General features: G+C 49.9%; 2 protein-coding genes across 2 annotated transcripts; one reads left to right on the top strand and one right to left on the bottom strand.

The window, feature by feature from the left end:
* The first annotated feature begins 3,558 nt into the window (after nt 1-3,558).
* ASB4 (ankyrin repeat and SOCS box containing 4) lies at nt 3,559-24,404 on the top strand. Its single transcript, XM_036761023.1, has 5 exons — nt 3,559-4,150; nt 12,494-12,793; nt 17,051-17,541; nt 22,724-22,837; nt 23,647-24,404. The coding sequence occupies exons 1-5, from the start codon at nt 3,970-3,972 to the stop codon at nt 23,833-23,835; spliced, it is 1,275 nt and encodes a 424-aa protein (XP_036616918.1). The 5' UTR covers nt 3,559-3,969; the 3' UTR covers nt 23,836-24,404.
* A 13,482-nt stretch (nt 24,405-37,886) lies between these two features.
* PDK4 (pyruvate dehydrogenase kinase 4) lies at nt 37,887-48,291 on the bottom strand. The gene is made up of 11 exons (XM_036758901.1): nt 47,904-48,291; nt 47,208-47,349; nt 46,235-46,306; nt 45,385-45,569; nt 45,190-45,276; nt 44,837-44,914; nt 43,627-43,703; nt 41,364-41,462; nt 41,075-41,185; nt 40,655-40,768; nt 37,887-39,649 (listed from the first exon to the last, which is right to left on the bottom strand). Exons 1-11 carry the CDS (start codon nt 48,046-48,048, stop codon nt 39,506-39,508), a joined length of 1,254 nt encoding a protein of 417 aa, XP_036614796.1. The 5' UTR covers nt 48,049-48,291; the 3' UTR covers nt 37,887-39,505.
* Nucleotides 48,292-70,320: the final 22,029 nt, after the last annotated feature.

The following is a 70,320-nucleotide window of genomic DNA, read 5'->3' on the forward strand; positions in this document are numbered from 1 at the left end:
TAAACTCACTTAGTTCAGGAGGAAAAGCCAGCAACCTGAACTTCAGAGCAAGGACAAACAAATTACAAACATACACAATATAAACAGACCAAGTCACAATTCATAGTTACCAGGAAAGCATTAACATCTGGGTTGATGAGCCGGGGAGCTCTTAATAATGGCTGGCCCAGAGTCACGTGCCACTCCTCTTGTGGCTCAGAGCCCCAAGCAAACAACTCTGTTCTCTCTTTTTATAGTCTTTAGACATTATCAAACTTCATCTGAGCGACCAGAACTTAGGTGCCTACTATTGGCTCTGGTCTTAGCAACTCCCCTTAGGGCCCTGGGGGCTTCCTGCCTCTCTCAAACTATCCAACTAGTTTGCTAACCAGCCTGGGGCTTTGCACCTAGTAAGACTCAATCAAAGACACTTAATTAGTTTAGCATTCTGAAACAGTAAAAAAACGTCCCACCTTAATTACCAATATACTGAGATAAGCTAGATCCATTCCCAATAAGATCCAGGGTGAAACAAGGATGTCCATTATCACCCCTATTATTCAATTTGGTACTAGAAATGTTAGCTGTAGCAATAAGAGAAGAAAAAGAAATTGAAAGAATTAGAATAGGCAAAGAATAAACTAAGTTATCACTCTTTGCAGATGATATGATGATTTACTTACAGAACCCTAGAGAATCAAGTAAAAAGCTAGTTGAAATAATAAACAACTTTAGCAAAGTTGCTGGATATAAAATAAACCCACATAAATCCTTGGCATTCCTATATATTACTAACAAAGCCCAACGGCAAGAGATAGAAAGAGAAATTCCATTCAGAGTAACTGTAGACACTATAAAATATTTGGGAGTCCACCTGCCAAGACAAACCCAGGGCCTATATGAACACAATTACGAAACAATTTTCACACAAATAAAGTTGGATCTAAACAAATGGAGAAAACATTAGTTGCTCATGGTTAGGCTGAGCTAATATAATAAAAATGACAATTTTACCTAAATTAATTTACTTATTCAGTGCCATACAAATCACACTACCAAAAATTATTTTACAGAGCTGGGTAAAATAATAACAAAATTCATCCGGAAGAACAAGAAGTCTAGAATATCAAGGGAATTAATGAAAAGAAATGCTAGGGAAAGTGGCCTAGCCATACCAGATATTAAACTGTACTATAAAGCAGCAGTCATCAAAACTGTTTTGTACTGGCTAAGAAGCAGAGTGGTGGATCAGTGGAATAGGTTAGGTACACAAGTTGCAGTAGTCAACAACTATAGCAATCTACTCTTTGATAAACCCAAAGAATCCAGCTTCTGGGATAAGAATTCACTATTTCACAAAAACTCCTGGGAAAATTGGAAAATGGTAGGTCAGAAACTGGGCATAGACCAATATCCTACATCATATACCAGAATAAAGTCAATATGGGTTCATGATTTAGGAATAAAGGCTGATACTATAAGCAGTTTGGGAGAGCAAGGAATAGTTTACCTATCAGATTTATGGAAAAGGAAAGAATTCATGACTCAACAAGAGATGGATAGAGAGCATTACAAAATGCAAAATGGATAATTCTGATTATGTGAAATTGAAAAGTTTTGTATAACAAAGCCAATGCAACAAAGATTAGGAAGGAAGAAAATTGGGAGAAAATCTTTACAACCAGTGTGTCTGATAAAGGCTTCATACCTAAAATATACAGGGAACTGAGCCAAATTTATAGGAATACAAGTCATTACCCAATTGAGAAATGGTGAAAGGATATGAACAGGCAGTTTTCAGAGGAAGAAATTAAAGATATCTATAAGCTTATGAAAAAAATGTTCTAAATCACTATTGATCAGAGAAATACAAATCAAAACAACTCTTAGGTACCACATCTCTCTTGTCAGATTGGCTGACATGACAAAATAGGAAAACGATAAATGCTGGAGAGGATGTGGGAAAATTGAAGCATTGTTACATTGCTGGTGGAGTTGTAAACTGATCCAGCCCATTCTGGAGAGCAATTTGGAACTATGCCCAAAGGGCAATAAAAATGTGCATACCCTTTGGCCCAGCAATACCACTTCTAGGGCTGTATTCCAAAGAGATCACACAAGTGGGAAAGGGACCCGTATGTACAAAAATATTTATAGCAGCTCTTTTTGTGGTGGCAAAGAATTGGAAATCAAGGGGACGCCCATCAATTGGGCAATGGCTAAACAAGTTGTGGTGTATGAATACTATTGTGCTATAAGAAATGGGGAAGATATGGACTTCATAATAACCTGGAAAGACCTACATGATGTGATGCTGAGTGAGGGGAGCAGAATCAGGAGAATGTTGTACACAACCACAGACATATTGATTTTGTGACAACTAACCTTGATAGACTTGGCTCTTCTCAGCAATACAAGGTTCAAAGACAGCCCCAAAGGTCTCATGATGGAAAAAGCTATCTACGTCCAGATAAAGAACTATGGAGTCTGAATGTGGATTGAAGGAAACTACCTGCTGTCTTTTTTTTCCTATATCTTTTTTTTTAATTTTCTTTCTTCTTTCTCATGATTCACTCCATTGATCATCGTTCTTCTTTATGGCTTGACTATTGTGTAAATATCTTTAATGCAAAGGTATATGTAGAACATATATCAGATTCCATGCTGTCTTGGGGGGAGGGGAGGGGAGAGGAGAGGGAGGGAAGGAAATTTGGAACTCAAAAACCCGTGGAACTGAGTGTTGTAAACTAAAAATAAAATTTTTTTTGGAAAAAAAAAAAAAGAAACTTGGGTACCCTCAGGCCCTTGGATCTTCTTCAGGGATCGCTGCCCTTCCCCTCCTCCAGGTTCTGACCATATTCAGTTCGTTTTTAGCATTTCCCCAATAAGTGGGGAGTCACTGACTATCCTCTTTAAGGATGAAAGCTTGGACTTTCTTCAGGTTACCCCAAAGGATCAACATAGCAGTGAGGGTGCTGTCCAACAGTGGAGGTGTCCAGGGTCCCTCCTCTGAGACTGGGAGCTGCCTGCCCCAGGCCATAAAGAATGGGGGAAGGTAGAATGTGCTGTTCTGGCGTAAGATGGGTCAGGAGGGCACAGGGCTGTCATCAGGGGACAGTGAGAAGCCCAGAGAATGGGCGCCCCATGATTCAGGTTAGGTCTTGTGTTCTAAGAGTTTCTAAGAGGCTGAGCTTGGCTTCCTGGGGCCTATGGCAGGTGTTCCTTGGTGGCTTTCCTAATAATATGTGTGGGGGTGGGCCGTGCCCAAATTTTGGTGCTCTGTTTCATGGTGGGTATTTGGGGGAGGCAGCTAGATCTGTCTACACTGGAATGAGGCCCTGTCTGCAGTGGTCAGGCTGCAGCTTCAAGGAGCACTGCTTTGGGCACAAGCCATCTGGGCTGAACTGCAGACAGGCCTCATAAAGCTGGGCCTTTCCTGGGCTGAGGCCTTTGGCCTCTGATTGACCCCTATTTGCTGGGGCACCAGGGACAGCATTTGTTGACTGTCCCCAGGCTCCAATTCTGACAAGCTCCAGGTCACAGTATACCAGAATCTGAGAGGAGGAGACAGAAATGCCCAGTGACCAGCCCAGGAGTGGTCATGTGACATCTTTCTAACAACTAGTCCAGGCAAGGCCTGGGCCTTCAGAGGCCCTGATGCATTTTCTGGGAGCATGTGTGGCCCCTCCAGGTTTCTCTTTCCTGACTCTGTCCCAAGGGCCACCCTGCAAATCCTGATGGGGAGCCACCCCCAGGCACCCCCATCAGGGCCTTTGCTGCTGGACCAAGCATTACAGATTGCACAGTCACAGGCGAGGCCAATCTGTAGGACCTGGAAGCGTCAGACACACTGACAAGGGGGTTTGGAGGCCTGGGCTAGTCTCAGTATAAATAGCACAGGTCAGCATAGCTCGGGGATAAAATTAGCTGCTGCCTCAGCCCTCCCTGCACCACTGCTGACTTGGGGTCATCCTCAGGAGGAAAGGCAGCATGGAAGATACTGAACCCACAACCAGGACATCCACCAAAATTGCCAAGAAAACCTTCCTAGAGGCCCTGAAGGCCAATGACTTTGGAAAGCTGAAGGCTCTTTTAATCCAAAGGAAAATTGATGTGGATACAGTGTTTGAAGTAGAGGATGAGAACATGGTCTTGGCATCTTACAAACAAGGTAAAAACACAGAATACTCAGTGTGTATTGGCATGCCTGCATCCTGAAATGGCCAGCCAGGGGGCTTGAGTTGACCTGTGACCAATTCTACACTGGCTATTTTTAAAAGAAGTATCTGACTCCCCTCCCCCCATCTTCTCTCTGTCCCCAGGAACTGACAGTCCAGCTCAGCCAGCAGAGTGTCTGTCTGTCCATCCATCCATTCGTCTGTCCATCCATCCTTCTGTCCATCCGTCTGTCTATCCATCCATCTATTTATCCATATTTCTATCCACACAGCCACTTCTGTCTGTCTTTTTCTAACTTCCTTTAGGATAAAGGAATCTATTCAACAGATCAAACTCCAGAGACTAATGAGCAGCCACGCTGACCATGTAGGAGGTTTGGACCTAGATCCTCAGGTTTTGCAAAAGACTTTCCTTAAACCCTTCTGAAATGCACCATCTTTTGTTTTTGTACACACAGTTTCTCCCCTGGCCTTGTCCTGAGCATGGGGAGGGGAGGAGGGCAGGGGTGATCCTAGCTGGGGAGTAGGCTAACTTTGACCCAGCTGCTTGAACAAATTCTTTGCTCCCACAGAGGAGATTTGTCACCCCAGAAGTAAGCAGTGTCTTTTCCCCCTCTAGGGCCTGTAGCTGTCTGTCTTTCTGTCTGTACCTGCTTAGACCATCTGAAGGCAGGTGAGACAGATATAGGCCCATCTCAGCCTCCCATCTGAGCTCCAGCTCAGGGGTGACCCCCACATACAGGCAGCCTGCTGGGCTATGGTGCAGCATGCCATCCTCAAGTTGGGGATTCAGAAGGAAGATTGGGACCTTCAGGGATTGTTCATTTGTTTTTAAACCTCTGTTTAGACATGTCTACACCACCAGCACCATCAGCCTTTACCTCTCAAGAGTAAAAATTGGTGGGCGTCTCCTAATGTCTGCTTTAGGGCTGGGAAAGTGGCTGTGGTCTGGGGCTGGGCTGACAGGCTGTAGCAAAGTCACCTTTTCTTTGGCTTTGCCTGAAAAGAAGTGGAAAGCCCCATGCCTAAGACCCTTCTCACTGAGGAGGGATTTTTTGATGTAGGAGGGAGAAGTGAAGATTTATGTGAATGATGAAAACAGGAAACTGGACTTGATGATCACTCCAGCCCCACCCCAGAGATCCTTTCAATTCTTTTACTTTTATTGGGGGCAGGACCAGTCTGACATTGTGCTCCCTTTATCGGAGGGACTCAAACACATTGACAATCCATCTGAGAAGGTGAGAGACTAGTCCAGACGGCCCCGTGTATGTGTCAGAGGAAGCCCTTGAACCTAGGTCTTCATGATCCTGAGGCCAGCCCTCTCTCCACCAGACTGTGCGTGGCCTCCCACAATGATACTATAAGGATTACTATTCCCATCTTAAAGATGAAGAAACTGAGGCTTGGCGAGGGGCTGTGTCTGTCCAGTAGTCAGACAGAAAGTCAAATTCAAGTTTCTCAGACTCCAAGGCTGCTTTTCAACTTACCACATCAAGCAGATTCTTAAAGATTCCAAGATCAAATTAGCTAATTTCCTTCTGCTTGACTCTGACCAGCAAATGGTTGACACTGTTTCCATTTTTTGGAGGTGAAGATTTCTTTCATTTATTGACTTACTTTCACAGTCTGAAATGTCTTGATTGGCAACTTAGTCCCCCTGTTAGGAGATGTCCAGCCCACCATTGCCTATCCCCAGCCTGGCCCTGCCCTGCCTCAGGCCAGACCCTCTGGGGCTCCGAAAGCACCTGCCATCCTCTGAGGGTCCCTTGGCTCCAGGGTGCCATGCTTATTGCTTCCCAGAGGGTTCATTGCTTTGGGTCAGTTTGGATCCCTTCCTGGGGCTAAAGTCTCACTCTTGTGAGCAGGTGTTTTGATTTGGTAAAAAATAGAAAGTGACATTTCCCCACACCTTCTGCCCAAGGAAAGGAACACACATTGATCCAGTTCCCTTAAGAAGAGCCTGAGGTAGTTCTGAGGCTTAGTGGTAAGATCAATGGATTTGGAGTCAGGAAGACCCAAGTTCAAATTCTACCACAGACACTTCCTAGATGTGTGACCCTGGATAACTCCTACACCTCTCCCTGACTCTCTCCTCTCACTTGTAAAATAGAGATTTGTGGTGAGGCTCTAATGAGGTCATTTATATACAGTGCTTTTCTGGAGATGGTGGGGAACTCAGCGTCTTTCTCACCCCTCACAGCCTCCATCCATGGAGGAAAGGGGCAGAGCAAAGGACAACGCCCATTTTTTTTTGTATTTTTTTTGGAGGTGGCAAGGCAGGGCAATTGGGGTTAAGTGACTTGCCCCAAGGTCACATAGCTAGTAAGGGTGTCAAGTGTCTGAGGCCGGATTTGAACTCAGGTCCTCCTGACTCCAGGACCGGTGCTCTACTCACTGCACCACCTAGCTGCCCCTGTTCATTTTTAATTAAATCCTTTTATCTCCATCCTATACTTCCCTATCCCAACAGAAAAAGAAAGAGAAAGGAAATCCTTGTGACTAGTATTCAAACAAAACAAGTTTCTGCATTGGCCACATCCAAAAAATGTGCGTCTCATTCTGCAGCCTACATTTATCTTCTCTCCATCAGGAGGTGGGTGCAAGATCCTTCATTAGCAGTACCAACTAATCTTGATGACTATTCCTTTATGAGGGGCAGGTAGGCGATGCAGTGGATAGAGCTTTAGACCCATAGTCAGGAGAACTTGAGTTCAAATTCAGCCTCAGACACTAACTGCATGACCCTGGGCAAGTCCCTTCACCCGATTGCCTCAAGTTCCTCACCTGTAAAATGAGCCAGAGAAGAGAACGACAAACCACTCCAGTATCTTTGCCAAGAAAATCCCAAATGGGGACACAAAGAGTCAGATGTGACTGGAAACAAGCGAACAACAATTCTTTCATGATATAGCTTGAGGCCTAGAAGGGCTATTTCTCCTTCCTTCCCAATTTCTTAAAAAAAATTCCCCATGATATTCTAGTTTTTATGTTCCTTCAGATACATTTTATGATTTTTGTCTAGCCCTCATAAAGAATCCCCTTTGTAGTTTGATTGGTATAGCACTAAATATGTAAATTAATTTAGATAGTATTGTCATTTTATTATATTGACATGACCCAGCCATGCGCACTAAACATTCTTCTAATTGTGTGAGTTATTTTATATTTCTTTTAGGAGAATTTTGTAATTGTATCCGTTCAGGTATTAAACACGTGTTGGCAGATTGAGCCACACATGTTTTGTATATTTTGTAGTCATTTTGAATGGGACTTCCCTTTCTATTATTTTCTTCAGGATCTTGTTATTGCTGTGTAGACATGTTGTTGATTTTGGGAAGGGAGTGTTATTTTGCATTTTACTACTTTACTGAAGGTTTTCATTGTTTTAATTAATTTGTTTGCTGATTACTGTGATTTTCTATGTAAACCATAATGTCATAAGCAACTCATTTTGTCTCCTCCTTGCTTGTATTTATGCCTTTAATTTATTTTTCTTGTCTTGGTGCCATTGCAAGCTCTTGTATCACAGTTTCACAAAATTTGAGAGTTGGAAGGCACACCAAAAGCCATCCAGCCCAACCCACACACAGAAGAGATCTGCACTATATCATACCCAACAAGTGATGGGCACTCAACCTCTACCTGAAGATCTCCAGGCAGGGGGAAGCCCCCACTTCCCAAGGCAGCCTTGTCCACTTTGGGGCACCTCAAATTGTTAAGAAGTTGTTACTGACATAAAACATTGCAGCGTGGTGGCACAGTGGAGTGGGACTTGGAGTCAGATCCTGCCTCAGGCATTTCCCAGCTGTCTGACCTTGCACTAGTCACTACACCTCTGTGTGTCAGTTTCCTCATCTGAAAAAGAGGGTTAATTATAGCACCTGTTGTGAGGATGGAAATCATGCTTGTGAAGTGGTTACTGTTGCTGATGTTGTTGTTATGGTGGTGGTTGTTTCTGTCACTGTTACTGTTATCATTACTCCTAGTTCTGCCTTCTTCAGGCAAACAGACCAAGGCAAATCCCTCCTTCGTATGACAGGTCTTGGAATATTTAGATGCAGATATCATGTCTCCCACACCCCACCCCAAAGTCTTCTCATTTCTAGGCTAAGCCTGCCAAGTACCATTAATATAACTTCATGTGACATGAACTCAGAGCTCTTCATCATCTTGGTTACTCTTCTCTTGGACCCTCCAGGTGATCAATTGTGCCCTGAACTGAATACAGTACTCAATATAAGGTCTTATGTGAGGACAAAACAGTGGGATTATCCTTGCCCTATTCCCATAAGTTGTGCCCCTCTTAATGAAGCCAAGATTGTATTAGACTTTTGAAGCCCACTAAACCCTAGATTTTTATCAGAACAATTGTTGCCTACTCCACTACCCCCATGTTATACTAATGAAATTGAATTATATTTAAAATATTTTTTTTAGAATTATGTCAAATAACACCAGGGAAAGAGGGCATCCTTGCTTTTCTCCTGCACTTACTGGGAAAGCTTCTAGTATTTCAAGCATATAATGTTATTTTTTAGTTTTACATAGATCTTTTTATTGTATTGGAAAAACACCCTTCTATGCCTATGCTTTGTAAATTTTGTTTTGTTTTTAGCATGAAGAAATATATTTTTACAAAGGACTTTTCTGCATCTATTGACATAATCATGTGATTTGGGTGACTTTTGTTTTGCAGATGACTAAGTTGTGTATTGTTCTAATAACGTTGAATCTCTCTTGAATCTCTGGCATAAATCTGACTTTATCATAGTGAATGATTTTGGAGAATAAATTAATGGTTTTTTGGATAGGATTTTTTACAACTTCTTAAAAAATCAATATTCATTCATGATATTAATTCATAGGTGTCCTTTGCTTTATCCTTCCCTGTTTTAAGCATTAGTGTTATTAGCTATTTGTCTTACAAAATCTTTCTCCATTTTGGAGAATAATGTCTGTAGTATACACATTAATTATTCTTTAAAATTTTAGCAGAATTTTTCTATAAATCCAGTTAAACAGGAGTATTTGTTAGTGGTAGTTTGTTTGTAGCTATTTCAAATTTGTTTTCTGAAATTGGATTATTTGTGATGTCATTTGATATCTTATTAATTGGGTATTTCATATTTTTAGATAATTCTCTATTTCTTTTGAAGTCTCAGTTTTGCTGGCATAGAATTGTGTTCTGATCATTCTTTTTTGTCTATTGTGATTTTACCTTTTCCTATTTGATTTTCCTTCTGAAGGCCATTTCTAAGAAAGATTTGAGAGGGTGTGGTGATGCTGGACATCAGATGTGAAGGTGAAGGAAGAGTCGATGTTGACACTAACCTTCCAAGCCTCACTATCAGAGTCAGGAAGATTGGGAAGGTGACTCAATGTTCATGGTTAGGTGATAAGTTTGGTTTGGGATCTGTCGAGTGTAAAGTGACTCTGGGCTATGTCAATGGAGATGTCATGTGGACAGGTGATGATTTGAGATTAGTGAAGAGTTAGTTCAGATGGAGCACCATAGTGCACAGAGAACCAGGCCTGGAGTCAGAAAGACTCATCTTCCTGAGTTCAAATCAGGCCTCAGATACTGACTAACTGTGTGACCCTGGGCAACTAGCTTCACCCTGTTTGCCTCAGTTTCCTCATCTGGAAAATTATCTGGAGAAGGAAATGAAAATCACTCCAGTATTTTTGCCAAGAATACCCCAAATGGGGTCATGAAGAGTCAGATATGACTGACAATGACTGAACAAGGGCTGGGAATGAAAAGTTGATGTGAATGTAGATTGACTTGGAATGAGCAGATGCACAGAAGCAGAAACCTTTCTGTGATGATCTGAAAGTGGGTTTGAGTCACTTTTTCAGAACTGATGACAAAGTGATCAGGCTGTACTTACCAGTACCTTCCTGGTCACTTTTGGGATCAAAAGTACTATCTGGGATCTTTCCCATCAGCCGCTGTGCTCAGTTTTGACTCCATGAATATCATGCTCCAGCACTGGAAACCCTCTAGTACCTCCTCCCCCCTTTTCAGCTTCCTTTTGTGCTCTGTCTTCCCCTGTCAGATTGTCCCTTGAGGGCAGGGACTATCTTTTTTGTATTTGTACCCCCCCCCACCTTCAGCTTAATATGGTGCCTGGTACATAGTAGGTGCTTAATAAACACCTGATCTCCTCATTGAGAGTCATGGCAACCAAGGGCAGAAACAATTAAGAGAATAAGCTCTTTGGTGAAACGTTACACAGACAGATCACAGAAGACCTGGAACAATACAACAGAATAGCTGAAGAGAAGGCCAGAGTGAAAGAGCTTGGCTTGCTATTAAGCTAAGCCAGATCATTCCTAAGATGTTTATTTGTAGATGAAACCGAAACTAGAGGAGCCACCAGATGTGGGGTATTTTATAATGATCTGTTCCTATTGGTAAGGACAGTGGAGCCACCATATCTGCACCCCACTAGCTTGATTCTCTATGTAGGGAAGGGGCAATGACACTTAGGATGATGAAGGGGGTGAAGAGACATGAATAGACCTGGACAAGAAATCCAGAAGACATCCAGAATGGAGGGGAGTTCATTTTTAATGAATGTAGGGATTGAATGTCAAGACATCTTCAAGAGGGCGAGATTCCAATTCAATTGTTGAATGTGTCTGTTAACAGGACAATATGGCAGCTACTTTAAAAGAGGCAAAGTGCCTGGGAATGGGGAGTTGATATCCCTGGTGCATTCTGCCCTAGTCTGATCCCTGATAGAGTGTTTTCATGGGTTCTTGGTACCCCATTTTTAGAGAGGACATCAATAAACTGGAGAGGGGAAGACTGTGTTCAAGCCTACGGAGGCCTGTCATGTGGAAGAGGAAACAGACTTTTTCTGCTCTGCCCTTGAGGGCAAGGAGCATTGAGCAGAAGCTGCAACGTGTCCGGGAAGAGGAGGTCATAAAGGGGGGGTGTGTGCAAGAAATCTGGAAATATCTTCTGGAGTTAGGCTATATAGGGCTCGAAATTCCAGATGGAGGAGTTTGTACTTTGTCACAGAGGCAATAGGTAACTGCTCTAGATTTTGGAATTTAGGAGGACATGGTCAGAGTACATGGCCTTAGTGACAACAATTTGGCATGTGTGTGGTTGATAGATTGGAGAGAGGAGGACCAGAACAGGAAGACCAAATAGAAGCTATAGCCACAATCCTGGTGAGAAGTGATAAGGGGCTGAAGCTGGTGGCCATGTGAATATGGAGAAGAGGGAACATAGATACAGGTGATGTTGTTGTTCAGTCATTTCTGTCATGTCTGACTCTTCATCACTGCATCTGGGGTTTTGAAAGATACTGCAATGGTTTTCTATTTCCTTCTCCAGCTTATTTTACAGATTTGTATTTTACAGAAACCGAGGCAAACAGGGTCAACTGACTTGCCCAAGGTCACACAGCTAGTAAGTGTCTGAGGCCAGATTTGAACTCATAAAGATAAATCTTCCTGATTCCAAGCCCAGTGCTCTGTGTGCACTAAGGTGCCATCTAGCTGCCCACATGTGATGTAGTGTGAGTAAAATTAATGACAACTGGTAGGGTTTGGAGAATGGAGGAGAGGAGGAGGAGTCAAGAAGGCTTTTGTGATTGTGGCCCTGGGTGACCAGGAGGATTGTAGGCTCCTCAACAGAAAGAGAGAGGAAGGTGTGACAGCTTCTGGTTTGGACTGGTGGATTTGCGATACCCAGAGGACACTTGGGTAGAGAAGTTGGCAGGTAGTTGGTGATAAAGGAGCTCAGGAGAAATCCTGGGACTGAATGTGCAGCTCTAAGGGTCATTTGCAAAGAGAGGATTGTTAAACCCATGGGAGGGATGAGATGGCCAAGTGATAGGTTTTAGAGAAGGAATAAGAGGGGAAAGGGAAGGGAGGGAGGGGAAGGAGAAGAGGGGAAGGGAGGGAGGGAGGGGAGGGGCCTTACTCCCAATGCACAGCAGCTTGGCTTCAGAAACCTTGACCTCTATGTATTTGTATATGTGTGCACCCCACACACACACATACGCACACATGCAGACGCTCCCATACAGACCCACCAACACAACCCTACACGTATATATACATATACACATATGTACACTTGCCTCGGCTGGGGATCAAATCTCCATGAGGCTTAGATTGGAAGAGCCCTAAGTTGCAAACTGAATCATTAGGAACCAGTGCTGGGAGCGCACAGGCCTCCCTAGACACCTCCAGGCACATTCACACCAGTTCCTGCCCTTCCTGAGGACCCCTATTAAAGTACACACTGTCCGCAGGTGTACAGATCAGGTGGCCCAGCCCGGGCCCAGCCTGACTTTAGTTCTGTTTTACAGGGTACTGGCTTCCTAACTACAAACTGAAGTCTTCTTGGGCCACGGGTCTGCATTTGTCCGTCCTGTTTGGTCACATTGAGAGCCTCTTGGTGTTGCTGGACCATCATGCTACTATCAACTGTCGACCTAATGGGAAGACCCCCCTCCATGTGGCTTGTGAAGTGGCCAATGTCGAATGTGTCAAGATCCTCTGTGATCATGGAGCAAAGCTCAATGCCTACTCCTTGAGTGGCCACACAGCCTTACACCTGTGTACCAAGGAGAGCTCCATAGTTTGTGCCAAGCAGCTGGTATGGAGAGGTAAGTCACTTCCTCCTGGCTTTTCCCTGAGCTTCCACCAGAACCCTGAGTCCTGGCCTGTCATTTAGGGCCCATCTCTCTCTGTTTCTTTACTGCCAGTGGGATAAAGAGGGTTGGAGCCCATGTGATTAATTAACTTCCTTTGCCCATCATAATAAAAGAATTGGTGACCTCTGGCTTCCCCAGGCTTGAGGGAAGGGCCTGGAACATAAGCCCAATAGGAGATCCTGGGCCCACAGAAATCACTCTTTTCCCCAGCATAACATAGACAACTGGCCTTTCCTAGTCACTCTGACTTATGGTGTCCCCCTCAGTGCCACTCCAAGCTGAGCAAGGCTGGTTCTGGGATATCGGGACTGCCATCACTGGCTGCCTAGCTCAGCCCTTGGGAGCCAAAGAGGCATTGAAGAGAAGATGCCCCAAAAGGGCCTGCTCACAGGCGCTCCTGACAGCCCAGAGACCCAAGTCCCTTTGAGTATGTGTCAAAGGCAAGACTCAAGCCAGGTCCTCTCCACACTGCTTCTCCTAATTCAAAACACAAGGAATTTAATTAAATAATGGAACGAGGTAAGAGATGAGAAAGATTTCTCTCCAGATACAGATGTATAGTCTGCCCATCCATGGGAAAGGGGGAATGTGCAGGTAAGAGGCATAATCAGGGAATCCATGTGGTAGGGGACAAGAAGTCAGGGAACACACAGCCAGGGCCTGGCTGGCTGCTGCTGACATCCAGCTATTCCCAGGAACTTCAGCCTAAGCTCTTATCTGCCAGCATCTAAAATTCCTGTCAACTCATATCATCTCATTAGCCTGGGTCCCCTTTAAATCATTCCAAGGATTCTACTGAGCCCAAATATCAAGGTAGGGGCCTGAGCTATGGGGAAGGGGTGGTTTTTAACCTCCCAGTGCCCCCAGCAGCTGGCAAATCATTTCAGGATCAAAGCTGAAAAGGGCCCAATAGGACTGGTGGCCTTTGCTCTCCATCATTACACTCCTTGTGGTTTGCTTCCAGCCCCCAAAGTGGCCACCCAACTAAGGAAAATCACTTATTGAAATAATTTATCCTGTGATACACTACAGTACAATACAATGTAATTCAACACAATATAATGTGCTACAAGCACAATGCATTACATTTATTAAGTAACCCAGAATTGTCCCAGGGCTGGAGGCAATAAAACTTAGATAAGATGGAGTCCCTGCCCCCAAGGAATTCACAGTCTTTTAGAGCTCTTGTGAGCATAAGGATAGCCAAGTCATATGGCAGAAATTCACCAAATTTAGAGAGGTGCAGAATAAATGCCTACATGAAGCCCCAAAGAGGTCATCACCAATGGTTAATGATGGGACACATTAGGGGAGGCTTTCCTGAAGGTGGTGACACTTGAGTTCACTTTGGGACAAAGGCTGGTAATTTTAAAACTGATGATGGGGAAGGACATTACAGGTCTATGCAACAAACTGAAGGTATAGTGGAGGGATGACCCCAGATATGTTCAGAAGCCACAGAGCCACTCAGTCCACTAGTTTGGGGAGTGGAGGGGGGAATTTATCCTTCATCAGTTGAGGGGGGGAGAAAGGGGAGGGGAAGAGAGAGGAAAGGAGGGTAGGGGAGGAGAGGAGAGGGGAAGAGGGGGGAGGGGAGGAAAGGAGAGGAGAGGAGAGGGGAGGGGAGGGGAGGGGAGGGGAGAAGACCCAGCACTGACCCTTAGGGAACACCCACATTCAGGAATCAAAGAGGATGGTGAGCCTGCCCAGAAGACAACCAAGGGTATTTTGAGAGGACACAAGAGCAAGAGTGGGGAGTCCCCAAAGCCAAAGGAGAAGAGAGTGCCCAATGTCTAAGGCTACATGGTCACCAGAAGTACTGGTGGGCTTCCATCCCCCATCACAGCCATTCTCAACAGCCTTCCCCATCAGAGAAATGTCACCTTTATCTGACCTAACTCTCACTTGCTGCAGTGCAGTTCATCCTCTCTCCAACAAAGAGTATTGCAGCGGTTAGCTGTTGAGGCAAAACCATGTGTTTCTGCGTATACACTGTGTGCATTCACCAAGGAAACCTCCCAGGGAATAAAACACAGGTTATGGGGCACTTAGCCACACTGCTAACAAGAGAGGCAGGTTGGACAGATTTAAACACGGCCATTGTTAACACATCAGTGAGAAGTGTAAGCACATGTAATCAAAGATGAAGCCAATCCAACAAACCTTTTCCCCCAATCCAATAAACATTTGTTAAATGCTTATCTTATGCCAGACACTGTGCTAAGCACTGGGGATGCAAAACTAAAAGAAAGTCTCTATCCTCAAGGAACTTACAGTCTAAGGTGGGGAGGAGATAAAACACAAAAGGAGACAGGAAAGGGGTGAGGGGATGGGAGAGACACCGAGGGGTGTCCAATGTGGAGGCATCTTGCTCCATGGAATTGAAACCAGAGAGAGCAGAGTTGGCAGAGTGGAGTCGTCTGAGTCCAATTTCTGCCCTCTCTAAAGGACTGCATACCAGGCACCATGCTGGGGGAAAGAGACACAAAGAGAGGTTCCCCAGAGGGACTCCCATTTAATTGAGGGAAGAGAACAATGCAGCATGGGTGAGGCAAGAAGAGGCCCTGATGCTCACTGTCTCCACGGAACGTGAGCAGGAAGGGGAGCTGGATCTGGAGGGAAGAAAGGGGTTTCTGCAGCCTGGAAAGGGTGCCACAATGCCAAAGACTCCCATCCACACTGTCTTTATCATTTTCTTTCTTGGTTTTATGGGTACCCAAACACTGGTGCTTTGCAGTCAGCCCAGGCATGAGCCACTCAGTACTTGACTGGGCTGGACCCTTGATAGCTCAGGCTGCCTCTCCCTGGGTCTTGTAGTCTGGGCTCCATTAGCTTTACCGGAGAGAACCAGGCCAATCACCAGAGAGGGCCCTTAGCTGGATTGGCTTGCTATTCTAAAAAACCCAAACCATTTCCACTCACATAGGAGGCCAGCCTTCCAGCACCAAGAAGGCTAGTGGAACTGTCTAGTGGCCCTGGGGGGTGGGGAGAGGAGATGTCTTGGAGTGTGTTTGGAAGGCCCCAGAGACTTGGCTTGGCATGACCTCCAAGGTCCTTCAGGTGCTCTCTGTTCTTTCCATCCCAAGGCCTTTGCCCTCAGTGGTGCATTCTCCAATAAGACCAGGAGGTGGCGTTCTTGCCTCAAACAAAATGATTCCAGAAGCCTTTCAAATTGGCATCCTACCCTGCACACTCAGGGCCCTAGTCAACAAGTCAGTAAAAAGTATGTATTAAGTGCATACTGTATTCCAGGCACAGTGCTAAGCTCAGGGGATACAAAGCAAGGCAAAAGCCAGTCCCCTGCCCTCAAGGAGCACATGGCCTAATGGGGGAGACAACATGCCAAAGACTATATACAGACAGCTCGAAAGGGTATAAATTGGAAGCGATTTCAGACAGAAGCCACTTAGATTAAGCAGGACTGGGAGAGGCTTTTTGCAGAAAGTAAGACTGTCTGAGACTGGAAGGAAGCTCGCTTTCCCCAACCAGGAGACAGAGAGAATTCTACGTCTGGGGCACAGCCAGTGAAAATGCTGGGAGCAGAGGGTCTTCTTGTGAGGACATCAAGGTGGCCAGCATACTCGGGGTATCACATACGTGGTGGGAGGGGTGGGCTGGGAAACTCTTGGAATGCCCAACATGTGATTTTGGAGCTTTTGTATTTGATCAGGGTGGTAATGAGGAGCCCAGCGATTGGAGTGAGTGGGGACAGGAGAGTTGACCTGGTCAGGTCCAGGCTTTAAGATCAATTTGGCAGTGGGGTGAAGGATGATCTAGAGTATGTGGGCCCACATTAGAGCGCTTGCAGGGGCCCAGTGTGAGAACTTATGGGCAGTCAGTGTACCTGATCCCTGTGTTCATGGCGGGGACTTCGTTGTCAGCGTTGTTCCGTTGTGTCAGACTCTTCCACCCCATTTGGGGTTTTCTTGGTTTGCCATTTCCTTCTCCAGCTCATTTTCCAGATAAAGAAACTGAGACAAACAGGGTTAAGTGACTTGCCCAGGGTCACACAAGTGTCTGAGGCTGGATTTGATCTTAGGAAGACGAATTTTTCTCATTCCAAGCCTGATGCTGTATTCCCTGCTCCACTGCACTGCCAGAATGGGCCCTGCCCCCCTGAATACCCCCTGCACCCCTCTCCTCTGCTGCTCTTTTCCTCCCCTTTCCTGGTCCTCTTCTCCCTTTCCATCTTGTCGGTCCCATTCCCAGGTGCTAATGTGAACATGAAGACCAACAACGCGGACGAGGAGACGCCCCTGCACGCTGCGGTGCGCGGCGGCCTGCCTGAGCTGGCGGCCTTCTACGTGGAGCACGGCGCCCTGGTGGATAGTGTCAATGCGCACCTGGAGACTCCGCTGGCGCTGGCTGCCTACTGGGCGCTGCGATTTAGGGAGCAGGTGTACAGCGCCCAGCACCACCTCGTCTGCCGCCTGCTGCTGGCGTCCAAGGCCCAGGTCAACGCACGCGACGAGGACTTCAAGGCGCCGCTGCACAAGGCGGCCTGGAACTGCGACGAGAACGCCATGCAGCTGCTGCTGGAGGCAGGCGCCGAGGCCAACCTGATGGACGTCAACGGCTGCGCCGCCATCCAGTACGTGCTCAAGGTGACCCCGGTGCGCCCGACAGCCCGGCCTGCCCGCTGCTACCAGCTTCTGCTCAACCACGGGGCTGCCCGCATCTACCCGCCCCAGTTCCACAAGGTGAGGCCCCACAGACTGATGGACTGATGGACCCCAGCCACGTCAGCAGTTGCACTTACAGAGCCTCTCCTGCAGTGTACCCATCTAGACATGTCTAGGGGAAAGAGAAACAGCCTATGCCTTTAGTAAGCTTGGTCACCCTCCCTACAGTCCCCCTCGCCAGAGAATGGGACCACCAATCCCTGTAGCAGCGTCTCCCCCTTCCCCATCCCAGGACAGGGCAGGTCCAAAGGTCAAACACCATGGGGAACCTGTAGAACCCTGTATAAAATCCAGCTACCTTCACTGCCCCAGGGGTGGGAGGGGTGGGGAATGGGTCAGACAGTTAGAAATACCTAGGTAACCAGGTCCTCTGATCATGCACCGTTGCCAGCTCTGTGCTGCGCTTCCCATGTGCACCCACACCAGGTCAGGACTAGAGCTGTTGGCCAGCTCCCAAGCACTTGGCCCTTTCCTGTGGTCCAGAGTATTCCCAAGGCCCAGGACCATTCCTCACACAGCTATGCACTGGTACTGTGTCATCCTAGGGAGCCTGGGGCTGAGGGCCAGTGGGTCAAAGCCCTGCTGTCTTCAGAACACATCTTCAGACTCCACAGGGAGCCTATACCTCCTTGACTTCGGGATAGATGGAGGGATTGCCCCTCTCTCACCCCAACCAACAGTCAAAGGGTGAGTACCCATCTTTGACCTAGAGATGCTGGTGAGTCTGTGTGCCAAAGACACAGGGTAAGGGAATTAATGCATGCATGAATGAATGAATGTATGCATGAATGAATGAATGTATGAATGAGTGAGTGCATGAATGAATGAATGCATGAATGAGTGAACGGATGCATGAATGAATGCACGCATGAATGAATGCATGAATGAATGAATGCACGAATGAATGGATGAATGCATGAATGAATGGATGAATGCTCTTCAGAAGAAATTCAAGGAAGAGGGTGGATTGAGCCCCTTGACTTCAGAGAGACACAGATAACCACACTCCCCCAACCCTGGGCATACATTGCCCAGATCATGGATTATTTCTTCCTCTTTATGTCTGTATAGGCTGCTCAGGCACATGGCGGGGGGCGGGGTGGAAAGCACTTGTCACATAGTCAGAAGACTTAGGCTCTGGTCCTGCCATTTCCTTGCTGTGTGGTCTTGGACAAGTCATTTCCTCTGTATGTCTCAGTTTCTTCTTCTTTAACATGGAAGCATTGGGGTGTGACAGGTAGGGCACATGGCTTGAGTCAGGGATGCCTGAGTTCAAATCCAAACTTGCTGTGTGACCCTGGGCAAGTCACTTAACTTCCATATGGCTTGGTTTCCTCAATGATAAAATGGGGATAATAATAGAAAGTCCCTCTCAGGGTTGTTGTGAGTATTAAATGAGTTAATGTTTGTAAAGTCCTTAGCACAGTCCCTGCCCGGTACGTAATAGGTGCTTAATAAATGTTTATTTCTGTCCTGCTTCTTAAACCTCAGTTTCTTTATTTGTAAAGTGAAGGGGTCAGACCAGAAGACTTGAAGTCTCTGCTAGCTGGAGCCCTCAGGTCCCTCCCAGTTATCTGGATTTGGTGACCTTGAACATCCCTTCTCACTCAGACTTTCAGGACTCCAAATGCTGGGGCTTTGGGAAAATTTCATTGAGAATTCCATATATCATAGCCGATACTTTCAGGCAATCCATCTTTGACAATGCTCCTTAGGAAAGAGGAATGGACAATCTTGGGGCTGCAGGGGAGCAGTATCCCAGGGACAACCAGCTTAGTCCCCTCTTAGGTTCCTGAGACCCTCTCTTGCAAAGTGACCTTCTGTCCAAGGACAGAGGCCTCCACTGTGTCCTCTACCTAATCAACTTTACATGCTGAGTCTTGGATCAGACCTCAGGCAAGTTCCCTCCTTTCACCAGATGAGCTCCATATCTTTCTTCATCTTTCTGTTTGGGTCCCATTGACCATTAACCATACTAGGCTGTACCCTCCAGACCTTAACTGAGGTCAGTCAGCAAAGTCCAGGGTCCGTGGGGAACAAATCTCTCCCTCCTTGCTAGGATTCTCAAGATGGCCCCAGCTGTGGAGTGGAGAGAGAACTGACCTTGGAGCATCTGGGTTCAAATGCTGGCTCTGACCCTAGATGTGTGATGCTATAGACTGAGGGCTAGAAGAACCTTAGTGGCCACAAGTCCCCCCTGCCCCCTTCTGCCTGGTGCCACCTACTTTTGATAAAACTCTGCCAGTCTTCTTGATGCGTCTCCTATTTCAGACAATTCATTGGATGACACTCTCTAAAATTCTGCTGAGAATCAGTCAATCTCATCAGCCTATCATGGGCAGTCTTACCTTCCTGGAAAATGGGGCTAACATTTGCTGTTTCTGAAGGACCTCTCTCCTTCACAGTCATTCAAAGTATCCCTGGGAGAGACTCAGCCATTGTACTCACCAGTGAGTTCAGGATCCCAGGAAGTATCTGGGCCAGGTGATTTCATCTCCGCAAGGGTAAACAAGTGCTCCTCCCTTTCTTTCACTTATTTTGGCTTTCACCCCCTACTGGCCATTTTTGTTCTGTACTTCCCAGTCCAGAGATCGGGGGACCATAGAGGGAGAGCTGTCAGGGACCTCAGGGGCATCAATTCCCACCCCCTCATTTTACAGAGGAGTGGATGGAGACCCAGGCACTGAATGTCAGAGTCAGGAGCTGAACCCAGGACTCAAAGCCCAGAGCCCCCAGGGCTCTGTCCAAATTACTGTCCTATGTAAGTCTGGGGAACAAGGGTGACATCAGAATGGAATGGCTCAGTTTGTCTTTGATTTCAGGGTTCAGCAGCCCATCCAGTCCATCTGATCATGTCCACTCCCTTCTTTGAGGGGTCCTTTCCCCATGGGAGCACCCCTTCTCCTTCCTTGGCTTCCCTTACCAGCTTAACTGTCCCTACAAAACTGACCTACCCTTCCTCTCTGCCTCCTGCCCTGATTTCCTGTCTTACAAATCCAGGCTGATCAGTGAAAGTCTCATACTCCCACATTGGTCTAGCTAAACAGCTTCCCCTTTCCCTCATCATTGAGAGGGTTCATCTGTGTCTCACTTTTAAGAACTTCCTGCCATTCTGGGCTGACTTCCCCTGCTGGACTGGAGGCTCTCTGTCTTCCTTGGGAGCCCATGGCAAACTCTTCTCCACAGGTGTAAGGGGGCATGTCCAATGAGGCCTGGCTTTCCTTTCCTTCTTATTTGGAGCTAGAAAGGGCCAAGCCCATCATTTCTGAGATGAGGAAACTGAGGACCCAACAGGTGAATTGATTTGCCTCTGGTCACACAGGTAGTAAGTGACCAAGGAGCAATGATTCTCCCATGGCAATCTCTCACCCATTTCCTCTTTCCATCCAGATGGTCAGTAGTCTACACTGGGGATAAAACTGTCCAAGCTTCCCCAATGGCCCCCTCTGGGGGGCCACCCCAAAAGAAGCACACACAATCCTAGGCCTCTTCTGAGACTGAAGTGGACACAGTGGGCATTGAGTAAGTGCTGATGGTTCAATGGGGCATTTGGAGTCTCAAAATAGCACCAGAGATTGGCTGTCCCTTCTCTACACACAAACACTTAAGGGTCTCAGCCTTGCTACATCAGCACTACCCTCTACCTTGTCTCAGAAGACTCATTGGCCTTCTTGGGAACTTTGTTGTTTCAAGTCATGCACAAAAATAATAGAATTTATGGCTAACTTTCCAGTGATGGCAAAGTCTTGTAACAATAAGCCTTCCAGCCCAGGGGGCTGGGTGAGCCCAGCCAGGGTATCTCTTTCCCAGGAGTAGTCCATCACCTGCCTAGATCCAAGACCAGGAGCCCCACAAAGGCAGGGTCACTGTTATTTGTATACCAAATATCTCCTCACAAAGAGCCAACTCTCAGTAAATGAGTGAGTGAATGAATGAATGAGTGAATGAATGAGTGAGTGAATGAATGAGTGAGTGAATGAATGAGTAAATTAACAAATGAGTAAATGATTGAATGCATGAATAAATGAGTAAATGAATGAATGAGTGAATGAATGAGTAAATTAGTGAGTAAATGAATGAGTGAATGAATGGAGTGAGTAAATGAATTAGTGAGTGAGTAAATGAATGAGTGAATGAATGAATAAATGAGTGAGAGAATGAATGAGTGAATGAATGAGTGAATGAATGAGTAAATTAGTGAGTGAGTGAATAAGTGAGCTAATGAATGAGTGAGTAAATGAATGAGTGAATGCATGAATGCATGAATGAGTAGATGAGTGAGTGAATGAATGAATGCATGAACAAATGAGTAAATGAATGAATGAATGAGTAAATGAACAAATGAATGAATGAGTGAGTGAATGAATGAGTGAGTGAGCGACTGAATGAAAGGCATTCATCAGGTGCCATCTATGTACCAGGCACTGTGCCAAGTTCTGGGGATCTGAATAGAGAACCCAGGGTGTCCCGGCTCCCAGAGAGCTCATAATCTAATGGAGAGACAGCAAACACATGCCAGGTTTTAGCTGCATGTCAGATGGGACCTCCGATGGTCCTTGGGTCACTTGGGCAGAGCCAGAGCATCAAATGGTCTTTAGTGTCATTTCCGCAGATAAAACCCCACCTGTTTCCGAACCATCCAGCAGCTCCTTGGGAGGGCAGAGCTCTCTCCACTGGGTGTGCAGTAGCTGGGGCTGTTGAGGAAGGGGGGCTGCAGCCCCTGCAGAGGAAGCTTCCAGGTCACACCTCCATAGGAGTTTTTTCCCTTGGACGGTGACTGTGGGGGCTGGACTGATCTGGAGGCATCACTGTACCCGGGCTCTTGGGGGTCCTGGGCTGTCTTTATCAGAGGATGAGAGGGAAGGAAGATAATGGCTGCCTGGCACATGCCGCTTCCTGCTTCTCCCTCAGGGTGCCTGGCTGGCTTGCCTGCCCTGTGACTGACAGTTGATTGACACTGACAGTTGGGTGGGGATGGCCAGCCCCTTCTCCAGAGGAATAGTTACTACGGAGGCTGGTTGTCCTTGCCTCCTCAGGGACAGTGTAAGCTCTTTGTGAGAAAGAATCGCCTCCTTGTTGGTCTCTGTTCTGAACACAGCGGTTGCCACATAGCAAGAGTTTAATAAATGCTTGTTGACTGACTGACTGGCATGTTTGCACATTGATGAGGGAGCTTTCATCTTCTGGTACCGTCGCACAGGTGTTAGAGTCCTGCCACGCCTGCCCTCTAGCGGTTGAGGTGGTTGTCAATGCCTATGAGCACATCGTGTGGACGCCCAAGTGGAAGAAGGCTATTCCAGAGGATAGCCTGCAGGTGAGGGGGTGATGGGAATCCTGGGCCCCTCTGACTATGGGTCCCCGCTAGGACCCCTGGATAGCCCATGAGAAAAAGGGTGGGCCAGGTAAGCAGGGCTGGTCGAAGCCCTTAGGAGACCTTCTGGAGCAGGAGAAAACACCCACCCAGCCTTGGAACCCAGCTGACCCAGGACTGCCATGTTTATGGCCATCTCTCCTGAGATGGGGAGAGAGAGTAAGCAGGCAGAAGTATGTTATGGAGGAGGCCTTGGGAAGGCAAGCATCCCGCTGTCGAGGGGCCCTGACCTTATTTATCTGTGACATCATATGAGCTCAGGATGCCCGCTCCAGAGGCCCACTCCACATCTATGCCCAAGCCTGTGGCTGTGAGCCACCGCCTAGGTCTAGGCTGGGCATCCCCAACTGGACTGCTCTTGTCCAGGCCATTATCGACACCTTTCCAACCTGGCTGGAGAGCTCAGAATCCCCTCTGTGCCCCCTGGGTATCTGAGAAGAATTCTGAATGTTTAGATACTCTCCTGTAGGTCATTCAGGGCTTGAGGGCAGAGCCAGGCTCACAGCCCAGCCTTCTGGACAGTCACTCCTTTGGCTGACCCTGTGCTCCTGAGCAGGCTCTGGGGCTGGGTGGACAGAGGCATGGTGGCCTCCCTTCCTTTGAGGACTGTGGAAGCCATGCCATGTTGCCCCACCCTCACGGGTCCCTTGAGGGCAAGGTTGCTGGAGAAAAAGGAAGACAATGGGCCTCAGGTACTGGGGTGGCCAGGGTGGCTGGGCTCTGACCAGTCTCCTTTGTGTGGTCTCTCACAGAGGCACTGGGACTTCTACCACTCTCTCTTCACCATCTGCAGCAACACCCCGAGGTCCCTCATGCACCTGGCCAGGTGTGCAGTGCGGAGGATCCTGCTCAGCAGATGCCACAAGATCATCCCACTCCTGCCCTTGCCTTTGCCTTTGAAGAACTACCTGCTTCTTGAGCCTGAGGGGATCATCTACTGAGCCTCCTTCACCAGCTCCTGAGCCCAGGATACGCAGGGAGGCCAAGACACACACTGGGAGGCTGGCCGTCCTCTGGAAGAAGGGCTGCAATGTTCTGCTCTGCCGCAGAGCAGCATGGAAACTTGCCAGGAGGCCAGTTTGGCTCCCAGAGATGAGAGTGATCCCAAAGTGGAAGGCACTGCCTTGGGAGGTCCTAGATCAGGCTGAACAACCAATTGTTGGCTGGGCGCATCATAGGGAGGACTCCTTTCCTGTAGGGGCTGGACTAGGGGGCTGCTGAGGTCCCTTCCAGGTTCTGGGATTCTGTCTCTGGGAGGCAGTGGTTTGAATAAATGCCATGGTCCTCATTCTGAGTGGAATGAACACCATACTTCAGGGATTTCAAAGCAGTTAATACAAGAGGGTGTTAATGGCACGCCTGGACCTTGGCGAGATAAAGAAGGCAGGACATAGAGTTCTCGGAGGCGAGCAGAGATCAGAATCCTCCCCTAAGGTCTCTCAGGGGCAGGTCGATGGCCTTGCCAAATGGTTCATTCTTTGCCCTTGTCAATAATGAGATTATGTTGTAGTTGGCCCAAAGCTCCACATGAGTCAGCAGGTGAGAAGGGGACAGCCAGGAGGGCTTAGGTGGAGAGGCAGGAATGGGGCGGGGGGATGGGGGGGAAGTCCCTGGTCCTCTGACCGGTCAGACCAGATAGGGAACACTGGGTCCAGATCTGGTCAGGTACCCCAGTGGTAAGAGGAGAACCTCCATCTGAGAGATGGCCACCAGGACAGTGAGAGGCCTTTAAGCCAGTCATATGAAGATAAGGAGGCCCAGAGTATTTGGCCTGGAGAGAAGAGGACTTGGGGATGGCAGAGTGGATAGATGGACTTGCTCTTTTTGGGGGCAAAACCAGGGCTGGGGGTGGGGGGCTGCAAAGGGGAGGTTTGGATGGGATACAAGAAGCAGAACCCTCCCAAAGTGGGAGGCAGGGGTTAAAGTTAGGGGGAAGCCTTCACCAAAGGCTGGAGTGGACTGTTAGCAGTATTACAGAGGCCACTGGTACAGGTGTCTCTTCCAATGAGATATTTCTGTGGTAATGAGAATCCCACTGCACTCTGTATCACACACTCCTTGGGTTCAGTTTGTACAGGAAGAAAAACGGCATCCTGCTCCAATGCCCCCTACCAAGAGACCACATCAGGAGGACAGAAAGCAGAGGGAAGAATGGGAGGCCTGCCGTACACCTCAGTGGGCTTTTTTGGGGTCCTAGGTGCCTGAGGCAAAGCTTTGAGGCTTCCTCCTCAAGCAAATCTGGGAAGAGCTGGGGTCTGCAGTGGAAGGAGGAGGGGGCTTCAGAGCTACCGCCTTGTCCGGTTGCCACTGGGGAACCTTTCCTCCTAGGGTCCTCTTGTCTGCCTCTCACAGCTCTCTGGCTTATTGGCAGGGCCTGGCTGTCCACCCTTGGCACAGCCCAGACACTGCCCTGCCTCTCTGCTGCTCATCTGCCTCTCTGGATGCTTTGTTTCTGCATTCAGCCTTGACAGCTAGCATTTGTGGGAGCCCCTCCTGCCCCCTTGTGGCTGCCAGTCCCTGAAGGTCGGCCCTCTTGCTTCCTGCTGCTGCTCAGATAGACCCTGGTAAGCCCGGAATTTCAGGGTTGGAGGGACCCCAGCAGCCACATAACTAAGGCTCTACTGGAAAAGGAAGCCCCCTTTCAACTCAGCCAAAAAGTGACAAACCAGCCTTTATTGGGCCCTCCAGCATTTATAAGGTCCTTCCTCCCTCCCTCCCTTCCTTCCTCCCTCTCTCTCTCTCCCTTCCTTCCTTCCTTCCTTCCTTCCTTCCTTCCTTCCTTCCTTCCTTCCTTCCTTCCTTCCTTCCTTCCTTCCTTCCTTTCTTCCCCCCTTCCTTCCTTCCTTTGTTTATTTATTTATAGAGCTGCAAAGTGCTTTGCAATTGATTGAATCCTCACAACAACCCTGGGAGGTAGGTGCTATCATTAACCCCAATTTAAAGATGAGGAAACTGAAGCAAACATTGGTCAAATGACTTGCCCAGGGCCACACAACTAGCAAGTTACCTGAGGCCGGGTTTGAACCCAGGTTTTCTTAATTCCTGACCTGGTCCTGTGCCCTCTGTATCACCTGGCTGCCCCTGAGGAGATGTCCTGCTTACTTATTATTCCACCCTCTCTGGCTACATACAAAGGATACCAGGCTTGCTCTAGCCTGGCAGACCCTCTCTGGAAGCCCATGAGACCTCTCTGTGCCTTGCCCCCTGGAGCATCATAAGACAACCAGACTCATCTCGGTGGGCGCATCGCCGGAGAATTGCCCAGCCCCACTAGTGTGAGATCCGGCCTCTAATGCTCTTGGCTCGCTGGGTGGGTTCCATCCCTATGGGCAGGGCTTCCCTGGCTGATGCTGTAGGCAGGGGGATCTGGGCAGAGGGCTCCTTTAGCACCTACCTCTCGCTCCCCACCCCCTTTCTCTGAACCTTGGCCAGCATCCTGTCCAGATGAGCGATTTGTCTAGTGTCTAGTGTCCACGGGCAGTCAATGGATGGGCTCCCCTCCCACTGGGATCCTGGGGCCCTGCCCCTGGCAGGATGGATTCACTGTGAGGACTGGGTTTTCCCTGCTCTGACCAGGGGTCTGATATCAGAGTTGAAGGCATTTCCAAGCTCCAGTCTGCCCGGGACCACTCTCAGACCTCCGACTACTAAGCCTTCCTTTTCTTTCTGGAAGGAAACCAGCTTTGCACAAATGTTCAAGATTGTTGGCTCTATCCCTTCTGTTAGGCCCAGAGAGAGGGCAGCTTGCTCAGGGTCACTGAACCTCCCCTGCCCACTTCTGTTCACTTTCTCATCTCTGTCTTTTGTGTGCACTCTGTCCTAGGAGGAAGAGGGTGAATGAGAAGGACCCCGAGGATCAGAGATGGTGTTAGAGAGTGGGCAGGGAGCTGCCTGAGCCCTGGGCCCTGAAGGCTCTCTGGCCTGGCCTGGCCTGTCTGAGCCCAGCTCCTAAACCAGGTACCAACACCTCCTGGTCTTCTACAGACCCTAAATAATCAGGCCAGCCTAGCCTAGCCCTTGCTGGAGGCCCATGGAAGGAGGGGTGAGGTCTCTGTTCTGCCCTGGGTAGGGACAGATCCATTGAGAAACTGCTGTAGGGGCTTACCATGAACACTGCTGTACCCCCTTGGCACCGATCTCTACCCTCACCTAGAAACAATCATTTGCTGCTATTTCCTGCCCTGGGTCTTTGGTCCCAACTGTGAAGGCCACGGGGAAGACAAGGAAAGAGCATCATTTTGGAGATGTGAGCAGAGGGTGGGGTGAAAATGGGAAATGGGAGGGAGAGGGCAGAGCTTCTGAGGCCAAGGATGCCCCCTCCGGCCTGGGGCTCTGCAGTACCCAGGGCTCCTGCACTGTCTGAGCTGTCCATGTCTAGGCTCAGCCATCTTCCTAGGGGAGTCTGCCTCTGTTGCTGTCCCCATGGCCAAGAGCACACGGTCTGTCTCTGTGGGAAGCACCCAGGACTTTCTGGTCAAATTCTCAAGAATAATGCCTCACAGTTGCATAATGCTTTTTGGTCCACTGGACCTTGCCCTCCTTTGCAATAAGGGGCTATCTGTCTGCTGGGCCATTCAGGCACACAGAAAGCCCCCCCCTCCCCGGTCCCTCCTAAGAACCCTCTGAGCTGTCAAAGTGGCCATCAACCCCATTTTTCAGTTGAGAAAACACGGCTCATTAAGGTTCAGTGAGTGCCAGCAAGCGCTGGGGCCAGCCTCCTGCCCAGGGCTCCTCACTCCCAGCTCCTCACCCCTTGGCACAAGCCCCCGGCTGCTCCAGCCAACAGGCCAGTTTTGGTGGTTCCTTTGGGGGAATGGGTTGGAAGAGAGGATTTCATAAGTGTGAGGAGCTTTCCTGACTCATGGCCAGCTGTGGGGTTCTGTGAGTCTGTCCTTTGACAGAAAAGAGAGGTGGTGGTCTCATCCTGGAGGTCTGATCTGAGGCTCTAACCCTAAACTTGTATCATGAGTCAGGCCCATTGGCCACTGCCATGAGTACAAGCTGGGGCTGGGGCACGGGGCAGGCAGAGCTGGGCCTTGGCTTCCTTCAAAACTGCCTCTGCCATAGGTCAGGAGAGCGAGCATCAGAAACACAGAATATCAGGGGAAGGCACTTTCTTGGGGTCTCCTTGGCCCTTGATTTTTTTCTCATCACCCCAAGGCCTTCTGGGGGTCCATAGGGAGACAGTGGCAGGCCACGGGGCCTGGGACCCTTGAAGCTGAGAGTTCCCCTGCACAGGAAGCCTGTGCTTGCTGCCCCTGAGGCCCCAGGGATGCTCTGTTTAGGGAGAGGCTGGAGGGGCTTCTGAGGGTCAGGGACCATTAGGGTAGGGAATGACCTCAGAGACCCTCCACTAACCCAACCTGTTCATTTATATATAATAATATAGATCTATATATAATATATAGATGAGGAAACTGGCCTTGAACTGTCTTGGCTTCATTTGGAAGTCAGTATGAGGTTAGTGAAGCTGTGCCAGGGTTGCCCCCATCCAACTGTCAGGGGTAGAGGGCGGGGGGAGGGGGTTAGGTCCCTGTTCTCTTCCGGCCACTAGGCCTGTGACAGGCACATCCTGAACCTCCTCCTGCAGGATGGTCAGCAGGCCCAGGGTATGAGTCATTCATTTTTTCCTCTCCTTTCATGGTCTTTTCAGGTGCCTTGTGTGGGGAGCCATCACCATTTCAGGAAGGCCTCCCCCGAGATGGCAGTGTAGAGACTGGCAACAGAACCAGGATCTCTATATTTAAACCTAGGCCCCAGGACAGCAGGAGGGAGCCAGGAGGGAGCCAGGAGGGCTCCTGGACCCACCAGGGTAGGGGGTTGGGTCCTGGAGGCCAGCAGCTAGGACCCTGCAGGGGCAGCTCCGAGAGGGATGGCTGACTCTGCTCTGTGACTCAGCCCCGATGGCTGCACTCATAAACATGTTTACCAGGCCCTGGATCCACTCAGCAGGGAACAGGTCGTCCTCTCTGGGAAGCTGCCAGAGATTCGAGAGCAGGACCATTCCAAGAAGGGGCGGGGTGGCCATGGCCTTCCCCCTCTGCCCTGGAAGCTGGTGTGCCTATGCCCAGCTTCTGAGGACAGCTGTTGGGGGGCTCAAGTTAGCGGGCTCAGGCCTCCCTCCTTCCTGACCACTGGAGTTGTTTTGCCCTTGTTGTGAAAAGCAGCTTGAACCTCTAGACACCAGGCAGGGCTCCTCTGGTGGGAGGCCAAGGGCCAGGGTGAGCTCAGCTCTTAGAGGCCCATCCACCCCAGCCAGGAGGCCCAGGGCCCCCGGAAGTGTGGCGCCCTCCCCCCATCCCTCAGGCTCCTGGAAGTAGCCTCTGTTCCAGGTCCACAGGTTGTTTGAAACTAGACCAGGGGTGGCAAAGGTGGGAGAGAAACTGGTTTTTGGCTTTTTGAGCTGAAGTGACCTCCTTCCGAGGAACTTGTTGATTCAGGTTAATCAGCCTTGCCTACTAAGTGCCTACTGTGTGCTCACCTGCTAAGTGCCTACTTATGCCAGGCCCTGTGCTGCCAGGTGCTGGAGGTCCCTGGCCTCAGGGAGCTCCCAGTCTGATGGGGGAGATACCAGGCAAACAGCCAGGTACAAGCAGGCTCTAGGCAGGACAAAGGAGGGCTCACCTCCTAGCAAAGACATGAAGATTAAGGACTGGCAAGGCCCTTGAGGAAGGGGGGACTCTAAGCTACTCTTCAGGCCATGCTGCCTTGGTCTTCCTCCTGCCTGTGGCCCCCCTTCAGAAGGTGCCATAATTGGTAGTATCCACCCCCTGCCCCAACACTGGTGATCCTCCCTGTAATGGCAACCACACTGGCATACCTAGGCTGGCTGCTGGTACAGGTTCTTTTATCTGATTTACTAGGAAAGACAGCTGTTTCAGGGGTCAACAGTCTTTTAGTTAAACAGAAAAAATACAGAGAAGAAAAATGAAGACCAACAGACAGGGTTGCACTGCCTGAGTCAAAGCTTTACATCCACCACTGAATCAAGAGAGCCTTTACCTCTGAGGAGTGGGGGAGCTCTGAACATATGGCCCCTCAGAATCTCAACCAGGGAATCACAACATCTTTCTCATAAGTGAGCCCCCAAAGCAAAAGCTCACCTCTCAGAATATATACTCTTTAGGCTCAGTGCCTAATTAGACATTAACAAAACATGTGTAAGCCTTCCTGCAAGCAAGCAAGCTTCCCTTGATGGGCTCCACATGAGGTCTATTAATGGATGGGGAAGATCTTATTCCCTATTAACCTTACACTCCCTCATCCCGGTGGTCAATAATGGGGAGGAGAAGCAAGCCCTGACATCGCCACCACCTCACCCTGAGCCCAGGTCCATGGCCCCAGGTCAAGCACTGGATGCCTCCTCTGAGACCACATGTTGTTATCTTACATATCAGGAGGGATTTATGGTTCACACCTTCTCAGAACCATTCTGGGACCTCCTCATGTCCCCCTGGGGTCCATCCCCCACCCTTTGGCTCATCTACCTTTGAGCCTGCAGAAAGCACTGGGGTATTGGTGCTTTGCAGGGTAGAGCCCTGCAAAGACCTCAAGTCAAATCCTGACCCTTCCGGAGCCTCGGTCTCACCTGTCCCGGAGCCACCAAAGGTTTCTTTGTAGGGATGTGAAAGGGTCAGAAAATCCCTTTAGCAGCCAGGTAGAGGATAGAGAGAGGGAAGAGACCAAGTAAGGGTTGTCACAACAGCCCAGGGGCCAGGGAATGGGGAGGGGGGTGTGGCAACAATTCAGCTAGCAGCTGCTGTAGAGATGTAAGACCCACCAACAACCAGCACACAGAAAGCTGCCAGCCCAGGTTCTTTCGATCTGCTTTACTAAGTAAAGCAATGTTAAGGGGTTAACAATCTTACTTTCATCCAACATAAAAATATCATTCATTCAGCTCAGGGGGAAGAGCCAGCACCCTGAGCTTCAGAGCAAATACAAACACGGCAAATAAACATGAATCAAAAGATAGATTTCCATCTGACAAAATCACAATATACAGTTACCAGAGAAGCATCAACATCTGAGTTTTCTCCAAAGCTGCAGAGCTCATAACAACAGCTGGCCCAGAGTCACCACAGCTGTGGCTCAGAGCTCCAAGAGAGAAAGCCAACCTCTGGGTTTATATCTTGTTCAGGGTCAAAGATGAGTCACACATGCGACTCACCCACGTGACCTAAAAGCAGCACAAAAATGTGACAAACCCACGTGGTCTAAAAGCCTCTGATGTCACAAACATGTCACTCAAACCCATGTAAACTAGGCTTTCCCTTGAGGCAAGGAGGTCACCAAGGACTCCTAATTTAATCAGGGAAATAAAGGCCAAACTCTTCAAGGCCACTTGGTTGCATTAGTGCTAAGAGCCCATCTTGATTTCCAATACAGGGAGAGAAAGATTGAGGGGCACGACACACAGCTGCAAATCTTAACGTTATCATCTCATCACTGCCATTCGTTTTTCAGGTTCTTAAATAATTAATTTACTTTCAGTTTTCAACATTCACTTCCATAAGATTTTAAGTTTTAAATCTTTCTCCCCATCTCTCCCCTCCCCCCTCCCCAAGACACCCTGCAGTCTGCTATACCCTGCCATGATTAAGAGGCATGATGGCACTCAGATTGGTAAGGCTGTGGAAGAGGTGAGTCAGGGATGATTCTGAAGGGGGGAAGCTTTGGAGGAGGAAACACTGCATGTAGTGCCCAGAGAGGAATCTGAAGAAGGAACTGGCTGGGAAGGGAGACTGGGGAAGAGAGAATGAGTTCAGCTTCCGAGGTCCTGATTCGAGGAAGCTGGGGCCCATCTAGAGGGAGATGCTCCCAGGCAGGGATATACATAGGACTGGAGCCCAGAAGTGAGACTCTGGCTGTCCACAGATGTCCGGGGTCATCTGCCTAGAAACATTAATTGAATCCATTGGAGCTGATGAGGTTTCCAAGGGAGAGAATATCCTTTCAGTACAACATAATAAGACTATCACCAAGGGGCAATAGAAAGCCTAGAGTAGAGCCTCGGAATTTTTGCACACTTAGTGGGTGAGAAGAGAATGGTGACTTCCCAACAAGGGGCCCAAGGAGAGGTCAGATAGGCAGGAGGAGAGCTGAGAGAGAGCAGTGACATAAACCCCCTCCACCCCCCAAAGAGGGCGTCCAGGGACAGGTGACATGCAGGTCAAGAAGAACAGGACAGAGAAGATGCCAGTGTAGTTAGCTATTAACAGACCTTTAGGTTCAGCTGAGTGAAGTCAGAGACTGGGAAGTTGTGGGGTGGGGGGGAGAGAGAAAATGGAGGCCATGAATGTACATGCCCCTTCCCTGGAGCTTTGCTATGGAAGGGAGGAGATCAAGGATGAATTGGAGGTTGGAGGGGTGGGGTTCAAGGGAAGGGAGGGAAGTGGAGAGGAGACCTGTCCATGTTGATGGGGAGTGTGGATAAGGAGAGTGCATAATGTGGAATAAGGAGATAATGTGGATAAGGAGAGACTGAAAAAAAGGAAATGAGTGAGGGAAAAGGCTCTTGGAAGGGACCAGAGAGGATGGCATCAAGAATAAAGATGAAGGGTTGGCCTTAGCAAGGAGGAGAGTCATCTCTACATCAGAGCCAGAACCAGAAGAGGAGGAAAAGGGGGCCATGAGGAAGAGCAGTCATGGAGGGTTGGGAGGAGAGGAGAGGAGGAAACCTGCATTAGATGCCTCTGGGCAATTGGTCCCACCTTCTCTTGAGAGGTGGAGAGGGGGAGGAAGAGGAGGGAATGAGGAGAAGGACAGGAAGAGAGTGAGGAGGAGGGGAGGAGAAAGAAGAAAAGGAGAAGGAAGAGGGGGAGAGGAAGAGAAAGGAGAGGAAGAGGAGAAAAAGGAGGAGGGGAGGAGGAAGAGGAAAGAGAAGGAGGAAGAAGAGGAGGAGGAGGAGAGGAGGAGGAGGAAAAGGAAGAGGAGGAGGAGAAGGAAGAGGAGGAGGAGAAGGAGGAGGGGAGGAAGAAGAGGAGGAGGAAGAGAAGAAATGGAGAAAGAGGAGGGGAGGAAGAGCAAGAAGAGGAGAAAGGGGAAGAGGAGGAGGTTTGGAAGAGCAGCTGCCAAGAGCATGATTGGCACTCAGGGAAGAATCCAAAGGCTGCTACAAAGCTGAATGGGTGGGCTGGGACCAGCTGACATATCTCAGGAGGCCCAGTGGCCATGGTGTGCCAGGGCAAGGGGACAAGGGATTCATGGACACTGGCAGTGCCCGTTTGAGCCATCGGGCTGTAGGTTCGCCAGTGAAGGGAGGGGAGGGAGGCCAGAGATGGGAGATGATCTGGCGGGGCCGGCAGGGTCCGAGGGCCTGGAGGTCCCAGTGGGGACAAAGAACGAGGACTGGCAGAAATTGGCGGCCGGGACGGTCTCTGAGAGGGGTGGGTTCTTCCTCCCTGGAGGGCTTCCTGAAGAGTCTGGAAGATCGCTTGTCGTGATGTTGTGTGTGTTCAGGGGTGCGCTGCCCAGCCCTCCCGCCCCTCGAAGTGAAGCTAAGCCTGGGCCGCTCCCGAGCGAACGTGGGCATTGGCCGTTCCAGGAGCTGCAACAAGCTTTGTCTTCCGGTGCCAGATCACTCTTTCGTGGCTGACTTTTCCCAGTGATGCGTCCGCTTTCCGGTGGCTGGAAGAGAAGCCACCTTCAGGGGACCTTCCGTGAGGTCGACGCTTGAAGAGGTTCCTCAAGCGTTGGGACTGCCGGCCGGCCCCTCGTGTCCCGGTACGTGCCTCATCACTGCCCAAGTGGCTGTCGGTCTGTGATCATTCCTGGCTTCTTCGGCTGCCACAGCCAAAGGATCCGCGGCGTAATGACCTGTGGAAGTCGGGGTTCTCCCTCCTCAGCTGGACTGGCCCTCAGAGAGCAGCCTCGGGCCTTTCCAGCACGGGGGAACACATCTTCCTGGCACAAAGTGGCATTAGACGCTGTGGACAACCGCCATGTCACTGGCCTCACCAGTCTGATGTGAAAACAGCTGCCGAGGCCAAGGGCCAGGGCAAGGAATCCAGCCCTTGTTCGGGGCCTTTCCTGCAGGAGTGAACAGCTTCGGGTAGCAGGAGCCCGTGGCCTTGCAGGGGCTCCCCACATCTGGTCCTGGGACTCTCTTTTCACGGGTTTTTTTTTTTCATCCACATTCCAGAGCCCTGGGTTCCGGACACGGACCCAGGACAGCTTTGAGCATGGGTGGGATGGTGACAGGAACCTGAGCCAGTGCCAGCTGTGCCACACCCTCACCCAGTGAGCTCCAGGGTCATCCTGAACTGTCTCCCCCCAGATCTTCTGTCCTCCCTGTTTTCCCTCCTCACACCTTTGGACACTGCTGCCCATCCCCCGACTGGGCCCTCTCCTCAGCTTCGGAGGTGCCACTGCTCCGTGGCTCTCCTTCACCCTCTCCAGACACTCCCCCTCTCTGGCCCTCTTGTCTGACCCCCTTAAATAAGGAACCCCAAGAGTGGGTCTCTGCACTCTCCTCTTCTGGCTCTACCTTCTCTCTTGGCATGCCACTCATCAGTCTCTCCTTCCCCCAAGTTCAACCATCACCTCTATTCAGATTCCCAAATCTGTGCCTCCAGCCCTGCCAAGACTTCACCAGCTTTCCCAACCAGCTCCTCCTCTCTGCTCATAGCTACCGTCATTGGCTCCTACCTGGATGACTGCAGTAGCCTTCTCCTTGGTCTCTCTGCCTCAGGCCTCTACCCACTCCAGTCTAGCTCCCTCTCAAGGTGCCAATGTGATCTTCCCAAAGCTCAGGTCTGACCATGCCACCTCCCCCGACACACACACATACACACACTCAACAGATTCAAATACAAACTCTTTTTTCGTATTTAAAACCTGTCCAAATGAAGTGTATTCTACTACTCCAGACTTCTTTCCTCATACTCTAGGCTGTGGTAAAATGAACTATCTGGCCATTTCTCTCACATGAAACTTTCTCCACGCCTTTGCTCTGGGCTCCCCTTCACCTGACAGGCTCTCCTCCATCCTTCCTGTCGTCTCCTCCATCCCATAGAATCCATCCTCCCCCTTTCCTGGCTCCTAGTCTCTCCCCTGCTCCATATTACCTTGTAGTTATTCTCTGTGTGTATATATACATGTATATTTGCATTTATTTATATAATGAATGAATTTTCAGTCCTTAGAGCATGCTTGGGTTCTCTCTTCCTGATGGATTATACAAAGCCTGGGAAGGCAGTTTCTCCGGGCTTCTAATCCAGCAAGGGAAGGTTTGGAGAGGCTGGTCTGGTCGTGTAACAGAGGGGCTAATCCCCTCACTTCAGAGGAGGCCTGGTTTCTTCTCTCTGTCCCTTGTCTGTTTCTCCCTCCTCCCCCTTCCTCTCTCTGTCTCTCTATCACCATCTGTCTCTATCTCTGTTTCTCCCTTCATCTTTTTGTCTCTCCCTCCTTCCCTGTCATTCTCCTCCTCCTTGCTGTCTCTGTCCCCCTCTTTCTGTTTATCTCCCTTCCTCTCTCTGTCTCTGTCTCTCTCTCCCTGACTTTCTGCCTTCTTCTCTCTGTCTCTATTCTTCTGTTTCTCTCTCTGTCTCTGCCTCTCCCCCTCCCAAAACTGTGGCATAAGGAGGCCTTGTGTGTGCTGCCCAGGGCAGGAGAGGCAGGCCCCCCTCTTCCACTCAGCTGCCAGGTGTCCATAGCACCTCTGTTTCTCTCATGCTGCTTTTTTTGCTTTTAGAGGGTGACTTTGTTGACCAGTGAAGACAAGGAGCTCCATCAAAGCTCTTTGGGGTCCCACAAACAACCAGAATCTTGGATGCAGCAGCAGCAGTAGCCAGGTTTGGGGAAGGGACAGTGCAGCACCCAGCACCCACTTGACCTCAACAAGCAGTGGACTGTCCCAATGACTGAGAAACTTTACCTTTAATGGATTAGCTTGGCTGAACAAGGGAGCCACTCGTACATAACTGATCCCTCTCCCCAAATTGAATGTAATGGGGACTTCTCAAAGAGTGAGAAGGACTCCTAGGGCCAGGGATTTCTCTATATATGTGTCTCCCCAGGGTATGCTCTGCTCCTCTGGGTCCTTCTGTGTTCATGGGGGCCATCCCACATCACTCAACACACCATATCTCCTACCAGTGGACATGGACACTTACCAAGCTTCTCTCTTGTGCTCCTGATGGGGCCCTTCTCTCTGCTTCACCTCAGGCATGGAAGGGATCCTGGGTTCCCAGGGGCTCCATTGATGTGATGCATTGGGTCTGCCCAGGCAGGGACAGAAGGCTCATCACCAGCAGGTAGGCCCTTAATAAGAAAGGTGGGGCTTCTCCCCAACACCAGGAAGTGGGCCTAAGTCCTTCATGGCCCCTGGATCTGTTTCCATGGTGTCTGTGATAGAGCCACAGGAAAATGGGCAGAGGCATCTGAGGGCCCAAGTTTTCAGACTGTCTCCAAACACTGACCTAATTGCTCTTGAGGTGTGATTTCTGTCCAGTGATCCAGGTGACTGTAGAATGTCTGGCCCCCTCATTTGTGCATCCCCAGAACCTGGCTCAGTGCTTGGCGCATAGGTGGTGCTTAATAAATGTCTGGTGTTGAGTTGATACACTCCTGGTGGAGCTGGACCTGGTCTACATTGACAGTCTCACTATGAATAACCACAAGGAAGCCACAGCTCCTTGGAGGGACAGTTCCTAGGCTCTCTTGGGGCCCATCTGCCAGCACCCTGATCACTGGTCATGCAGGACTCAGTAGGAGCCGAGATAAATGTCTGGCGGGTACCAGGCTACACATACCTAGCTTCTTCAAGCCAATTCTCATGTGACATAGACCCCTGACCCTTCTCCCTTCTAGCTGCCCTCCCCTGGACACTCCTTAACATGTGCTACACTGATCTGAACTGCAGATTAGGTTTGATGAAGGAAGAGGACAGTGGGACTGTCCCCTCCCTGTTCTGGGAAGCTCTGTCCCTCCTAATGCAGCCCAAAGCCAATTTTTTTTGGCTGATATGTCATTGTTCTGATTCAGGTTGAACTTGTGGTCCACTGGAAGCCCTAAGTCTTTTTCAGGTCAGCTGTTATCTATCCATGTCTTCCCCATTGGATACTTGTGTTCAGTTTTATTTAATTCCATTGTATGTTCTAGCCTTTTCAAGATCTTTAACATCAAGAGCAAACTTCAGCTGGAGAGTGCACCATGGACACCAGAGGCAGAGTAAATGAAAAAGCCCTCCCTCCAAGGGGTAGCATTCAGTCCAAGCTCTGGAGGGGGTCTGAGGTGGTGAGGAAGCCATGCATCCAACAGAGGGTGGCTGACAGGCCATCTGGAGGGAACCATCGGGTGTGTGAATGGGGATAAGACGAAATGATGCAAAAGGCAGGTGGGAGACAGGCTGGGAGGGCTGAGGATGTTCTAGATTATCCCAGAGGGCTGTACTGAGATTGTGGGGCGAGGGAGAGTCAAGGTCAGACCTGGACTTTAGAAATACTATGCTGGCATCTATGTGGAGGGAAAGACTGGAGACAAGGAGATGATGGGGGAGGGTGCAGCAGTCCACAGATAAGGGAACAAGTGTCTCAATTAGGGTACTCGCCATGTGAGTGACAGAAGGTAGAGAGGTGAGAACTGTGGGGGAGTTGGAAACTAATGTGGGGGGTGAGGGAAGAGTCTAGAATGACTCTGAAGGTGGGACCCTGGGGGACTGGAAGTGGGGGGGGCAGGACAGAATCAAGCATTTGGAGGAGGGAGGGGCTTGGGGAAAAGAGGAACCCTGCTTTGGACATTTGGGAATGAGGTGTTGGTGATGACAAACATGGACCGTGGGATTCTTTGGAACAACGATGCCACCCACAAAACAGGGAAGTTTGGTAGCTGGGAATCTGGGGTAGATGGTCCAGGAGCTCAGGCCCAGAGTCTGAGCTGGGAGCATGGGTGCAAACATCACTTCCATGTTCCATATCGCCAATGAGAGACTCATTTCCTTTTAACCCAGATAACTTCAGCATCCCCCATGCAGGACACGAGAACACTCATGGGAATTATCATAGTAAAAATATTTATTACAAAAAGTGGCATGTTTCTATGTACAAAGTTTAATTCACACAGCAGTAACTTTACAATTGTACCATATTCCTGGGCCTGCAGTATGGTCAGCCAGTCAGAGTCTCCCAGACTGAGGCCCTTCACTGCTGTTGTGTGGGCCACAGTCACAGAGTGCAGGCCATCCAACCCCCTTTGGTGGCAACATAAAGCTGAAATCTCAGGGCACTGGTGGGTAGAACTGGCCCTGCCCCCTCAGTTCTGGCCAGCCCCAGGCCAATGCTGGCAGGAAGGATCCCCCATCCGCTCTCACCCCCTGCCACAATTCTCTTAGCACCATGGGACTAAGGGAGCCTGTGCCGGCCAGAACTCCGCCCATTACTTTAGGAGGACCTCATGCAAACTCTAGGATAAACACTGTTTCTGGCACCCTTGGCAGCCACAAGGAATCATCACCAAAGTGAAACGTCACATCCAACAAGGATGCAGGACCCCAAACTGGGCTGGCCCACCTCTGTGACTGCACTCACTCCATCCCCCAACTGTGCTACATTTCCAAGGTCCAGCCCTGCTCCCTTGCCCACTGTCTGGCCACACGCACATAGGCCAGCAGGGTCATGGGCTGAGGGAGAACTCTCAGTTCCTTCCCCTTCTATCCACCTTCCCCATCCTGACAAATACAACTCCCCACCAATTAATCCACCAACATCCCACCACACCCTTGGACTGCCAGCCTCCTCTTTTCAAACCCACACATTGGCCCTAGGTGTAACCTTCCCCTCCATGTGAGGCTACCCTGCCCTAATTATACGCATATCTCTGACCTGGCCAATAAGGGCTGAGGTCCTGCTGTGGTTCTCCATGTGGTCCTGGCCTCCAGCCTTCTCCCACAAACAGCAACTTTCCCACATGTCCTGACCCTGCTTAGGGCAAGTGTCCACACTTAAGAGACATGCCCACGCAGGTGCTTGAGCCACTGGCTGAGCCAGGAGAACCAGGAATAATTTCAGCTGGAGGAGTAACACCTCCAACCTTTTCCTGTACCTGGGCTACAAGCTAGGGGACAGAGGTTTTACTTGTTTCTTGGTCACCTACATTGGTATGGACTTGGCTGCCCATCTATTTTCTTGGGGTTATCCATACAATAGTGAAAGTACACAAGTACATTTCCAAGGATGTGATCCTAACTCATGGTCTTCTGAATGGCCTGTAAGCAGGGGAACAGTGGAATCTAACAGTCCATAGTAAAACCCTACTCACTCCCATGGTTCCAACAACCAACACTGTATCAGAGCTGACCTTGGTGCTGAGAATGGGAGCCTGAATGGGGTGTCTAGGACCCCTCAGTGCCCAACCCTCTCCTCCTGGGGGTAGGGAGGGATGGGGGCAGAGAGCACCCTCCTGGACTGCTCCAGCCGGACCTTGGTAGCTTCCTGCCAGGTCCTCCACACAAACAGCTTGCATGCAGTAGGTCCACGGGGCTGCATCTTCGTGCACACACACACACATGCCCAGCTCTTCTGACCAGGATTCTGATCGAGATGGGGCTTGTTTTTTGTTCCCACCAAAGTTTGGAAGCCCCGAGTTTTCTGGAACAGCCTGGTTTGAGCCTCCTCACATGGCCACCTTCTCCTTGGAGAGGTTCCTTGGCTCTTTGCTCGGGGTACACCAGTCCCCAGTGTCTGGGCCTACCTGGTAGTGTTTGAAGGCCGATTTGTTGAACACTGGGAGCTTTTCTATGGACTCAGAAGACAGCGCCTGAACATGGGGAAGACACACACATTAGCAGGGACTCCAGGATTCTTAGAGTGCAAGTCTTGTGTTTTTATTCTTGGGAATGGCAAGAAGGAGCAGCCCAACCCACAGGGCTGAAATCTTCCCTGCCATTGCCTCCTGATTAGAATAGAAGCTCCCTGACTGTGTGGCTTTTCTGTGCCATTAACCCCAGTGCTAAGAACAGTGCTGTGTACACATAAGCATCTAAGTCTTCATTCATTCATTGTATGCAACGAATGATTAATAAAAGATCTGTGAGAGTAGTGAGAGTGAAAAGAGCTGTCTGCTCCCCATGGCTGCCTCCAGCAGAGAGGCAGCCTCTCCAGGAGCTGGACAGCCAAGCCAGCCCCCTCCCCCACCCCCCAGCCAGGGCTCCCAGGCTGTACCTGGGTCTCCAAGGACTCCCTCTCCCAGGGGATGTTGCCTGTGGGAGGCACTGGGGAGGGAGAGCTAGGTTAGAGGAAGCCTTGGCTGGGATCCTGGAGTGTGGATGTTCAGATGTGGATATTTACAATTTGTTAACTGATGAGGGATTCACACCTGGGACTGTGACCTTATCCCAAAAGGGCTGATCAGAAGTAGAGAAATGTTGCCTTCCTCCCTGCCCCCTTCAGAACTGACCCAGGAAGTATGGATGGCTCCTCACACCCACAATGCACCCCTACGTCCTTCCAATAAGTTTCTGGCAGGGTCAGATCCAGGCCTTGGGCAACCGGAGATGCTGTTTTTCAGCTCGAGTATCATTAGCATGATCTCTTGGAAGGTCTGGCCTTTCCAGGGACATTCAGAGTCACATGTGGATGTCCTCACAGGGAGTGGGTGTCAACACAAACAGCTCAACCTGAGATCTCAGCTCAGCTTAGAACAGATGAAAAGCCTCTGGGCGCCATGTCCCTGGTTTAGGGGAGGTGACTGCCCCTCCATTTTAAAAGGATGAAGGTCATTGTTTAGGGATATTTTTCACATGCTAGTTCCCGTGAGCTGTACCTTTAAGTAGATGATTGCGTCCGTTCCATACCCTGACAACGAATAGAGATTCAGGTCCCCTTGAAAGTATTTGGCATAGAGACGAGAAATTGGCAAGCCATACCCAAAACCAGCCTGGGGTTGGGGAAGAGAAAGAGATAGGGGTCTTAGTCACCTGGAGAGATTGGATGACCACCATTCCCAAAGTGCTGGGAGATAAGGGTCAGTGTTCTCCTTCAGCACAGGCACCCACCAGCACTTCCCCATTCAGATCTCCTTGATCCTTCTGGTTGGCTGATTCTTTCTTTTTGCAGCCCTTCTTCCTAATCATCTCTAAAATGAAGGGGTTGGACTGGAGAAACTTCAGTCACTTTCTGCCCTAAGTTGTGACTTTGCTCATCAAAGCCCTCTCCCTCCCCCATCCCAAGAGATTCCTCTTACCAAAGGAGCATTTCTGGAATTATCCATCACAGGGGTCGGGGCAGTAGTGTAGGTGTAACTGAAGAGACGGTCAATGATTCTCAGGGGAACACCACCCCCTCGGTCTGAAATCTGTACCAAAAAAAAAGGTGAACCCTCAATGTCCCAGAATCAGAACCCCTACTCCCTGACCAAAATCACCTTCAACCATTTCAGAGCCATTTGGCCAACATAACCTTTGGTAAGTATTTTGTCACTGACTTGGTTTGGCCCCCACCCGCCAACACCAAAGAAAGGACTGGTTGCTTGCCTTGATGGTCAGGTCTTCATTTCCAAGAACAACAGTCACTTCAATGGGTGTGAGGGATGGCTGGCTTTCCTGGTGCTCCACTGTTGCCCTCATGGCATTCTGGGGGGACAACCAAGGTGTGTTGGTAAGCAAAAAGGGCTCTTAGCATTTAGTTCAACCAGTGCCCTTGAAGAGTTTGGCTTTTGTTTCCTTTGAGCAATTCAGTGTATTTCATTGAGTCTTACTAGGTGCTAAGCCCCAGGCCTGAACCCCTATTAGGTGTAAAACCTATGTGGGTGTGGATTGGTAACTAAGGTGGGGCCCAAGGTGGGGCTAACTAAGGGGAGGTGCTAACTCCAGAGCCAATCATAGGAGCCTAAGTTCTGGTCATTCAGAAGATGTTTGATGACGTCTGAGATGCTTTAAGAAGAGAAGACAGAGCCATTTGCACAAGGCCCTCACTCCTGATGGTGTTGATGCCGAGACTCTGGGCAGGTGCAGCTAAGAGCCCTCCAGCTCGTAAACCCAGATGCTGAGGCTTTGTTAAACTCTAGTAACATATATTTAATACATATATTGGGATTTGAATCAGACAAGGTCTGTCTGTTGATGTTTGTACTTTGTATTTTGCTCTGAAGTTCAGGGTGCTGGTTTTTTCCCCTGAACTAAGTGAATGATATTTGTATGGTGGATAAAAGTAAGCTTGTCAACCCCTTAATGTTGCTTTCCTTACTAAAGCAGATCAAAAGAACCTGTGCTTTTGCAGCGTACTGGCAGTGTTCTTGTTGCTGGGCTTGTGTTGGTCTTTCACCCCCCACAACAGCTGCTAGCCGGATTGTTGAAACACAAGGAGACCTTGAAACTCCCAAGATTTCCTGGCTCAAAGCTCCCACCTCAACATTCAGTATCATTAATCCGTTGTGATGCTTTGTTCCATTTAAAATGAAGGGAACATAATGGAAGGAAGGGCAGGGTGAGGACCCCTTTCTGAGACATTAACAGTTAAAATAGTCTCACAAACAGCTGGGCAAGTGTTCTTCTGTGGAGTGAGCAGGGAACTCTGCCTGGGTGCATTTCACGAGGTTAATCATAGAAAAGAATTATCGGGCTGCCAGTGAATCTTTTTTAGCTGTAAGCTCATGCACAAGGACTGGAGGTGTTTGGATAGCGCATGTTCCCCACTCTTTCTTTTCCTCTCCTCTCCTCTTGCTGTGTACAGAGGGCCTGACAGCCAAAGACTACACAGTAAAAACAACAAATCCCCAAATTTACTCGAGTTAGCCTTGCATGACTTGATCTAGTTAAATATTTGCCTTAAAAAAGCACAAACATGATTGCTGAGGAAGAAAAATCCCAGGTTTTGTGTGCTCCTGGAAGGGCCCCTGAAGCAGTCCAGGCCATCAACTGATCCCTTCAGCAGCCTTAGGAGAGCTTAAGCTCTGTGATTTATTGTGCTCAATTCAGTGAAGGGGAGAGAGCAAGAATTCAAGCCTATTTATATTTTTGGTCTAATATAAACTAAAACAAGTGGCTGAATTTTTTACTTTTCTGGTCTGATTACCTCCTGTGGATATAGTCTCTGCTGTGGGCAGCTCAAGGCACTGGGCCAAAACTCACTGTCATGGAAGCCCTGATGCATGCACATGCCCACTGGGTAAGAGAATGATCTCTTAGACCACTCTTTCCACAGGACATACAATGAGGCCCAGAGGTGCCCAGAGGTAGCAAGGGAGAGGATAAGTACAGGGGTGTAAACCAGGCACAAACCACCAAACTAACTCGGTCCAGGCAGAGGCTTCTTTGTCCCTAAGTTTCTTGTCCACCAGTAAGGGGGGGCAGTGGCTGGGAAGTTTTCTATTTTCTCTGAATCTATCTGACCACACCTGATCATACCCTGCCACATCAGGAATTAGATTTTCCTAGACCAAAGGGAAGGCCTTAAAGCTCACGCAGAGACCAGTATCTGGAGCAAGGATGAGGTATCTCATTTGGAATGTGCCTTGTGGAAGGAGAGAGTGAATGGACGGCTGGATGGTTGGGTAGTTGAGTGGATGGATAGTTGCATGGATGGATGGATGGATGGATGGATGGATGGATGGATGACTGCAGTATTGTTTCTGGGCTAGTCTGCCTGTTCCCTAAGGCCCTGAAGTGGTATCCACCATCCTGGGAACGGCATGACAGCATTGGTGAGGACCAAGGGGCAGAACATCTGGAAGAAGGCACTCAGGAGTACCCAGGACATCCAGGAGTAGAGGCCTTAAAAGGTGGTGGGATGCCTTACCTTAAAGAGCTCAAATAGCATGTGGTGAAGGTGTGAGGGGACATAGACAATGTGAATAGGCTGGTCAGGTACCTTTCCTGTGAAGAAAGTAAACCATCTGAGAAATGGAAAAGAAGGGCTTCAGTTAAAAAGAATAAAACCCATTCCCACTAAATGGAGTATTCATACACTCTAGGATGCATTGTTTCACTTGTCCAATGCCCTGGCCAGAGCAGAATGAGGCACCTGCTCCTTATCTGAAGATTCAGAGGCCAGAAAATCAGGGCTGGGCAGAGCCTCCAGGCACTGGACCTCCTGTGGTGGGTTGAACACTGTGGGCAGGGGAAATTCCAAAGACACACTAAGAGAGAGCTTTGTCCACATTGAGAATTCTGAACTTGGGAAATTCCTCTGGCAAAGCAGAGCATATCTGAACCTACTATATGTCAGTGAAAAGGGACTTGCCCAGGGTCACACCGCTACAACTAACCACCAGAGACAGAACATGAACCCCACCTGTCCTGACTCTAAGCCCAGTCCTATACACTACCCTACCCTGCCTTTATGCAGACCAAGACAGAGAAGAAAACAAGTTACATGCTAACCCTATGCTGGTTGGTTCCATGTTTTCATTTTTCATTTGCAATATCAAAATATAAGACTTGGTTAGTTTCCTGTAAGCCATATATTAAATTTCATATACAGATCAGATATAAATTTCACCAACAGACTAATGTACAAAGAAGGAAAAAAAAACCTCTTTTATACTCTGGAAAGACATGAGTCTTTCTTACCAACTCTGGACTTTGGCCTCATTTGCCTCTGACCCCTGAGTTCCAGACAATGTTCCAGAATCCAGGTTTGTGCCTGAATGTTCCAGAATCTCGTGTGCCTTTGAATGCACTCAAGGTCATGAGCTTGCCTGGAGTCATCCACCTCTGCTTGCCTACCCACAGGCTAAACCCCCTCATGATCTGACTTCAGTCTTCAAAGAGGTGGGTACCTGTCACATTACCTACATAGCTAGCTGATCTCCTCTAGAGCTGAGCCCTCCCCCAGGTAACTGGGAAAGGTATTTGTGCTTAGACTAAAGCTGGGCTCTCCCAGCTGAGGCTATGGCCAGGGGGGAATCAAGGGGAGAAGGGTAAGGAGGGGGCCCCTTTGGGCTACCCCTGACTGGTTGTGCTTGGGTCACCGCTCTCATGGGGTGAGCGTCCATTCTACATCTTACCATTCACTTGTATTAGCTTCAGTTCAGGAGAAACGAGGTAATACTGGTCACAAAGCATCCGGGCACTCTCATAGGCATCTGCAACACAGAGTGTCCATCACTTCATTTTCAGGATCAGAATGGGGGAGGGGGGCTCTCCATTACATCCCACAAGACTCCATTATTAGGAGCCACCTGGGGACTTCAGACACTTGAAAATCTCCCCAGCCCTCCTGTCTAAAGCTCTGTGCTTCCTGATGTCCATTGTGGCCTAGAGGGCAAACATCTCTAGCACTTCTGACTCAAGTGCCCTGGGCTGAACTGTCACAAGACAGAAAGAAGTATCTCTCTCCCCAAGGTCAGAGGTCTTGTACCTTGGATCACAGCAACCACATCACAGTGGGGATCAATGCTTCCAATATGGCTTGGGTTTCTTGTCTTTGAGTCACTAAATATGAGAACTGTTGAAAGGAGAGCATTTGACGAATCATTAGAAAAGGAAAAATTCGGTGTCTCCCTCCCAAGTCCCCCGTTCTGAATCAGTCTAGTAGGGAAGCCAAGAAACTCACTATGTTGGTTCATGAGCATTCGAGTGGAGATGCGATTCATATAAAACCTGTCCAAAAAGTACTGGAGATTCTGGTTGGTGACAGGGTCGACGGCAACCAAATCCTTGTACTCAATGATGCCCTGGGCCATGGTTGGGACCACGTCGTGGTGCCTGTTCCGGACCTTGATCAGTGCATCTACAAAGCTGAAGCCGCAGCAAGGTTAGCCCAATTATGGAGGAGGTGTAGGCACACCTGTGGCTTTAGGCCCAGCCTCACAGCACGCACGCCACTGTGTGTGCCCCTCATAGTGAAGGAGCTTCCCTTGCCTGAGGCAGAACAGGGCATCTTGGTCCTTAGAGTGGGCCTGCTATGGCAGTTGTGACTGTCCATGCTGCCAGGAGATGTGAGTCACTCACTGCAGGAGAATCCTATCGCTCACAGAACACTGCTTCTTTGTTGGCTATATCTATCCCTCTAAGCTGCCCCCCTCCCCCACTGGCATGTATGACCGAAGCACCTACAAATCACTGTTCAAGGAGCTTCCTGTCTCCAATTGGGGCCTTTCCAAAGGAAGCTAGGCCATCCACACCTGCTTACCCCTCCCAGACAATTCTTAGGCACCAGACTTTTTGGATTCGGTCTCCAGCACTTGAAAACCCAACCCTCTCCTCTGCAAAGGTGGGCAGGGGTGTAGATGACAGAACTGGGGCCCCAGATGGGTTGAATGTCTCTGCCTTTGGATCCAAAAGTCCAGAAGAAAAGCTCAGAACTGTCCAGTGTTCCCCAATGCCCAGTACAGGGTCTGTCATGAAACAGTAATGGTGTGGGCTGAATGAATGAATCTCTAAAAGTGGAAAAGGTCACTTACTCAGACAAAACCTTCTGGTCCTCAGGGCTCTTCTCATGGAATTCTACTAAATCCATGAGGCTCTGGATGTACCTGAGAGGGAATAGCTTGGAGTCAAAGGTGAAATGCATCTAATTTTTTAAACACAAGCCTGCTGGCAGAAGGGAGTTCTGAAAGCCACAATTCAATCTTGTGAGCATCAAGGGCGTCCTGACTCCCGCTGAGGCTTCTGGAGGAAAGTTTTCTGGGAAGGAACACTCTCAGAGTGGGCCCCAAAGATAGTCAGCCCAAGCTCCTTGGTGTACAGAAAGCAGAGGGAGGAAGGGGATGTGCCCACTCTGTTTCCCTAGGTGGGCACCTTCTCTGGCATGAGACTGCCCTGTGCTCATGATGTCTTTGATTACCCTCCTTCATGTGGCTACCTCTGCCAATTTCTACCTTTTTAAAGTTTCCTTATTCCATCCAGGCATCACTGGGGAGGCACCAGTGGCCTGGCTGCCTGCTCCCCTAAAAGGCCTCCTTCTGAGCCTGGATGTAGAATTGGCATTTGGGCTCCTTTCCCCTTCAGTTCTCTGGGGTGCTGCAGGCTCTGTAAACATTCTCAGATAACCCCAGATATCACCCCAGGAATTCTCCAAGAGACTAAAGTGGGGGGGATGTATGCTAGCTGTGAAACCTCAAGCAAGCAAAAACTTGATAAGTGGAATATGCCTCTTCCTGGGACACTTATGCCTTGGGGGAGTCCCTGAGCTGGTATCTGTCTTATCTATTCCACACACTTCACCTTGGGGAGATGTTACTCCCTTCAACCTCATAACTGGTGACAAGGCCAACTTGTGTGCAGTGCCCAGGGCCAGGCACGGGTCTCCGGCACCATAATTGGGAAAAGCCCTGCTGCACCTCCCAGGCGCCAGGAGGAGCCCTGAGACCCAGCTTATCGACTCCTGAATGGCTGAGAGTGCCCCGGGGAGGGAGGACAGACTCTACCACTCACCAGCTCTTCACCAACTGCACCGAGGAGGTCTTGACCAGCGAATCAGGGAGGATGTCGATTTCTTTCAGGATGTTGGCGAGCCTCACGGGAAGCTCTTGTCTCAGGAAGGAGAAAGAGGTCCTCTCACAAGCATTCCCCGAACCTGGAGAGGAGCGATCTTGTTTATTCCCTGGGGGTGGGGTAGAGGGAGTGGGGAGTGGCTTGTCTGTGCCCTTGCTCTTGGGGCCCGAACAAACACTGCTGGGTAAACAGGGCACCCAGACCACAGCCCTCTGGGCACACACTCGCTTTGGTGGGCAGGACCCCACCGAGGAACTGCCTGCCTACCGGCACTCAGAGGAGTAATGTCCCCGCCCCCTCCTTCCACTGGCTGTTCCCCTCAACTTCCAGCTCCTTACACACAACTGAGGTTCCTTCTGTCCTCACCCCAAGATTCTCCCGCAGGGACCCGAGCTTGAGACTGGAGCCCCAGGGGGCCGTCTCCGGGGAGGAGGCTCACTTTCTGTCCCTTCCCTCTCCGCCTCCCGCACCCCACCCCACCCCAGTCACTTTGCTGGTGAATATGCCAGCCACCGGGCACACGAGGCGGTGGGAATGGAGGGGACAAGGAGCTCTTTAGGACAATCTGCCCCGGGGACCGCAGCTCCAGGCCCCCCTCCCCCAGTGTCCGGCACTACGAGCCCAGCCCCGGCTCACCAAAGTCTAGCAGCTGCTTCATGGACAGCGGGGACGGGCTGTATCGGGAGAAGCGCTCCACTGCCCGCGGGACCGGGGCCACGGACGCGGTAGCGGCGGCCGATGAGCCCGAAGTGCCGCGGAGCACGATGCGAGCAGCCCGCATTCTGGAGGCTTGGCTCTGGGCGGCGGACCGGGAGGGAGGTCGCGGGCTCTCGGGCTTGCTCGGGACTCGTGGGGTCGTGGGCAGGTGGCTCGGACCCCGCTGGCTTCAGGCTCGCTCGGATCTCTCTCAGTGCACGGACCTGGAGCCTGCTTCCAACACCGGCTGCTGCTTAATCTTCAAGTTCGACTTCAGCGTTCACGGACAGGTCAGACCACTCTGCCTCTGGCGGAGTCTGCGTGTCCCGAGCTTTTGTTGGTTCCCACCGCGCCTGGGGCCGCCCACGGGGCTCGGTGACGCCACAGTGAAAGGCAGGCCTGGAATGCAGACTCACCAATCAGCTCCAGAGGCTTCTTCCTACCGAAACACCCCCCGCCCCTTCCCAGGCGCGGGGAGCTGACTGGAACTGGAGGCCCCCCTCCCGGAGACCTGCCGCCCCCCCCCCCCCATCCGGCCCCGGCCAGGACCGCGCTAGTTCATTGGTCTGCGCTGGGACGGCCTTTGACAGCAGCCAGTCGGAGGAGAGCACTGGTTTGGGATAAACAGCCCCACCCGTCGAGCTTGGTTGGGGCCCAGCAATGGCACGTGGGAGGCGGTGCCCGGGTTGGGCTACAGTAGTGGACGTGGGTGCAGCGCGGATCTCCTGGGGTCCAGGCCTCGGACCCCGACCCTGGCCCAGGGTCCGCCAGCACCCTCACGGCCTCATCCTCCTCTGAGTCCAGCCCCATTGGCCAGTAGGGGCCAAGCGTCTTTCATTCGCCCACAAATCTTCCATGGCCACCTTGCCACCGTTGCCTCGAACTCTGCGCTCCTCAGCCTGGCCCGGCGGCCTTGCAGGGCTCGCCTACCCCTCCCCCTTCCTCTCTTTCCCCGTTTCCAGCCCTTTTGGTCACCTTCTGCCCGGTGACTTCCCGCCTGATCCTCGACCTAACTATATGAAGCTTCCCTGACTTGCAACACCGCCCATCTTCCCCTTTCCCCACTTCTGCGCCTTTGTTCCTGCTAGACTCGGCTGGCCAGGCCTCCCTAAGGACTGTATTTCTCCTGCCTGGATGATCCCAACAATTGATGAACAAAGACAGTGTCACCACCACCCGGAATCGGGGCGGGGAAAGGAACGGGAGTCCGGGAGGCCCGGGTTCAGAGTCTGCCTCAGACTGAGTGGCTGAATGAACCTGTCTCGGTTTCTTCATCCAGTAAATGGGATAGCTGAATGTTTGTAACCCCTTCCTGGCCCAGTTATTGCGAGGCCCAAATAGCGAACTGCCTAGGAAAAGTGCTTTGCAGTCCCTGTGGTGCTCTGTGGCCAGCCAAGAGTAGATACAGAATGAGGAATTCTCAGCACAGGGAATTATCATTCCCATTGACAAATGAGGAGACTGAGGCCCAGTGGGGTGAAGTGACCCTTGCCTAGGGTCATGGAGAAGGCAGCAGGGGCTGGACCCAGGCCATCTCCTCCCTTTTCACTCCAGCGCTGTAAGCATCATCAGCACTCAGTAAACATTTGTTGTCTGACAGAATGAATCATCTGGCTTTGCCCGGAAGATTCCCAATTCCCACTCCACTCACTCACCCCCTCTCTTGCCCACTTGTTTGTCCTTTCTTTTCTGCCCCCAGGAATTTGTGAGTGAAACCCAAGTGGATGGCAGACAGCAGCTGGGGGCCCTGGGCCATGAGAGGCGGTGGGCATGCTGGGCTCCCGTGTAGTTCTCGTCCCAGGGTTTTGTTTTGGCTTTTTGAGGAGGGAGTGGATCAGAGCAAGAGGGGAGAAATGGGAGGGAGGAATCGTGAGCCATCATCAGAAAGGTGGCCATTTTGACAGTGGGCTCATCTTTGTCCTGCTTCTCCTGGATTAAATAGCTGACTAAGGTATCCAGAAACAGACACTGGAAACTCTGACCACACTAAGCAGTTCATGAGCCACTATGGAAGGTTCCTAATAACGCCTGCCACCTTGATCATTGTTTCTAGCCGTCTGAGGAGAGAAGAAAGCAGGTGCAGTGGCTCAGAGCCCCCACACTCTTTGCCAGGGAGGTGGGGCCACACTCTCTCTTGAGCCCAGAACTTCCTTTACAACATTCTCCAAGTGGCTCTGCCCCACCTCACCACTCCCTCCCCAAAGTGAGGCCAGTGGGAAGTGGGGCATCCAGCTTTGAAGCCCCTCATATGGGATGCTTCCAAAGAATGTGCTGGGAGCAGCTTCTGCTGATAGCCTTGGCCATTTGGTGGTCACACACTTGCTGTCACACCGGCTGGCCACTTATCTGGCTGCTTGCTGGGAAAGCCCCAGAATAGGAATGAGTCACAGTCCTGGACTCTGCCCAACTGTGGCAGAGGTGAAAAAATGAGGCTGATGTGGTAGAGGGAGGTTTACGAACTCTGGTGACTTACCTGCAGTGAGGAAAAGTCGGGGGCTGACTCCAGAAACAAGGAGGGCAGTGGTGCCTTTCACCGAAGAAGGCTCCTTGAGTACCTGAGGAGCCCCCTCTTCAGGAGACTCTTGGCCCCCTGACCTAGGAGCTTGGAGCTGGGGTTACCTGGGAGCTATATTCCCAGAGCTTGAGGATTGTCTGCAGCATTTCTCTGTGGGAAGTGTGTCATGGACTTGGAATCCTAAAGATCTGAGTTCAGATCCTGTGTCTGTCCTTTTTTAGCTATGTGACTATGCAGTGAACCGCTCTGTGCCTCAGGCAACCTTTCTATGTCATAGCCTGGCTGAGAATTGTGTGGGCAGGCTTGCCTATAAAATCAAAGGGCATTCCCACACCCGAAAAATCGCCAGTCTGTGGGTCCTTGATGCGTAGAAGTATGTCTCTAAGAAAGGGGCAGAAACAACTGAGACCTGGTGCTGCGGCTCACTCTTGTGGGAAGTTGGGCAAGTCGTTTCCTTCTCTGGGCCACAGGTTTTCAGTTGCAAAACAGTGTGGTTTGAACTAGGTGACCTCTGGGGTAGCTTTTAGCCCACCACCATTCCCTTTGGAGGGGGGGGGTGGAGGGCAACTAAGTCCCATTTGGGGATGGCTCTTATTCACCACTCCTGGTTCTGTCCCCAAGGCCAGACAGAAAAAAAAATTTCCTTTGGTGCTCTCATCCATGCCCATGCCATGGCTTTAATTTTCATCTACACAATGGCTTCCAAATCCATATACCCAACCCTCCTTGCTCTCAGCACCTGGAGGTTCCATAAGCATCTCATACCCTACGATTCCCACTAACTTCCCCATGTCTGTTGAGCGTGCTCACACCTTTCAGTCACACAAGCTTACCCCTCAGTCATCCTCCATTCTTCCCTCTCCCACACACTCAATCCAATCAGTCACTGAGTGGCATTGATTCTAGCTCCCCAGAAAGTCTCCAGCACCTGCTTCCTTCTCTGCGCTCACACAACCCCTCCCCCAGTGTCTGCTACATCAGCTGACACCTCATTGATCGCTTCCCCTCCAACTCATCCTCCACACCAATATCCATCAGACATCTTCGAGACACAGATTGACACCTCCCTGCTCACCAAACTTTTGTGAGCTCCTTCTCACTTTTAGGATAAGTTACAAACTCCTCAGGCTGGCATTTGACACTCTCTGCCATGAGCCATTCACTTTACCTGAATTTCCACTCACTGCCCATCACCCTCTGCTCTAGCTTGTCAAGCTGGACTGCCCCTCTCCCTCTGGTCTGCCTTTGGGGCTCTTCCTCCCCCTCCCCCTCCCCACCATCTGCCTTCTGAGCTTCCCCTCTCTACCCCCTCCCATCCTCAGCATTCTCAGTCTTTCAAAGCCCCAGGGCTCTGGGGCTGCCTCCCCAGGAGGTCTTCCCTGGGCTCCAAAATTATCTCGAGCTCTCTGTGTCTGTCTCTCTGTCTGTCTGTCTCTCTCCCCCTCTCTGAACACCTTTGCATCACTGGTGTATCTGTTGTGGTTCCTTTTGTATCTGCTCTGTTTACTGAGTAGAACCTGAGTGGGGGCAGGAACTATCTCTGCTTTAATGCCTTTTTCCCCAGGGTCTCACCAGCTGCCTGGTTCACTCTGCCTAAGTGGTTCCTGAATTGAAGTCTCTTCCTTCTTCTGCTAGAAAGTCCTTCAAGTCCTTGAATACAGCCTTCATCTCCCCTTCAGCCTTCTCTTCTCCTGGCCAAACACCCCCCAGTTTCTTTAACTCCTCCTTGTGTGATGTGGAATCCAGGCTTGTCCAAGTCCTGGTCATTCACCCCTGGATGATCTCTAGCTTACCACTGTCCTCCCCATTTGAGGATGATGGCCCCCAGAACCGAACCCTTCAGACACTCCTTAGCTGGGCATGGGAGACCCTATACAATCTAAGCCCAAATGCGCTTCCCAGCCCTTTTACTGCTCTTCCCCTACACAGATCCTATGCCCCAGCACTTTGAGTCTATCGACTCTTCCCCAACTACTGGCTGGCCATTGGGGTGATGCTTTTTTGGTCATGGTAACCTACAAAGTAAAGAAATGTAGAGATGTCTAAATTTTTGCATCCTATGTTTATTTTGAGCTACTTCAATTCTGTTTTGCTCATAGTACACTTCAAAGTCTTTGAAGGGGCACACCATGCTGGGCAGTCCTGTGCCTGTATCTCCCGTGTCATGCAATCAATCCCAAAGTTCTTCAGAGAAACCTTGAGAGTGTCCTTGTGTCACTTCTGACCACCCTTCAGGCGACTGCACTTGGCATTCAAATAACACGGCCAACCCATGGGAGCTTCCATCTTGGCAGTAGACTTTGAAGGCTTGGCAGGTCAGCTCCAGAAAGGACCTCAGTGTCTGGTACCTTATCTTGCCAGGTGATCTTCAGAATATTCCTAAGACAATTCAAGTAGAAGGGCCCCAGTTTCCTGGCTCAGTGCTGGCACACTATCCAAGTTTCACAGGCACACAAGGATGAGCTGTTAAAGCCCTTTCCATCCACCATCTCCCTGGAGATGGGAATCAAAGGTGGGTGCAGGAATTCATTGTCATGTCCATTTTACAGATGCATACATTGAAACTCAGAGAGGAAGAGAGACTTGCCCAGAGATCCAAAGTTCCTCTCAACATCAGGACAGAAAGCTAGGTCTCTTCTGCTTCTGACTCAAGCCCTCTTTCTCTGCCACCTTCAATTTAGTTAACCAGTCAATTAATTTAATTGCTAGTGCTAATTAATGTTATAATTGGTACTGTGAATGGTATTCCTTGGATGAGCAGCCAGCATCTGTATGGCCGATGCCCCATGCCCCCCAGAGCCTAGCCCACCACTAGGCACCCAGGGGCTTCATGGTAATAAATGTTTGCTCACAGGCTGAGGGGCACTCATTGGGAGGACAGGTCAGAGGCCCTGTGGAGAAGAACATGAGAAAGGGGGCTTCTTCATATGCCCCAAGGCTGCAAGAATGAAGATTTCACAATCACCACTCCTCAGAGAAACAAGAGAGATCCTTGTCATGAAAACTCAGAGAAGAGAGCGTCGAGGAAAAGAGACCGATTAATAGTGGCATTGGCTGCAGAGAGCTTAGAAAGGACGGGCATCAGAGGCTGACCAGAGAGCTTAAGAAGGACTGGCACCAGAAGCGTCCATCATCAGATCTGCCAACTAAGAGGTCATTTTGGGGGGCAATTTCAGATAAGTGATGGAGGTGAAAGCCAGCTTGCTGAGGGGAGAAAATAGAATGAAAGGAGAAGAAGTGGAAGCAAGGAGAAACAGAAAATAACTGGCACCTAATGTGAGACAAAATTAGCTGTCTGTGTAGTCACTGGTCATTTAGAGCTACTTTAGAGCAAAGGGTAAAATCCACATCAAATTTAACAGGAAGGATAAAGAAGAGGGTGTGAAGCAAGGGCACCAGCCTCAGAGCATTCTCAGAGAGCTCCTCTGGCTGCCAGCCCTAGGCGGGGCTTGGAAGTGAATGATGACAGAGAATAGAGGGACCGCATCCCAGGTTCAGTCTGAGCATATATTCTGTGACTGTTTCTTATGTGATTACTTTGGGGTGAAGGAAAGCCTTGTGATTGGTTGTCAAGGCAGAACTGAGTGTCAGATAAAAGGCTCTAAGGAAGAAAATTTCTCTTTTCCCTGGTGTTGATGAGGCAAGAGCCTTTGTAAGCCTCCCGGTAGAGAGAGAGCTAGCTTCAGTTTCCCCAAGGCTCCCATGGTCCTTGATCACAGGATGCTGCAGTTTCTTCTGTCTCTGGTGTGTTTCTCCTTTCCTGCTCTTAGACAAGTGAGTATCAGAGACAGAATGGAGCAGGCTGAAACCTCTTGAGCTTCCACAGCTCAGAAGAGTCACTGAAGGTCCAGCAGCAGAGCACAGGAAGGAGCCATTCCGAGGAGCAACCTGAATGAGCAGCTCTGTCCTGCCAGCAAAGGGCTGACTTGCCCAGGTAACGGGTTCCGCCCAGAATCAGCTCTCCCCCACAAGCGAGGAATATATAGGTGGAGGTGGGATCCCTGCAGTTATACTATGGTTCTTGCTATATCTTATCAGTTAAGATTTTTGGGGGGCGAAGATTATGGGAGATGCCAAAGAGCTAAATAATATTGTGGCACTAATCAATGGCAGTGGTATTGGGGAGACACAGCAGATGGGGCTTCCAGCCTACAGCATTAGAAGACCCCCTGCCACTCCCCTAGAGGCACCCTTATGTGCTGAGGAGAAGAATAGAGTCAGCTGTGCTCTAGGGACCCAGTTTGTTAACATATATGTGGGCTGGGAGAGTAAATCTATGATGTCAATACAAAAACATAATACCGGAGGTAGTTATAACAGTTCCAAATTAACCTATTTAAGGTTTTTACTTTGAAAAATGGAAAATGGATAAAAGCTAAGGCATGGGCTCTAAATATCACCATTTCTTTGAGATGCTTACCTGATATAAAACAGTCCTCCCAACAATGAGGCTGAGTCCAGAAACTGTCAACCATTCATTCCTTCATTTAAGGAGCTTCCAAGTACCTACTATGCATCCTGTGCAGTGCTAAATGATGGGGATACAAAGACCAAAATGATACAGTCTCTGTCTTCAGGTAACTTCTGTTCTCTTGTAAAGCCGGCATACGCCTGCTCTCTTTGCCAAGCAGAAATATGGCAGTCAAAGGCATCATTAATTTGGAGTGCATGCTCACTTGCCAATTGTTACAGGGGAGGATGGCACGAGACTTGTGGGGCTACAAGGTCTTATAAGACAGTAAAGAACGGTGGTTAGGAAAAGGAAGCTGTTGAAAGATTGTGGTGGAAGTTGACAAAGCTGGATCACTCCCAGAGCATTAATGGACGGAACTGGAAGGCTGGAAGGACCAGGGGACCTGGTCAGCCACTTGCTACTTACGTGTCCATGGAAGTCAATTTATTTCATCTCTCTGGGTCTCACTTTCCTCATCTGTAGAAGGAGGGGCTTGTACTCAGTGAGCTCAGGGTTCCTTTCAGCTTGAGATCTGGGATCCAAAGCTCTTGTGGTGATGATTTCATCTCTCCAGGGGTGACGAAGAATTCATCCCATTTGGCTCCTGCCATAGCAACAGCTAGGTGGTGCCATAGTGCACAGAGGGCTGGGCCTGGAGTCAGGAAGACTCATCTTCCCGAATTCAAAAATGGCCTCGGACACTTACTAGCTTTAGGATCCTGGGCAAGTCATAGAACCTTGTTTGCCTCACTTTCCTCATCTATAAAGTCAGCTAGAGAAAGAAATGGCAAACCGCTCCAGTATTTCTGCCAAGAAAACCCCAAATGGAGTCGTGAAGAGTCAGATAAGATAGAAATGACTGAACAACCACAGTCTTAGCCCTTAGTGAGGAAGTGAAAATGTCCTGAAAGGGGCTGAGGTGGGGAAGCCCAGATGGGTCTGAGCTAGCACAGAAAACAGCTAACTCCATACTGGAGGTGACAGAATTGAGTCAGCACTTGGGGATCAAGTCTCAAGATACCTCCCAGAGGAGAAACTACTAAAGAGAATGAAAAATGACAGGTGACTGATTACCTAGAAGAGGCATCAGAGAAGGTACTGACCCCTACATATCACTACACAAGTTCTAGAAAATCTTTATGAGGGTGACCAAGGGCATCCTTGGTGAAGGCATGAGAAAGGAAGAGGCAGGCTGTCCCAAACAACATTCCACAGAAGACCGTGGATGTCCAGTTACAGGATTGACTGGGAAGTGCAGAGAAAAGGACCCCAGTGTGACTTGGCCTTCAAGGCTTTCCTCCCATGAGACTCTTCCCAGGCACAACTCATAAGATCATGGCTTTTGGAGTTTTTACTAGATGCCACCACAGAAACAACTTTCAGTACCCCTTCAGCCATTTATATCAAGCAAGGAACAAAACCAGGAGACACATTTATCAAAGATGTGTGCCAATGGCAGAGAAGATATTTGTTTAGCATGGGCTCCACATAGCAGAAGGAATGGCAAGCTCCTCAGGATGCCCCCTTCTGCTGGTTGCATCAGTTCCCATGAAAAGTACAGTGAACACCAGAGTCAGGTGGTCCCCTTCCCCAAGGACTTCCCCACGCTCTTTGCAGTCTGTTACAACTTTGGTTAAGCATTCGTTGCCTTCCACCTGGGCTCCTGTTTTAAGAGGTGAAGAATTTCTCATTCTGTCCTTTCTCTTAAGCACTGAGTTCAGGTGGTTTCTTCTTTCTTCTGGGCAGTGGGGGATTCTCAGGCAGCTGGGAGGGGAAGGGTGGAAAGAGAGGGAAAAGTCCAGGAAGAGCAGGCTGGGGACCTGGGGAATGCTCTACCGACTCAGGCCACTCTGCTGTGACCAGCTTCAAAACAAGAGGATCCTCATCAGGTCTGAGAGCATCTGTGAGGCATGCAGTGGTGGCTCACATGCTAGTCCTGTCTCTAGTTAGCATCACAGTCCTCATGGTGTTTCAACAATCTGGCTAGCAGCTGCTGTGGGGGTGTAAAACCAACAACAACCAGCTCACAGAACTCTGCAAGTCCAGGTTCTTTTGATCTGCTTTACTAAGAAAAGCAACATTAAGGGGTTAACAATCTTACTTTAATCCAGCATACAGAAATCATTCACTTAGTTCAGGGGAAAAAGTCAGCACCCTGAACTTCAGAGCAAAAACAAACAAATTACAAACAGACTAAATACAATTCATAGTTACCAAGAAAACCATCAACATCTGAATTCAGCTGGAAGGCCCTTAGAGGGGTTGCCCAGAGTCCCACACCTCCAAGAGTGAGAGCCTTAAGTAAATAGCTCTGTCTTCTCTTTTTACACAGTTTTGGGCATCATCAAACATCATCTGAGTGACCAGAACTTAGGCTCCTTCCATTAGCTCTGGTGTTAGCATCTCCCTTCATTGGCCCCACCTGGAGCCCTACCGTAGTTACCAATTCACACCCACATAGGCTTAGCACCTAATAGATAGGGGTTTGGGCCTGGGGCTGAGCACCTAATAAGACTCAAAGAGACTGAATTAATCAAAGGAAACAAAGGCCAAACTCTTCAAGGATCCCCAATACACATGGCTAAGGCTTCCTGAAGTTCTAGCTATAAGAAACTCAGGCATTTTTCTGGACAGTGTAGTCCAGTGGAAAGAGTCTCTGGAGTCACAAGGCCGAGGTTCGAGACCTGGCTTTGGGTTTCATCATGCCAAAGGTTCCCTCTAGCTGTGCCATCTCGAGTCTTTGGGACCCAAACTTTGCCTTTGGGATACCTGAGCTGTGGCATGTGCATTCGTCAGGGCAGGGGGGCACCCCAAGGTCCCTTCTCTGCCTAGTACCTCCAGTGTGAGATGAGTCCTTTCCCATTTCCTAATTCTCAGGCTGGAAGCAAACCATGCTCAGCTGAGCTGTAGAGCTCAGGAATGTGCTGCTCTGGCTTGGGACACAATGTTACTGACTTTGAAACCAGATGATTTGGACCCAGCCAGGGGGGAGCTGAGGATGTGTTGCAACATTCCTACTAGCAGCCGCTGTGGGGATGTAAAACCAACAACAACCAGCTCACAGAACGCTGCAAGCCCAGATTCTTTTGATCTGCTTTACTAAGGAAAGCAATGCTAAGGGGTTAACAATCTTATTTCAATTCAGCATACAAATATCATTCACTTAGTTCAGGGGAAAAAGCCAGCACCCTGAACTTCAGAGCAAATACAAACAAATTACAAACATCAAGAGACAGACCTTGTCTGATTCAAATCTCAACGCATAGTTACCAGAGTTAACAAAGTCCCAACATCCGGGTTTACAAGCTGGAGGGCTCTACAGCTGCCCAAAGTCTCCACATCAGCGTGCCACCAAGTGAGAGCCCTAAGCAAATAACTCTGTCTTCTCTTTTTATGCACTCTTTAGCCATCATCAAAGGTCACACCTGAGTGAGTAGAACTTAAGCTCTTACTATTGGCTCTGGAGTTAGCACCTCCCCCTAGGACCTTGAGGGCTTCACGCCCACATCAATTTAACACCTAATAGCTACGGGTTTGGGGCCTACTTGGGAGGGGGGATATAATCAAACCTCCCTTCATGGGCCCCACCTGGAGCCCCACCTTAGTTACCTAATTTAATCAAGGAGATAAAGGCCAAACTCTTCAAGGGCACTTCATTGAATAAGTGCTAAAAACCCTCCTTAATTACATATACTGGAGGAAAGTGAGACCCTAATGTAGGAAATGGGAGGAGGAGTTTTGTTTCCACAGAACTAAAGGTGTGCTTCCCCGCCCTCCCCCATCCCAGCTTTAGCAGAGACCAGGCCTCAAGGTCGGTCAGGTGAGAGGTCAGAGGCTTGTACGCATGTGAATACTTTTTGAGAAGGCAGTCTAGGGAATTAGAGAGGCCAAACCCACTTGAACCTGTTCAAGCTTATCTAGGGTCTGGTCTTGGTCAAGAATTCAGGCCTACTGATTTGTGTAATTTGCATATGTTAAAGAGGGAAAGTAGGGGAAGTAAAAGAATATAGTTTAATCCTAAACTAAGACAAGGAAAATCTAATTAACTTCACTTTTGCTTCTGTATCCTTATTATCCTATTTATATAAACTGTATAACCTAGGAAAACTATGTAAAAAAAACAAAGATTGTAAACTAACCATGACTCTAGCAGGAGTGGAGGGAATGGTTACCCCTGCTCCTGCAGCTGTATCAGTGTGAGTGTTCCTGTGAGCACTGCACCCGCTCTCTCAGGGAGTGTAATAAAATGCCTTCCTCTGCCCATTTTGGTCTTGAGTTCTTTGGGTGTGAATGGGCAAATCACATGGATTTTCCTAAGGTTAGGTGAAGGGAAGCAACAGGCAGCAGAAGCTTGTCGGTCTTACTCCTGGATCTTATCTTGAGGTGTTCTGTGATCCCCACTGTGGTGTTAAGAGGGCTAACACTCTGGATTCCCTTGGGGAATCCAGACGCACGGCCTTCTTAAGGGGACATCACATGGGACTTCCGGCCCTGTCTCGGGAGCCTTGTGATCTTAATGCCATCCTAAGGGGCCATCACTTGGGTCCTCCTTAGGGTCTGACCACTAGGAGGACCTGTGATCCCCACAGATTAAGGGATGGCTACCACTTGGTCTTCCTCTGGGAGTCCTGTGGTCTGTACAGCCTTCCCTAGGGATTATCACAGGGTTCTTCCTCAGGACTTTGGCCCTGCCTAGGAAGTCCAGTGATCCCCAAAACCACGTTTCTCACACTAAGGAAGGGAGGAGAGAAGAGTTGGAGGAGGTGGGAGGAGGTGGGAGGAGGGGGAAAATGCTCATGTCCAAGTCCCAGATAGGGTAGACAGGACTTGCGCTGAGGAGGTCTGGCTTTGAATCCAGCCTCAGATACTAACCAGCTGTGTGACCCTCTAGAACTCACTTCCTCATCTGTTACATTTTAACTGAGAATGACATTGTGCGCATTTAGGGTTAGGCTTAAGAGTCAGAGGCAGTATTTGAGGAATGCATTCTAGCCCCAAGGTCACCAAAGAAAAACCGTCAGAGAGCAGGAAGGGACCCCCTGCCTTCTTCCCATCAGAGGAAACTGAGGCCCAGAGAAGTCCTGAGGGGAGTAACATAGAGGGACCTCGAATCCAGGAACTCCGTCCTCCTTCCGCCATACAGTGGCAGCGCCTGGAACCCAGGATCTCCGTCATCCTAACTCCACATAGTACTAGCGCCTGTTTGTTTAACGCTGGGATTGACTGGCGGGATGGGCCTGGGGGGACTCAAACCTAGGGAGTTTGTGTTTTCTCTCCTCCCCCCGGGATTCTTCCGTGGTGCAAATGAGCAAATCTTTGTAAAGCACTTAGCCCAGGGCCTCGCTCACGGCTGGCGCTTATTCTCTTCCCTTCCCCCTCTCACTTTCGTTCATACACAACGAAAATAAGACGTGTGCCAGCGAGGAGAGAGGAGCAAGCCTGCTGTCTCTCCCTCCCTCCCGCCCGCCCCTGTAGGAAAAAGCCGACCAGAAGCAGAAAAAGTGGGTGAGAGGTCAGCCCCGACCCGGGCTGTTCGAGGGCGCCCTCTTGAAGAAGAGAGAGTTTAGTAGGTGAAGGGTCATTGCTGCGAAAGACTTTCCAGGAGTCAGATTGCTGAGCCAGTGCTGGAGCTGGGAAGGGCCCTCAGTAGGGGAAAGGTCGCTCCGGGCGCCGCCTCACTTCCCCCCCTTCCCTCCCCCCGCCCCGCACTGACTTGGCAGCACCCGTGGAAAAAACGCTGATGGGCTTGACTCCCGAGGACCGCGCGCAGGCGGACCCGGGAGGGCTTCAAGAGAAACCGAGACGCACGGCCCTCTCCCCCTGCTCCTGCCCCCTCTTTGCAGCGTCCTGCTCCCCTCCACCCCTAACCCCAATCTTTGCACGTTTGAAAACCTAGACAAGCCTTCGAAGATGCGCATGCTTTCCAGAGCTGCCTTCCCAACCCCGAGACCCTGGTTGTGTCGGGACAGGGGGACTGTAGGGCAAGGTGGAGGGGGAAAGGATGTCAGGGCTAGGTCCACAACCTTTGCCAGGAGGCTAGCGAGTCCCAGACCCCTCAGGAAGCAGCCAGTCGGCCCCGGTTATGTGGCCAAGTGCCGCGTCAGCACTGTTCTTGGGAGGTGCCCCCTGGAGACAGCAGCTCGGGCTCGGAAATGGGGGTGGGGGTAGAGGAGTATGGACTCAGCGGCCGACAGGAACTGGACCTCCTTTTAGAGGAGGGGCCCAGGAGGATTGATTGATGATACCCTAACACCAACAATAATAATTCCTGTTCACTCTGCCCGGAAGCTGCCCAGGCTGCAGGGGGCAACAGAAGAAAGAGGTGTCTGGGGGCCTTCCCCCTCCCCCAGGATTCTGCCCCCCTCCCCATGACTCTCCCTCCTCCTCCGCCCTGACTTGCCATGGTAGCCCTTATGTATTGACCTGGAGTCCGACGGCACCTTAGGAGCCAGTCAGTCCGACCCAGTCATTATACGGATGAGAAAGCTGAGGCCCAGAAAGGCAGTAATTCATCCAGTGTGGTCATACTCTCTGGGGACCTTGACAAAGGAGGAATAGGGGACGGGCCCTCGGAAGACGCTGCGCCCTGCCGCTCCCCCCACGTTTTGTTTATGAGGTTGAAGCTGGATGACGGGAAAGGGGCAGTAGGGGAGGGGCGCAGTGGGGATAGAGCACTAGGCCTGGAAGACTCCACACCCTCAAATCTGTCTGTGTGACCCTAGGCAAGTCACTTCACTCTGTTTGCTTTAGTTTCCTCACCTGTGAAACAGGAGTCATAACAGTGCCTGCCTCTCTAGGTTGTTATGAGGACCAAGTGAGATAATACTTGTAATGTGCTTAGCATAGTGCCTGGACACAGTAGGTGGTATATAAATACAAATCCCTTTCCTCCCCACCCCCACCCCTACCCGCAGACTGTTTTTCTCCATGCTTATGAGATGGTGACTAGGTGAAGTGAAGCTTATCAGGCTTTCACCATCAAAAGTTTAATGAACTGCTGAAGGCTAATTGACCCTCAAAGGAACATTGCCCCAAAGCCTAAGTGAGCCAAGGACCATGCTGGCCACTGACACAGTAATAAGAATAATGGCCCAAACCAAGAAAGTGAGGGAGAAAGTGGAGAGGAAATCTAGGAACACCTGAGAGAGCTCAAAGGAATCAAAACCTTAGGGCGGTTGGGTGGTGCAGGGGATAGAGCAAATCTGGCCTCAGACACTCACTAGCTGTGTGACCCTGAGCAAGTCACTTAACCCTGTCTGCTTCAATTTCCTCATGTGTAAAATGCGCTGGAGAAGGAAATGGCTAAAACCACTCCAGTATCTTTGCAAAGAAAACCTCCAGTGGGACCATGGAGAATCAGACGCTCCTGGAACAACTGAACACCAGCCACCACTACCTTCCAGGAGTGCCAAGGCATGAGAAACAGGAAAGGAGATTCATAATTCGGAGCAGCAAGGGGCCCTTTGGCTGGGATATTTAGCCTCCATCCCAGCAGTGTTCATTTAAACAAGTACCGGAACATTTATTGGGGTGGGAGGTGGGGGGAACGGAGGCATGTGGAAATGATAGGGACTTGTAAGGAAGCAATCATTCCCCTTGGGTTTGTGATAGAAGAGAGGACAGCCAGGTCCCCTTGCTCACTTGCCCCCTAGATTTGGGGAAAGCAGAGTCCAAAAGGGTCAGAGGAAGGAAGGACAGGATTCCCTTGGTTAGAGGCATGGGAGAAGCCTGCCCAGCCCAAGATGGGAAACACAAGAATGACATTCTGAAGACCCAAAGGGAGAAGACAAGAGAACATTGTGAAAAGACCAACATGGAAGCTCAGGGAACTTGTGACTCCTTAGGTGCTCCCAGAAGGTGTGGTCGGGGTGTGCCACAGAGGAGGAGCCCCAAGGGGTGACCCAATCTGTAAGAATCAGGAGCTGAGACTTCGAAGGAAAGCAGGGGAAAGACTTGTTGGCTTGTTTCTTACTTAGCTCTCTTGGAGAAGAGGAAGATAAAACAGGTAGGAGACAAGACTGCTTGCACCTGCCCCATCGAGAAGGGGTGATAATAGTGGGGGGCAAGCTCTGTGGGCCCCATTTTACCTGTTTTCTCTGCTAAGGAGACTGATCTTTGGACTGGGAAGAGCAGGGCTAATGGGCCTCACGATTTGATGGCTAAGATGAGTAAGGTAATGGGGAGAGGGAGCACCTAGCTGCCCTGGTGGCCTGGCCCCTTTAGACTCTATTCCCAGGTCCTGAAAGAACCAGGAAGGTGGTGCCTGAACCTCTGTAGTTCATGGGAATTGGGGAAATTGGGGGAAAAACCCTGAAATACAGTAAATAAGGGAAAAGCCATAAAACTTAAACTCTGGGAAAGGTGGAAGCCCAGACCTGGTGACCTATTAACAATTATAACTTAAATACTGAATCATAATTTAGACCCTGAGTCATAACTTAGATACTATGACCAATGAAATCCATAATAAGAGTGTCATGACCCAATGTATGACCGGTACATGATCAAAACACAAAGCTTGTGTTTGGGCATAACATTGGCTTAATACCCAATCTCATTACTAAGCAGAAAAATCCAAAATACCCACCAAGTGGATAGCATCCTTTGGCTCTTCTTCCCTTTGTCTGATTTCTATAATTATCACTGGGCTTTCCTGGGGTCTTTTGTGGGAGATCCACTGAATTGTCTGTCAGCCCCTGTTTATAATGACTGATTAAACTCCTATAATCAATCTGGACCCTCTTGGCCTCTTCCTTTGGTATCAAAACTCACTCCATGGTTATGGGGGAGGTACAGGGTTCCCCAGTCAGGGGAATTCCAGACCTTACATCTGTCAAGGATATTTTTAAGAGTATGTACTGGAGAAGGATGAAAATCCCATTTTGGGGGTGGAGTTGGGTGGAGGAAGCAATTGGGGGAATGGAATCTGCAAACTCTAGGCCAGTGGAGTGAGATTGACTTCATTTCTTGGCAAAACTCTGGAACTTATTATTAAAGGGATGGCTAGAGAGCACTCGAGAAGGAAGCAACGATCACAGTGAGTCCCCATGAAGATGAAGTCAGGACAGATGAGTCAGAGGCTGCTGTTGAAAAAGTTCGCCTTTGAAAAGCCTGTCTCATACTATTGTTGTGGGAAGGATGGAGCAGTGTGGGCTCCCTGAGAGTCTTGGCAGGGAGATCCCACAGTGGTGAGTGACTGTCTAAATGCCTTAGAAGGCAGTGGGCTCCCCTTCCAGTCAGGTGGCAGGTCTTCCAACCAAATGCCCAGGACATTGAGGTGAGATCCTCGTTCAGGCCTGGGGTTGGACTTGGTGGCCACTTGAGGTCTCTTCTGATGGAGATTCTGTGGTTTTGTCAAGAGGACAACATGCATTTTTCATCCATTCGTGTTTCCCAGGGGATTGCTAGCTAGGCTGAGCTCTTGGTGCTTGGGGAGCTCAGCAAGAAGCCTCAGCGATGTTCTGGAGATTTGAGACAATCAGCATGACGTCTCACGACCTATGTGGAGTCCTCTTCCGTCCCAGCAGCAAAGACCCTGGCAAGGAGGGTCTCTGTTTATATCTTACTTAGTACTGCTCTAGAGGAGCACAGAAAGTTATGTTTCTGCTGGCATCTCTCAAGAAATTTGTGCCATCTATAGAGTGCCCCTCTTTCTCTCTCTTTCTCCCTCCCCCCCCCCCACCTCCTGACATCAGGCCCAAAGTGGCCTCTATGCCAAGCTCTTCTAAGCTTGGAGTGGGAGCTGGTGGATTGGGGAGGGGACAGGCAAAGATGCTGTCTTCAGCAAGCTTCTATTCTGATTCGAGGGCACAGAGTCTGGTGTCACATTCCGGGAGGAGCAGAGGGCTCCTGGAGAGGAGCAGGAAAAGCTTCCTCTTGGCAGCAGAGGGGGCCCCTATGATGCCCCTGGAGGAAAGCTCAGTGAGCATCAGCTCAGCCCATTCCTAGGGGGCCAAGAGAAGGTGCACTAAAGGAAAAGAAGAGGATTCTGGTGCTGGAATGGAAAGAGATGATCATTTAGTCAGACGTGAGTCAGAGGCACATCCAACCCCCTCATTTACAACAAGGAAACTGAAGCACAGAGCAGTTAAGAGACTTGCCCAGGGATACACAGCTAGTAAGTCAGTGCATGAGGTGGGATCCAAACTCAGGTCTTTGACACCCTAGCCAGCTCTTTACCCTGTTCAAAACTGCTTCCTGAAGGGTCTGAGAGAAGAGACCCCCAAACTACAGGAAGGGTGTGGGCAGAGCAAAGTGGAGCACATCTTAGACATCAGGGTTTGTCCCGAAGAAGGGAGAATCCTTCTAACCAGAGAGTCTGGGGAGAAACCCCGATCATGCCTGGGCCTGCCCTGGGAAGAATAGGGGGCCCAGAGGGACAGATGTCAAGTCCTTACCTCAGGAAGCCCCAGGCAAGGGGTTCTGGTCCCTCATCCCTCCTGCTCTGGCCTTCCCTGCTGGAAGAGTGAGCCTGGAGGGAGAGGAGGATTTGTGGAGGGAAAACCAGTGGGCGTCTGGGGTTTGCCTTGGAACGTCACTGCCCCCTGCCTCTGGTGTTCTTGGTCTCAGGATTTTAAGCCAGGCCCCTGATTTTCTCTTTTATCTTTGTTTTCTTCTTCAATGGGGAAGTCCTCATGGCCTCCTCAGGGTTTAATATTCCTCCCCACCCCTAGACCCCAGACTCCATAAGGGTTTTCTCTGGGTGATCCCACCTCGGGACTCAGATCTTCCTCCAAAGCTCTCAGGCATTTCCCAGGCAGACCAGCTGGAATCCCTGCTCCCCACTCCCACCCCACTCTCCTCAGGGATTTATGAAGTACTGGGCCTGAGCCATTTGATAAGCCTGAGCTCTCAGCCAGATAAGACTGAGCAGGAGTGGCTTTTTAATGAGGCCATTAGATCTGGGTGACATTCCCCTTCAATGCTTCCTGGGAGACAAGAGAAGCCCCCATCTTCAAGAACGTCAAAAAAGGGGTTGCTGGGAGACTTATCTTCAGGTGTACACAAACAGCACCTAAATCTGGAACATACTCAGCCTTCAGGGTCATTGGGCTTTGCCCAGAGACAGCTGATCCTGCAGGTAGATTAGGGGAGCGAGGTAACCTCCAGGCCCCAACAAATCTGGAGGAGCCAGGGAGATCTTGGCCCAGGACTTTCCCTCCTCATCCTGCCTTGTTCTTGCTGAGCTGCAGATTGCCCTGAGCCCCAGGAAAGAAAAAGCTTGCATGTAGGCCATCCGGCAGGCCAAGTTCTGCAGACTGGAGGGGAGGTGGGACCAGGACGCTGGTCCCTTTAGAACTTCCCTTTAGAGCCACGGGGAAAACAAAGCATCAAGTCCTCATTTTGGTCTCAGGGTGGTGATAAGGTCCCAAAGGACCAAACTTTCCATAGGGTGGATAGATCTGGCTGAGGTTACAGTCTCCACATGATAAGGAGACTTCAGCCAAGCCCTGACAAGTGTCTGTGAACACAATGTACAGTAAACAAATGCCGTAGTCTAATTAGAGGTTGTCAGGTGTGGCCCAGAGCTCCTGCCACAACCCCAGTCACCAGTGACATCTCGGAGGGACCCTGAGGCCTACTTCCAGCAGAGATCAACAGGTTTGGGCTGGGTGGGGCCTAGGAGGCATCTGGAAGGCTCCTCTGGCTCTCCACTCCGCTGAGCTGAGGGAACTGAGACCCATGGAGGGGAGGGGCTTCCCAAGTTCGGGAGTATGGAGGAAACTCTATACAATTGGTTAAAACAGGACCTGAAGCTGAGCTTCTTATTGCAAACAATCAGGGCTAGGCAGAGGAAAGTTGGCTAGCCCCAAGGATTGTTAACAAATTGTCAGTTGAGAAGGGAAGCATTTTCCAGACTTGGGCTTTGTGTCTTTCTTTCTTCCTTCCTTCCTTTCTTCCTTCCTTCCTTCCTTTCTTCCTTCCTTCCTTCCTTTCTTCCTTCCTTTCTTCCTTCCTTCTTTCCTTCCTTCCTTCCTTCCTTCCTTCCTTCCTTCCTTCCTTCCTTCCTTCCTTCCTCTCTCTCTCTCTCTCTCTCTCTCCCTCTTTCTTTCTTTCTTTCTTCCTTCCTTTCTTTTTTCATGTAATCTAAATTCAGCTTCATTTATTTTTAAGATTTTTTCTTTTTTTCCTTTTTAAAAGTTTAATAGTATTTTATTTTTTTCCCCAGTTACATGTCAAGGAAATTTTTAGCATTCATTTTTACATGATTTTGAGTTTCAAATTTTGTCCCTTCCTCCCTCCCCCCTTCTGAAAATGGTAGGCAGTTTGATACAGTTTATACTTGTACTATCATGTAAAAAAAAATTCTATATTGGTGCTAGTGAAAGACGAAACAGATTTTTTTAAAACCGCGAGAAAGAATAAAGTAAAAAAAAAAAAAAAGCTTCGATCTGCATCCCGAGGCCATCGGTTCTTGATCTGGATGTGAATAGCGGTCTCCTTCCTGAGTCCTTTGTACTTGTCCTGGATCATTGTGTTGCTGAGATCTGAGTCATTCATAGCTGATCATGCTTCGTGCCTTTCAATACGTTCTCAGCTGGGGATTTGAGACAGTAGCATTGGAGAATCACTGCGACCCCTCAGGGCTACCCAGAGCTCCCTGGATTGGGGCGGAGAGGGAGCCTTCCTCCTTGGGTAGATGCCTCAGAGCATGCATGGGCTGTCGTTAGAATCCAGACGTCAGTCGTAGGATCCTTCTTACAGTCTGGGGGGTGAGAGTAGGGCACCCACTCCCGCCGGGTGGTGCCCCGCTTCAATCGCAGGATCCCTACACCGGCCATTAAACCATGGCAGGGACCATCACTCCCCTTCCCTCTCTGCTGGGTCTTTTCCTCGTTCCCTCTAGCCCCACCCACTCGAGTTTTTCCCTTTGTCTTCTGTCTCTGTTGCGGGTTCCTAACCTGGGCTCTCCTGCCCACCTCAAGCTCTTGCTGTCTCTGCTCTAGCCCACCCTCCGCCCGATTGTCAACGAAGTTTTCCTTGGGGGAGCTTCTGATGGAGTCACTCTCCTCCTCTATAAGCCATAGGGCTTCTCCATTGGCCCCAAGCCACAATGTCAGCTCCTCTTTCAGAGCCCTCCACCACCCAGACCAGTTTCTCTGTCCAGGCTCAGTGTGTCACTCTCCTTCCCACACCCAGTGACCGTCCAAACCGGTCTTCTCCCTGCTCCTCACACATGGTACTCCATCTCCATCCTCAGCATCTTTGCTCTGGCCATTCACCATGCCTAGCATGCCATCATCCCTCCTCCTCTCTTTGCAGAATTCCTCCCTTCCTTCAAGAACAGGCTTCTAATCTGTGGGAAAACCTGCCTTGTCTCCAAACTGCCTTGTGTAGGACTGAATGACTTTCGTGTGTTTTGAATTTTTTCTGTACGTGTGTAATAGCTAACATTTATACATGCTTACTACATGCTTGGCACTATGCAAAACTCTTTATAATTATCATCTCGTTTGATTCTCAAAACCTTGGGAGATAAGGGCTATTATGACCCTTGTTTACACGTGGGGAAACCGAGGCAGGTAGCGAAGTGACTGTCCCAGGGTCACACAGCTTGGACGTACTAGAGGCAGAATTCTCACTCAGGCCTTCCTGACTCCAGGCGTAGTGCTCTCTCCACTGCACCACCACCCACTGCCTTCCTGGTTGCAGTGGTCACCTGATCTCCTTCCAGCCTTAGAACAGTCCTGAGGCTGGGATAGAGATATGCTGTGGCTGACCCAAGGTCACCCATTAGATGTAGCAAAGGCAGAACTTGAACCCGGTTCTTCCTGGCTCCAAATCCAAGGCTTTTGTCCCTGGGAGGCAGGGCGCGCCTGGTCTTGACCACGCAGGGCAGAAGGCCAATCTGACATCGCTGGGAGTCTGGATGTTGCCGGTCCCTTGGCTCCAGCTGGGCCTTGGCATCATAAGACAGTTTGTTGGGCTATTTTTGGAACTGTTCTGCGTAGTTCTCAGGAATCTAATTTGTGGCCCAATCTTCTGGCCCTTGGATGATTCAGCTGCCCAGATCCTCACAGCCTTGGCTCCCTTCTGCCCTTGACCCAGACTAGAAGGGCCAAAGGCAGTGGAAAGTCTGGCTGGGCAGGGGTCTCCCTTCACAGGACCCCTTGAGGCTTCCCGACCAACAGAGCTGAGGGTCAGTGGCTTAAGTATGAGCCGCACTCAGGAGTAGGAGGTCAGACCTGAGGGGCTCAGACCCCTGGGGCCCTCAGCAGGGATCTCTTCTATCCATGCACACCGGTGGCCCTGCCCAGAGAGGCTGTCCTTCATGTTCATTATAGTGCATTACAGGAGGGTGTAGGGAAGGAACTGCGGGGTTTGCCTCAGATAATGATAGTGGTAATACCCTGTCTGCACATCGGGTGGGTACTGCAGGAATAGAGCTCAACCCCATTTCCTGGAGGAGTAAACTGAGCCTCAAAGGAATTGAGACACTGGCCCTGGTCAGGCTTGCAGTAAGTGGGATTGGAGCTGAGATCTGATCAGGGGTCCCCAGGTCCAGGACCTTGTCACCACCCCCTTACCTTTGGAGTCAGAGGACCTGCCTCTGCTCCTTCCCACTGGTGGGACCCTTCCTCTTCCCAGGACTCAGTTTCCCCCTCTGTCAAATGAAAGAGTTGGATGAGCCAGCCTCTGAGGGCCCTTCCAGGTCCTGAGCTGGTTCCACTGTCCCTTTGATCCTTGGTGCAGCTTGGAGACCAGGAGCAGAGGCCACACCTACAGCCAGCACTTTAACTCCCGGATGATTCTACTTCCTTCCTGGCTGCAGTCTAGGATAAAGCCAACGTAAGGGGAAAGAGGAGGCAAAACCAAGGTGGCCTCAGCTCAGGATGAATCTTGGGGGAAGGGCGCCCAGGGGTGTCTTCTTTGGGAGTGAAAAGGGTCTCAAACCCTGGGGGTTAGAGGCAGGCTGATGCTGGCCAGTGCAAAGAGGAGCAGCCCCATAAAAGTTGGCAGCCCCCTCACAAGGAGAGTGAAGACTGTGGGGGCACTTCAGGGAGTTCTGCCCCCAGTCAGAGTGACTCAGGGCATCCTGCAACATAGCTATCCACAGATGGGACCCACACAAGCCTTCAAGGTAACGATTCAAAATGGGTACAAGACAGGCTTTGTGTGTCCCCCTTGGAAAACCAGAAGACCCAATGGACTCTCAGGGCCCAGAGCAAATCTGGACAACATAAGGCACTCATAGTCAGTAGGTCCAGTGAGTACCTCTGAGAGCCTCTGAGGGCCTGGATGACCCTGGAAGGAAAACACACTTTTTGGTAGCTACTGAATGTCATATCCTTCCCATCAGGCCTGGGCTGCCTAAATTACACACTGTAAGAGCCAGGGGAGGCCAGGTCCAGATCTTTCTGCCCATCATGAAGTCCAGTGCCCCCTCA

This window comes from Trichosurus vulpecula, chromosome 5 (assembly GCF_011100635.1).
Source record: "Trichosurus vulpecula isolate mTriVul1 chromosome 5, mTriVul1.pri, whole genome shotgun sequence".
Lineage (NCBI taxonomy): Eukaryota > Metazoa > Chordata > Mammalia > Diprotodontia > Phalangeridae > Trichosurus > Trichosurus vulpecula.

Coding starts and splice junctions, on each gene's coding strand:
- ASB4 (XM_036761023.1), top strand. CDS start 3,970: ATGGAAGATACTGAACCCACAACCAGGACATCCACCAAAATTGCCAAG. Junction 4,151..12,493: donor CTTGGCATCTTACAAACAAG/GTAAAAACACAG, acceptor TCTGTTTTACAG/GGTACTGGCTTCCTAACTAC. Junction 17,542..22,723: donor ACCCGCCCCAGTTCCACAAG/GTGAGGCCCCAC, acceptor ACCGTCGCACAG/GTGTTAGAGTCCTGCCACGC.
- PDK4 (XM_036758901.1), bottom strand. CDS start 48,048: ATGCGGGCTGCTCGCATCGTGCTCCGCGGCACTTCGGGCTCATCGGCC. Junction 47,350..47,903: donor GAAGCAGCTGCTAGACTTTG/GTGAGCCGGGGC, acceptor GCTCCTCTCCAG/GTTCGGGGAATGCTTGTGAG. Junction 44,915..45,189: donor TGTGGTTGCTGTGATCCAAG/GTACAAGACCTC, acceptor TCTGTGTTGCAG/ATGCCTATGAGAGTGCCCGG.